Genomic DNA, 72089 nt, shown 5'->3' on the forward strand with positions numbered 1-72089 from the left:
TCCCCACAAACAAGGAGCGGAAGAGACCAGTGTGAAAGTTCGTTGGAGACCTCATCAATGACCACAGGATCATCTAAGTTACTCCCATAAATAGCACAGATGGTCATTTTTTGGCCTGTTTGGTAGTTACATTCGGTGATAGCCCAGCGGACAAATTTGTCAGTTTTGGATTTGCTAAAACCATATCCACTCGATTTAGCCAAGATGGCGACCCCCCGTGTCTTAGCCCCTTGTGAGGTAGCACACACCAATGTATACCCTGGTGTATTCAAAATATGGCTCTGTGTTCCTTCGATATGAGTCTCTTGCATGCATACAATATTTACTCCCCAGTTTTGTAGGCCAATTGCCACTGTTTGACTCTTTTTAAGATCGTTTACACCACATATATTTAAAGATATTATTTTTATCCTGGCCATACTGCCGATGTAAGAGTGCCAAAGCTGTTGACCCCTTCTTTCAAATTTCCTCTGAACCCTACCTGCATTTTCCTATTCTTTTTTTACATGGATTTTAATAGCCTGTCCGTCATTCTCATTCTCCCATTCTCCCCCCACCCCAAGACCCAAACCCCTGCCCCCCATCCCCCACCAACCTTGGAGGTTACCTGGCTGCGCCACCAGGGGAGTAGCGTCCGTCCGGAAGGCCCACCGTGCCTCCCCTGAACCCTCCCCGGATGAGTAGAAGATTTACAAAAAGAATAATTAAGGACAAAACATAAACCCCAGGCTGTGCCCGTTCTAGTAATCTATAATCCTATGAATCATATTCACAAATTCTAGTTTGATGGCTTGAACAGCCTAATACCATTTCTACTAAAGTTAAAAAAGAGAATAGAGTAAGTGAAGAGCAGCGCATGAGAGAAAAACATTTTTTTTTTGTTTTTTATTTGAGAACATATAGATTAACATTTCTCTTTCAGAATACCTTGAACCGAGGCAAAGACCCTGCACCTAAGAAGGATAGAGGAAGGAAAAAAGGAGAGGAGAATAAAAGATTCTAATTCATTTGCCTTAATCCCCTATTAGAACACAATTGTATTAACCATTTTCCTGAGCTGAAATTTCATCAAGATATGCCCTAGCTTGTATCTCAGAGACCAAGCTACGAGTGGTCCCATTAAAGATGACCGTCAGTCTGGCTGGATTCTGCAGGTACACAATAGCCCCCAACTTCTGTAGAGGATCGAAGAACTGCTTTAGTTTCCACCTTCTTTTGAATGTAGCGTGCACGAGATCTGGCCTGGTGAAGAAGGTGAAACCTTCAAATGGCTTTTTACTGTTAGGTCTTGCCAGATCAAATATCGCATCTCGGCGAAGAGAGTTGCCGAGAAACACCAGCATAGCCCGAGGGTATAGTTGTGGGGCCTGTACTCGTTTGTTGAGAGACAGAGGGAATCGGTGGGCCCTTTGTACTTCTCGGTCCCAGTCCCAGTCTTTCAGCTCGGGGAAAGTTTCCCTAAGAAGGCAAATCATGAATTTCCTAGGGTCATCCTTCTCGATTCCTTCGGGGACCCCTAGAAATCTAAGATTGTTCCTTCTTTGTCTGTTTTCCTGTTGTTCCATCTTCAACAGCAGATCATTAACAGTGCACTCCTGTTCCTCGCTGGATTTCTGGAAATTGCTGGCATCTTCCTCGAGTTGGTCCATCCTTGCTTCAACTGAAGCCACGCATCCTGCTATTGCAACGCAGATCTTTCCCACCTTCTGGACTTTCCCGTGTAGTTTGTTAACTGCTAGGCGCGATCCTCGTTTGTCAAGTTTGACCTCAGCTTGGAAACTCTTGATGGACTGTAAGATGACCGCTAAAGGAGGGCCCTGGGTGGGCTTCTGTTGTGGGATCTCGCTTCAAGCAGTAACCCCCATGTTAAGATGAGATGACCTGGCTATTTTTTGGTGCATTTACAGTTTCGGAGCTCTTGGGTTTGCGTGACCACCCTGGCATTTGCAGTGATGAGGTGTTTTTGCAGCAGTCCAGACTTAGGATATGGCTGAGGGCATCTAAAACAGACCAGTTAGTTAGGGGCATGTGAGTATACCTGAACAGGAGCGGGGTAGAGGGATGTTGTCCAGTGGCAGAGTAGGAACGCTTTAGTACCACAGGTTATCCTGCTTCGGTGCCATCTTTTGTCACCAGGATGGCTCCAAGTTCACTAGTGCCCACATGTTGGCAGTTTTAAAGAAGGCTCTCCTGCGGATAGGTCTCAATCCGGCTTTGTTTGGCACACATTCCTTTCGTATTGGGGCTGCTACAGAAGCAGCAAGGTTGGGTTGGTCATGGGATGACATTAGGCGCATTGGGAAGTGGAAGTCTTCTTATTGTGCTCATTACGTTAGGAAGTGATTGCTTTGTTTTCTTTTTTGCTAATTTAGTTTTTCCATTTAGGATGCGTACGAGGCCTGTTGGCAGCAAAAATGAACACATGGATAGTGGGCCATTCATTCAAAAAGTGGGCAGAACTTTTCGCAGAGAAGCAGATATATGGCAGATCACTTGGACTTCCGAGTGCAGGGCATGAAGTCTTATGGAAGGGTACAAGTGGCATGAGGTGGGAGAGTTTGTTTATTACTTTGTCTGGATTATTTGCTTCTAGGGGGGGTCCTCCGGATATGCTGATTCTGCATTTGGGAGAAAATGATTTGGTGTCACTATCCGGGTTGTCATTAATGAAACAAATTAAACGGGATTTTGCCGTTATAAAAAACAATTAGCAGGCACTTGTCTAGTTTGGACTGAATTTATTTACAGGCAACAGTGGAGGGGGGCAAGGAATCATGCGAAAATGTAAAAAGTCCGGCGCAAATTCAACCGTGCTATGAACGTTTTTTGTCAAGCAATGGGAATAAAAGTACTTTCTAACGACAACATTACAAAGGAGGAAGGACACTTATTCAGAAATCATGGGGTGCATCTCCCAGAACTGGGTCAAGCCTATTATTTGCTAGAAATGAGGGACTACTGGCTCAATTATGGAATGAGAATCTCTGGTGTAGTGAAAGTGGTTGATGTTTGCATTTTCAACACAGTTGGGGGGGCAGGAAAACACTGGAGGTTTTCCTGGGTGGCGGGTTTTTGGGGGGGTAAGTCAGGAGCGGTCTTACCCACTCCCAGGGGTGGGGGGAAAATGTCTGAACGCGAGGGTGGGGAAGAGAGAAGTTCGGGTATACAATGACATATGAAGTTTTGATTTCATTGTTGGAATAAAGTTTGGGGAATTTTGGGAAAAATGCAATTCATTTCATGTTGTCATGTTGTCATATTGTATATAGTTATGCGATTTGGTAAATTTCAACTGTCCTAAATAAAGTGGCTTTTTCTGCTATCATGTACATGAGTGGGGCTGTGTTTATTGCGCGATGGGAACCCAGGTGGAGCAGGGCGCGAGCCAGTCTCCACCTGGGCTGATTGGCGCAAATGAAGAGGCTGCGCGAAGGGCAGGGGCAGGTGTAGGCAATCAAGGCAGCATTCAGGAGCAGGCTGGCGGGAGGTCAATCTAGGCGGAGATGCCTGGGGTTGTTGTCGTTGTCTTTTCCCATTTGTCCCACCCTCCCTCCCCTAAATGTAAAATTATAATAATTTTAAAAAACTGAGTACGTCGCTTGCCACTCTAGGACGGCTTCAAAGTTCAATGGAGTCTCTGTGGTATCTCCCTCTCTCTGCCTCCCCTGGCGGCTCCGCATGTGATGGTGTCTTCCTTTGGTGAATACCACAGTCTCCCTGTACTCTGTCGAAGGCAACATGTTGTGGCAGGTTCAACTTTACTCAGATGCGTTAGGAGCCCATGGGTTTGGCCTTTTCTGGGAGGGGCGGTGGTGTGCAGAGAGCTGGCCTCCCCATTGGTTGCAGCAGGGTCGCAGCATTGCTTTTCTGGAACTTTTTCCTTTGATTGTGGCCCTGTTGGTTTGGGGTGAGTAGTTCATAAACAGGTCGGTCCTTTTTCACATAGATAACATGGCAGTGGTTGAGCTCATCAACAGGCAGAGAGCAAAAGGTCTGAGAGTCCTACGTCTTTTGTCGTATTTTATGTTAAAGAGCTTACAGTTCAACATTGTTTTCAAGGCTAGACATATACCTGGTATGGATAGCTCAATTGCAGACACTTTGTCTCATTTCAATTGGCAGAAGTTCCAAAGTTTGGCACCAGTGGCTGCACCCAGCAAGACTTCAATCCCACAGAGTGTTTGGGAGTCGGGGGACTGAAGATCGCTGAGTTAGTGGAGAATTCCGTGGCAACCTCTACTTGGAGAAGCTATCGTCAGGCATGGTTGGAGTTCATAAGTTATGGCAATTTTGATTCTCAGTCTGGGAGGGTGGCTTCTTCGGAACAGCTGATTCTGGGTTTTATTTTGCATTTGATTAACAGAGGTCTGTCTCACTCCACCGTAGCAGGGAAGCTGGCAGGAATTTCATTTTACGGTCAATTGTGGTGGGGGCAAGATCCAGTGGTAGGTTGTTTAGTAAAGAAAGTTCTAAAAAGCCTTAGCAGGGGGCAGAAGCCTACAGCAAATCTGCATCAGCCAGTGACGTTTGATCTCTTGCAACAACTTTTGCTTCAGCTGCCCGTTTGTTGCTATAATGATTGGGACATTTTCAGTTTTTGTCTATGTATGATCTGGCTATTTATTATTTTTTTAAAATGTTTTTATTCATGGTTTTACATTTATTCCCCCCCGATCCACCGTATGACGGACAGTAAGTATACGCACATTAACATCATGAGCATTACGTTGTTTTTTTCTTTTTGTTTAACCCATTGTTACATAAACCAAGCTTAAAAAACAAAATCCTATACACATTACAGCCATGTAGGTACACTAGATTAAATTATGTTTGTGAATCCCGCCATTGTGTAAGAGGGGTCCAGATTTTCATACCCCTTTTGCGTCGCTGATTACCTTTCCGTTGATAAATGGCTGTCTCAATATTATGTACCTCTAGTAGCCTAGCTAGCCACTGCTGCAAAGAGGGTGCTAACGGGTCGAGCCAAGCGGAGGCTAGGCATAACCGTAGGACAGCCATCGCTACAAATATGAACTCTTGGTCACTTTCAATGCTATCTGGTTCGTCTGCCCCAAGTACTATTGCCTCTTTTGACAAAGTCACGTCTCTATGAAGAACGGAAGATAAGAACCTCTCTATGTCTTGCTTTAAAGGGATTAATCCAGGGCAAGAACTAAAGACATGTATGGAATCGGCTATAGGTAAGTTGCATCTCGGGCAACAGGTCCCTTTGCCGGTTCCCCATTTTGCAATCCTGTCAGGTGTATAATAAAGAAAAAAGCAGGTTTTGTAGAATTGTGCCTGAAGTTTGGTGGAGATCCGAATAGTTTGAGCTAGCTTATAGGTGTGTAGAAAGCCTTTGTTTGAAATCTTAAGTTTGCCTTGCCACTTCAATTATGTTTTCTCTAAGTCGTCCGGGAATATGGTCAACAGCAGCGCATAAACTCCACCTATAGTATGATTTTTAGAGTGTATGATCATATCTACTAGAGTAGATTCTTCCCCCAATGTCCTGGCTCCAGGTTTGCGAGTTAAAAAATCCCTAATTTGGAGGTATTTAAAGAAATCCCGCCAGTCTAAGCTGTATTCTTTTTTCAAAGCTTCAAAAGATTTAATCCCATGTGTTGTAAACATGTCCCCTAATTGTGTAATTCCTATTCTATGCCATTTGCTTACACAATTGTCCTTGAAAACCATTGCTGGAAGAATTGGATTATTCCATATCGGTGTGTAGTGTGAGATTTGTCCTATTCCAAATGCTTCTCTTACGGCCTTCCATACTTTAAAACAGCTATAGAGAGTCTTAAATTTGACCTTTTTGTGATCGCTGTCATGAATATGCCTCCATATATAGCCTTTACTCGAATTTCCAACTAGCAGCTGGAAGATCGATACTGTATGATCTTCTGAGTTATCCCCCTCTTGTAGTAGTTCTTTACTATAAAGTAATACACATGACCAATAATATCTTCTCAGATTAGGAAGGGCTAGCCCGCCTCTATCTTTAGGATGAGTGAGATATTTATATGCTTGTTGGGGTTGTGCATGTGCCCATATAAATCTTGAGAATGTACGTTCAATTGAGGTAAGCCACTGGTTAGAGAATTCTAAGCAAATTGCCCTAAATAAATATAGTATATTTGGAAAAAACACCATTTTGATTGCGTTTGCTCTCCCAATTATGGAAAGATGAAGGTTATCTAGGCGTCGTAAATCCTTATGCATTGAGTTCAGCATTGGCTTGACATTAATATCCACAACTTCCTCCAGGTTTGAGGAGATGATAACCCCCAGGTAAGTTTCTCCCTTTACTACTCTAGGGTCGTTCATCACAGTTTTTTGATTTAAAACAATTTGTGTCTTCCCCTGAGTGAGTGCATAACCAGAGACAAGTCCAAATTTCACCGCCTAGGCCTCGATATTCAGCATTGCACCTATAGGATCTGGGGTGAGTATAGCAATATCCTCAGCATATGCTAACGTTTTTGTAGCGTGTCCCTGTGATATGATAGGTGCAATGCTGTCATTTTTTTCCAGGAAGCGAATAAAAGAGTCTATGTATATTGCAAAGAGCAATGGCGAGCAAAGGCAGCCCTGGCGAGTGCCTCTGGATATAAGGAATTCCTTAGTTAAGTTTCCATTAACGGATACTACAGCCTTAGGATTAACGTACATTTTTTGTGTGTAGCCTGGATAAACCCAGTTCGAAATCCCATCTTTTCCATTGCTTTCCAGAGAAACTGCCAGGAGACCCTATCAAAGGCCTTCTCTGCATCCAGAAGGATTAGGGCCATAGGGTCTCCTGCAGTTCCTGTTCCACCAAAAAGCGTGATAACCCTCTGGATATGATTTATTGTCGACCTCCCAGGAACAAAACCATGTTGGCTACTGGCAACTACTTTTTGTATAATTAGTGCTACCCGGTTTGCCAAGATTTTTGAGTATATTTTGGAGTCGGCGTTTATAAGAGTTATGGGGCGATATGACCCCAGGAGTTCAGGGGGCTTCCCTTTTTTGGCAAAGATAACAATTTTAGCCCTGGACCAGGAACTAGGTGGTTGACCCCCAGAGAAAATATGAATAATCAAGTCAAACGAAATATGCTTGATTTGATCTATATATGTACTATAGAACTCTGAGGGGATACTGTCAAGTCCTGTTGCCTTCCCTTTCGGGAGACACTTGACAGCCGTTAACATCTCCTCTATACTAGGAGTTTCCTCTAGAGCCTGCTGTGTGTTTTCCTCAAGGCTGCCGCTTTCACAGTTCTTTAGGTACCTTTCTATTTCGGCAATGTCCCCACTGCTATCTTCAGAGTATAATTCTGTATAAAACCGATAAAAGGCATCCCTGATTAATTCTGGGTCTTTTAGTTGTCCTGCCATTGGGTCTTTAATCTCCCTAATTAAGTTAACATTAGTTTGTTGCCGCATGCGAACCGCCAATTGAGGACCCACTTGTTCATTTACTTCATATACTAGTTCTTTTCGTGCAGTGGCTTTCCGAATTGCTTTGTCTGTAAAAATATTAGTGATTGCTGCTTTAGAAACTGCTACTTGGGCTAAGCTACGCAAGATATCCCCAGTTGGATCATCATCGCTGGTGGCTCTAACAAGATCTACTTCTGCTATCATGAGCTTATCCTGTAACCTCCGTATCTCCTCCTTCTCCTGTTTTTTTGATCTTACTGAGAATAGCATGGTCTCGCCCCTGATCCCGGCTTTGAGAGCGTCCCATACAATTTCTATTGAGGTGCTGTTAATATTCTCTGCTAGAAATTTGGGGATCCAATCTTTCATATGGAGACAATATTGGGAGTCATTCAATAGGGTTTTTTCAAATGTCCAAGGTGTTGGTTCTAGTTTAGCCAATCTAGTAGTTAAAGTACAAAAAAAGGGATTATGATCTGATAGTACGCGGGGCAATTTCACAATTTGACAGTCCTGACTAAGCGACTTTGATATAAACATATAGTCTAATCTGGCGTGTGTATGGTATGGATTAGAGTAATAAGTGTAGCCTAAATCACTACTATTAGTGTTGGAAGTCTGCCAACTGTCCACAAGCCCATGTGCTAAACATAGATTCTTGATAGCACGAAATACCTTTGGTTTTTGCCCTTTATAAACCCAATCGTCCTTCAGAGACCAGTTGGACGGGAGATTTATGTTGAGATCCCCACAAACAAGGAGCGGAAGAGACCAGTGTGAAAGTTCGTTGGAGACCTCATCAATGACCACAGGATCATCTAAGTTACTCCCATAAATAGCACAGATGGTCATTTTTTGGCCTGTTTGGTAGTTACATTCGGTGATAGCCCAGCGGACAAATTTGTCAGTTTTGGATTTGCTAAAACCATATCCACTCGATTTAGCCAAGATGGCGACCCCCCGTGTCTTAGCCCCTTGTGAGGTAGCACACACCAATGTATACCCTGGTGTATTCAAAATATGGCTCTGTGTTCCTTCGATATGAGTCTCTTGCATGCATACAATATTTACTCCCCAGTTTTGTAGGCCAATTGCCACTGTTTGACTCTTTTTAAGATCGTTTACACCACATATATTTAAAGATATTATTTTTATCCTGGCCATACTGCCGATGTAAGAGTGCCAAAGCTGTTGACCCCTTCTTTCAAATTTCCTCTGAACCCTACCTGCGTTTTCCTATTCTTTTTTTACATGGATTTTAATAGCCTGTCCGTCATTCTCATTCTCCCATTCTCCCCCCACCCCAAGACCCAAACCCCTGCCCCCCATCCCCCACCAACCTTGGAGGTTACCTGGCTGCGCCACCAGGGGAGTAGCGTCCGTCCGGAAGGCCCACCGTGCCTCCCCTGAACCCTCCCCGGATGAGTAGAAGATTTACAAAAAGAATAATTAAGGACAAAACATAAACCCCAGGCTGTGCCCGTTCTAGTAATCTATAATCCTATGAATCATATTCACAAATTCTAGTTTGATGGCTTGAACAGCCTAATACCATTTCTACTAAAGTTAAAAAAGAGAATAGAGTAAGTGAAGAGCAGCGCATGAGAGAAAAACATTTTTTTTTTGTTTTTTATTTGAGAACATATAGATTAACATTTCTCTTTCAGAATACCTTGAACCGAGGCAAAGACCCTGCACCTAAGAAGGATAGAGGAAGGAAAAAAGGAGAGGAGAATAAAAGATTCTAATTCATTTGCCTTAATCCCCTATTAGAACACAATTGTATTAACCATTTTCCTGAGCTGAAATTTCATCAAGATATGCCCTAGCTTGTATCTCAGAGACCAAGCTACGAGTGGTCCCATTAAAGATGACCGTCAGTCTGGCTGGATTCTGCAGGTACACAATAGCCCCCAACTTCTGTAGAGGATCGAAGAACTGCTTTAGTTTCCACCTTCTTTTGAATGTAGCGTGCACGAGATCTGGCCTGGTGAAGAAGGTGAAACCTTCAAATGGCTTTTTACTGTTAGGTCTTGCCAGATCAAATATCGCATCTCGGCGAAGAGAGTTGCCGAGAAACACCAGCATAGCCCGAGGGTATAGTTGTGGGGCCTGTACTCGTTTGTTGAGAGACAGAGGGAATCGGTGGGCCCTTTGTACTTCTCGGTCCCAGTCCCAGTCTTTCAGCTCGGGGAAAGTTTCCCTAAGAAGGGAAATCATGAATTTCCTAGGGTCATCCTTCTCGATTACTTCGGGGACCCCTAGAAATCTAAGATTGTTCCTTCTTTGTCTGTTTTCCTGTTGTTCCATCTTCAACAGCAGATCATTAACAGCGCACTCCTGTTCCTCGCTGGATTTCTGGAAATTGCTGGCATCTTCCTCGAGTTGGTCCATCCTTGCTTCAACTGAAGCCACGCATCCTGCTATTGCAACGCAGATCTTTCCCACCTTCTGGACTTTCCCGTGTAGTTTGTTAACTGCTAGGCGCGATCCTCGTTTGTCAAGTTTGACCTCAGCTTGGAAACTCTTGATGGACTGTAAGATGACCGCTAAAGGAGGGCCCTGGGTGGGCTTCTGTTGTGGGATCTCGCTTCAAGCAGTAACCCCCATGTTAAGATGAGATGACCTGGCTATTTTTTGGTGCATTTAGAGTTTCGGAGCTCTTGGGTTTGCGTGACCACCCTGGCATTTGCAGTGATGAGGTGTTTTTGCAGCAGTCCAGACTTAGGATATGGCTGAGGGCATCTAAAACAGACCAGTTAGTTAGGGGCATGTGAGTATACCTGAACAGGAGCGGGGTAGAGGGATGTTGTCCAGTGGCAGAGTAGGAACGCTTTAGTACCACAGGTGATCCTGCTTCGGTGCCATCTTTTGTCACCAGGATGGCTCCAAGTTCACTAGTGGCCACATGTTGGCAGTTTTAAAGAAGGCTCTCCTGCGGATAGGTTTCAATCCGGCTTTGTTTGGCACACATTCCTTTCGTATTGGGGCTGCTACAGAAGCAGCAAGGTTGGGTTGGTCATGGGATGACATTAGGCGCATTGGGAAGTGGAAGTCTTCTTATTGTGCTCATTACGTTAGGAAGTGATTGCTTTGTTTTCTTTTTTGCTAATTTAGTTTTTCCATTTAGGATGCGTACGAGGCCTGTTGGCAGCAAAAATGAACACATGGATAGTGGGCCATTCATTCAAAAAGTGTGCAGAACTTTGCGCAGAGAAGCAGATATATGGCAGATCACTTGGACTTCCGAGTGCAGGGCATGAAGTCTTATGGAAGGGTACAAGTGGCATCAGGTGGGAGAGTTTGTTTATTACTTTGTCTGGATTATTTGCTTCTAGGGGGGGTCCTCCGGATATGCTGATTCTGCATTTGGGAGAAAATGATTTGGTGTCACTATCCGGGTTGTCAATAATGAAACAAATTAAACGGGATTTTGCCGTTATAAAAAACAATTAGCAGGCACTTGTCTGGTTTGGACTGAATTTATTTACAGGCAACAGTGGAGGGGGGCAAGGAATCATGCGAAAATGTAAAAAGTCCGGCGCAAATTCAACCGTGCTATGAACGTTTTTTGACAAGCAATGGGAATAAAAGTACTTTCTAACGACAACATTACAAAGGAGGAAGGACACTTATTCAGAAATCATGGGGTGCATCTCCCAGAACTGGGTCAAGCCTATTATTTGCTAGAAATGAGGGACTACTGGCTCAATTATGGAATGAGAATCTCTGGTGTAGTGAAAGTGGTTGATGTTTGCATTTTCAACACAGTTGGGGGGGCAGGAAAACACTGGAGGTTTTCCTGGGTGGCGGGTTTTTGGGGGGGTAAGTCAGGAGCGGTCTTACCCACTCCCAGGGGTGGGGGGAAAATGTCTGAACGCGAGGGTGGGGAAGAGAGAAGTTCGGGTATACAATGACATATGAAGTTTTGATTTCATTGTTGGAATAAAGTTTGGGGAATTTTGGGAAAAATGCAATTCATTTCATGTTGTCATATTGTATATAGTTATGCGATTTGGTAAATTTCAACTGTCCTAAATAAAGTGGCTTTTTCTGCTATCATGTACATGAGTGGGGCTGTGTTTATTGCGCGATGGGAACCCAGGTGGAGCAGGGCGCGAGCCAGTCTCCACCTGGGCTGATTGGCGCAAATGAAGAGGCTGCTCGAAGGGCAGGGGCAGGTGTAGGCAATCAAGGCAGCATTCAGGAGCAGGCTGGTGGGAGGTCAATCTAGGCGGAGATGCCTGGGGTTGTTGTCGTTGTCTTTTCCCATTTGTCCCACCCTCCCTCCCCTAAATGTAAAATAATAATAATTTTAAAAAACTGAGTACGTCGCTTGCCACTCTAGGACGGCTTCAAAGTTTCCCAATATTCCTATTGTCATTTATGGCGGATTTTTGGGGGCGGTAAGTCAGGAGCGGCTTTACCCACTCCTAGGGGTGGGGGGGGGAAATGTCTGAACGCGGGGGTGGGGAAGAGAGAAGTTGGGGTTTACAATGACATGGGGTGTATTATATGAAGTTTTGATTTAATTGTTGGAATAAAGTTTGGGGGATTTGGGGGAAAATGCAATTCATTTCATGTTGTCATATTGTATATAGTTATGCGATTGGGTAAACTTCAACTGTCCTAAATAAAGTGGCCTTTTCTACTATGATGTACATGAGTGGGGCTGTGTTTATTGCGTGATGTACCTGACTGTGGATGTGGTGCTGACTGTGGTGAATTGCTGCGTGAGTCCGATGACTTATGAGTAGAGGATCAACAGACCCACGCACCTTGGGGTAGCAGAATGTCCACCTGCAGATGGCCTTTGGCCCCGCAACTTCAGGCGTGTAGACTTTGACTCCTGAAAGTAAGCCACGGTCACAGGAACCTCTGCTCTGCAGTGTGTGGTGTGTAGTATCCGCTGTAATGCCTCTTTCAGGGAGGAGGAGGTTGCAAGGTGACAATGCTTTAAACCCCATTTTCTTCTGGAATGGCAGCCATTTTCTAGTCACAGATGCACGTGCTGGGCAGCAATATAAATTCAGCATGGACTGCAGATTCCCGGACAGGGTGAGGGCAATCGAACCCTTCTGGCATGCAAGGCTGGCCTGGAAGCTGGTGAGACAGCAGCTGCCGGAGTGGACATTTATAGCAGCTATACTGCCTCACCGGAAATGGTTAGGTACCCGCCACCTCCCAGCCCAATATAAACTTTGACCATATATCAGCAGTTTGTTAGTTATAAATTGGATGTTTCCATCACTTTCATATCGAGTATTAACAGATCACTCAGTCGCCCCCTCCGTTGACAGTTTTGGGATATTGGCGCTTGAGCGAGCACCATCCACTTACCTTGAGTATCATGTTATGTACCATCACTGAATGGGTCATGTATAGCATAAGGAAAAGGCAATGGGATGCGTTCAGGGCCATTGTGAAGGGTCCTTATTCAAGCACTAATGTTGCATATTATGCAATAACACAATTTAAGCACTTATAACCCATTTATATGAACTTTTCAAAATGGCTGAAAAGTACTGAGTGCCTAAGCATTTCTGAAGTGCTGTATCGCTAGTCTTTACAAAGTATAACCTAAGGAAGGGTGAGAAACAAACACCCTAACATTAAGGTGACCACTTGTCTACTACTTACATGGACAGTCCGTGAATTAAACCTTACAACCGGGATTGGCTTCTTTAACAACAAGCATTTGCAATGCAATAGGTCTCGCATTTATGCGACTTTAAGCTATTGGCATTGTAAATGACTGCCTTTTATTTATAATTTAAAAACGAAAACAAAAATAAAACACATTATCATTTGCAATGTCAATAGCTCAAACTTGTGTAAATGTGAGACCTATTGCATTGCAAATGCTTGTTTTACTTCTGAGTAAAAATTGTTTTTCTACCAAGTACCGAGCTCGAAGACGTATGGCCTAGCTGTTAATATTCGGGTCCCTTCCAATACAAAATTAAAACACTTTCTATTTACGCAACCTCAAAGCTGCAGTTCTGCAGTAGTAGGCACTATGTTATTTCTGATCCTATGGTACAAGGGATGAAGGATATAATTAAACATATACACTGTGGAACCTGACTTTCAGTGGGGGAGGGGAGCCGTGACGTCACAAAGGACATTAAAGAACAAAGATTAAGGGCTCGATTCCGATCCGGTAAAAAAAATCCCCCGTACGAATCGTATTCGTAGCCGAATCTGTACGAATTGTAAAAAACCATCCGACCTGCGTAGTACGATCCTTTTGCGCCTATTCCCGTACGAATATAAGCCATCCGTACGAACAACAGTCGAAGCCCCGTACGACTCTGCGTCGGAAATCAAACCGTACGATTTGTAAACCTGCCGTACAACCACACAAGTACTGTTAGACGGACCGGGAGGGTCGGCCGAGATTACGGGGAGAGGTCTCCAGGGAGAGCCGTCTCCAACGACTGTACAGATAAGTAACTTCCCCCCCACAGACAGACACCACACAAGATTGAAGGTTAACGAGACTTTATATGCAATTCTTAGGTTACGTTGGTATGATACAAGGAGGTCTGGACTCAGGGGTCCCCTCGATTCGAGTCTGTGGTTGAGGAAAGGGGTAGCGGGACAGTCTTAGTTACCGGTGAGTTCAAAATAGCTCTCAATCCTCGAGCTCGGCGTTCTTGATGATCGGGCCGTGGAGGAGCCAAGCAGGTCCCGAGATGGATGAAGGAAGGACGACGGTCCGCGGCGGAGCCTGCAGGTCCCGGTGAAAGATGACGGTTACAACGGTCCGCGGCCACGCCAGCAGATCCGGACGACGATGAAGAATGAAGGTTACGACGGTTGTGGCAGCGCCAACAGGCAGGACGATGGTGCACAGGACAGAGCTACGGCAGCGCCAGTAGTCCGTCCAGGATGAGTTCCTCTTTGCGTCTCTCGACTCCAAGATACAACTGCCTTCCTGCTCTGGAGCTGCCCCAGTTATAGGGCTGGCGTGCTTTGATGTCCGGACCCTCGCACTTGGAGGTCGGGAGGTCCGGGATGAGGGAGTCCAGACACCCAGCAGGGGGGTGGAGCCAGCGCCCGGGGAGGCGATGGGCGAGCGGCACTTGGTGGGGGAGAGCCATCGACACCTCCTTCTCCCATTGACTTGCCAAGTAGCCCGCTCACCTCCTGGGTGGATGGTGGTGCCGGGATGTCTGAGGCCTGGCCAGGCCCAGGGTTGAGGTCGGCCGGGGGCCAGGCGGCCACGTGGTGAAGTGTCCAAGATGGCGGCCCGGGCTGGGCGCGTGGGCCGGCAGTGGATCGGGCCCACGAGGTCGACATGCTCGAGGGCAGGGGTCCCTGAGGGGACGGAGGACGTGCAATGGTGGTGTGGGGTGCTTGTGTGACCGGGCTCGGGCCTGGTCGAGCCGGGGGAGAGCGGCCCTTCGTGTGGCCTGTCCAACATGCGTCCCCCCCAGCTGAAGGCGGGGAGAGTCACCCATCCTCTTGGGGACTCTCTTCGTCGAGGCGGAAAAATCGGGACAGGCCATCCGCGTTGGTGTGGTCGGACCCAGGCCGGTGTTCGACTGTGAAGTCCATACCCTGCAAGGATATGGACCAGCGTAGCAACTTGGGGTTTTCCCCCCGCATGTGCATCAGCCACTGCAGGGGTCGGTGGTCGGTCTGCACCCGAAAGTGGGTGCCGAAAAGGTAGGGCCGGAGCTTCTTGAGGGCCCATACCACAGCGAAGGCTTCCCTCTCTATGGTGCTCCAGCGTTGTTCCCGTGGTAGGAGTCTCCGGCTGATGAAGGCCACCGGTTGATCAAGGCCCTCGGTGTTCACTTGGGACAGGACCGCCCCAATGCCCTGGTCGGAGGTGTCCGTCTGGACGACGAACTCCCGGCTGTAGTCTGGGGCCTGGAGCACAGGAGCGGAACACATGGCGGCCTTCAATTGTTCGAATGCCGCTTGACACTCGGGGGTCCAGTTCACCTTCTTGGGCTGATTTTTTGACGTGAGTTCGGTGAGGGGGCCCACTATGGTACCATAGTCTTTCACGAACCTTCGGTAATAGCCCGTGAGGCCCAGGAAGGCTCGTACCTCGGTTTGGGTGATAGGGGGCTGCCAGTCCTGGATGGCGGCAATTTTCAGTTGTAGAGGGGCCACTAGGCCGCTTCCCACCTGGTGTCCGAGGTAGGTCACAGACCCTTGTCCAATTTGACACTTGCTGGCCTTGATCGTGAGGCCAGCTCGCTGAAGGGCTTGCAGCACTGCTCGGAGGTGGTGGAGGTGCTCGGTCCAATGGTGGCTGTACACAGCGATGTCGTCTAGGTAGGCGGCGCTGAACCCTTCGAGCCCCGCCAGGACCTGATTGACGAGCCGTTGGAAAGTCGCTGGGGCATTCTTCATACCGAAGGGCATGACCGTAAAATGGTAATGGCCATCGGGGGTGGAGAAGGCAGAACGTTCTTGTGCTCGGGGTGTGAGGCCGATCTGCCAATAACCTGCTGTCAGGTCGAAGATGCTAAGGTAGCGGGCAGCTCCCATTCGGTCGACCAGTTCATCTGCCCGGGGGATGGGATGTGCGTCCGTTCTGGTGACTTCATTCAGGCCCCGGTAGTCGACGCAGAACCGGAGTTCTGGTGTGGTTCCGGGGGCGGCTGCTTTGGGGACCAGTACGACCGGGCTGGCCCATGGACTGTCTGAGGGCTCGATGACCCCGAGCGTGAGCATCTTAGCCACTTCCGCCTGGATGCAGGCCCGTACCCGATCAGGTACGCGGTAGGCCCGGTGGCGGATAGGAGGGCTGTCTCCGGTGTCTACATCGTGCACACACCAGGAAGTGACACCTGGGGTGAGGGAGAACAGACTGGCGAACCGTGACAGGAGGGCTTGGCACTCTTGGCGTTGTTCTCTGGTGAGGGTCTCCGAGAGTCGGACCCCATCTACGGAGCCGTCTTGCTCCTGGGTCCGCAGGAGGTCAGGGAGAGGCTCGGAGTCGTCTTCAACCCCATTGTCCGTGGCCATCAATAGGCTGAGTTCTGTTCGTGCAAAGTGGGGTTTCAGTCTGTTGGTGTGGAGGACTCGGAGGGGGTTCCGGGAGGACTCCATATCGATCAGATAGGTGGCAGGACCCTTGCGCTCGATCACCTTGAAGGGTCCCGTCCATTTGTCTTGGAGAGCGCATGGCTCCGTGGGGGACATGACCCATACCTGTTGTCCCGGTTCGAATTCAATGGATGAGGCGTTCTGGTCATACCATTTTTTCATGTCCTCTTGACTGGCCTCTAGGTTGGCTTTTGCTAGGTCTCTGAACCGCCGGGACTGGTTGCGGAGGGTGAGGAGGTACCGGAAGACATCTGGAGGGTTCTTGGTCGGAGGCATCTCCCAGCCTTCTTTGATCAGGCTGAGCGGCCCCCGCACTGGGTGCCCATAGAGCAGTTCGAATGGGCTGAAGCCTAGGGATTTCTGTGGGACCTCTCGGTAGGCGAAGAGGAGGCACGGCAGCAGCACATCCCACTGGCGACGGAGGGGCTCTTCCAATCCCCCGATCATTCCTTTCAGCGTGCGGTTGAACCGCTCAACAAGTCCGTTCCCTTGGGGGTGATAGGGGGTCGTGAAGCGGTAGGTGACCCCACACTGTTGCCAGAGAGATTTCATGTATTTAGAGATAAAGTTCGTGCCTCTGTCGCTGACGACTTCTCGGGGGAACCCCACACGGGAGAAGATCCCCATCAGGGCCCGGCCGACCACTGGGGCTGTCACGGTCCGGAGAGGAACAGCCTCAGGGTAGCGGGTGGCGTGGTCCACTAGCACCAGAATGAAGCGATGTCCTTGTTTTGTACGTGGGTCCAGGGGTCCCACAATGTCTATTCCGACCCTCTCAAATGGGGTCGTGACTACTGGAAAAGGTTGCAAGGGGGCTTTTAGTTTGCGGCCGCTCTTCCCACTGGCTTGGCACGTGGGGCAAGATCGGCAATGCTGGTGCACATCGTTCCTCATTTTGGGCCAGAAGAAGTGGGTCACTAGGCGACTGTAAGTTTTATCTTGTCCTAGGTGCCCTGCTAGGGGGACATCGTGGGCCAGGTTTAACAGGAAGTCTCTAAAGCAGAGGGGCACTACTAGTACTCGGTTGGCCCCCAGCTCGGCGATTCGTTGCTCGCTGTATAACAGATCATTGTCCCAGTAGACCCAATGAGTTCCGGAGGTGTCCCCTGCGCTTTGGGCGAGCGCTTGTTGGCGGAGTCCCTCAAGGGAGGGACAGGTCTTCTGTTCCTGGCGAAATTGTTCTTGTGTGGGTCCCCCCTCTTGGGCCCACTGGTCAAGGTTAGCGAGGTCGGAAGGTTGAGCCGGTTCGAGGGGGGTGTCATGGTCGGGGGTTTCGGCTGGGGCGACCGGAGGCGGTGGCGCCGGCCATTCTGGTTCTTCCGGGTGATGGTTGGCACGGGCGGCCATGGACCGGGTGGTGACGCATGCCCAGTCCGGGACGCCCAACATCCCCAAGTGTTCTTTTCGCTCCACAGCGGCCCACGGGGAGCTCTCCAGGTCATTCCCGAGGAGGCAGTCCACGGGGGCGTCGTCTCGGACCGTCACCTTCAACATGCCGGAGACCCCTCCCCACTCAAAAGGGACGCAGGCCATCCGACACAGACTTTCCGAGTTGTCGGCTGAGCGTACAGGGCAGAGAATGTTCGGTAGATATTGTTCTGGGGTCACCAGGTGACAGCGGACGGCTGTCACACTGGCCCCGGTGTCCCGAAGGGCTTCGGCCCGTTGTCCATTGATGCTCACCCATTGGCTGTACTTCTGGGTGTTAGCGGGTAGGGGGACCCGCGGGACCATGTCTCTTCCCCCTAAGCACGCGAGAGTCATGGCGGCTGGCTCCCACTCTGGATACTCTTGCTCGTCTGTTTCTTGTTCCTCGGAGATCTGTTCTTCCCCTAGTGCTGCGGCGGCCACATGGCGGGGTTTTGGACTCTGATACTGCGGGCAGCTTGGGTCGTTTGCATAGTGGCCGACTCGTTGGCATCGGTGACACGTGACGTTTGCTCTGTACCCCGGTCGCGCCGGGGTGTTGCCCCGGTTGGCCGGGGGGGTGGTGCTGGTAGCGGGGGCGGCCGGAGTGTTGTCTCTTCCTCGTCCTTGGCCCCCTCCTCCTCCTCTGGGTCGGTGGTGACCATTGTTGTTCCTGTTCTGCTCGTAGGACCCATTCCGGCCCACTCTGGTGATCTCCCACCGGTCAGCTTCGGCTGCGAGCTGCCGGGGATCGGTTAACTTGCTGTCGAGGAGGTGTTGGCGTAGTTCAATGAAGCAATTGTTGGACAGATGCTCCCATACCATCAGATTGAACAGTTGCTCGTAGGTCGTGACGTTGTTCCCTTTGATCCATCCTTCGAAAGCTCGGCTAAAGTACGTTACATAGTCCACCCAAGTTGTACCCGGGATGCGTGTGCAGTCTCGGAACCTCTGACGGTACATCTCGGGCGTGAGGCCATAGCGGGTGAGAAGGGCCGCTTTCATATGGTCGTAGGAGGTCATCTGGTGGTCTGGGAGCTGTAACAGGGTATCGCGGCCCTCATTGAGGAATCTGCCCCATAGGCCGGCTCCCCAATCGTTTCTATCGATCCGGTGCGCAGTCATAGCGATTTCATAGGCCTTAAACCATTGCTGGATGTCGTCCTCTCGAAAATATTCTCGGACAACATCCTTGGGGATGTGTACTTTTTTCTCCGTGGTCCCGGGGGTGTGTGGTCTCTCGGGCACCCCCAACTCTTTATTCTGCTTGCGCAGGTTGATCTCGGCTAGGTTCCGTTCGTGCTCGTACGCTAGTTTCTTTTCCTCGAGCTCCCTTTGTCTCTGTTTCTCCTCTCTTTCTTCTCGGAGACGTAGGTGCTCTAAGGTTATTTTTTGTTCGGCCAACTTGAGTTCTACGTCCATCTTGAGTCGGGCCATTTCTAGCTCGTGTAGTCGGGTTTTTTCTCTTTCTTGGATCTCGTCTGGCAAGAGACCGGTTCTTTGCCCTTCAGGGGCCGTGTTGCTTTTTTTCGCGGTGCTTTGCTCAGGCGTTTCGGTATCCCCGGTCTCTGCCCAAGATTCTAGGGCATGCTTAAAATCGTCCTTGGTGCTTAGTCCGGTGGTAGCGATACCTAGTTCAATGCAGAACTGCTTTAGTTCACGATGGCTGTACTCCTCTAGTTTTTCCATTTGGAACTTCTCAGTTGATCCGCTCTCTTTAGTTGTCATTGTGGTTCGTTGTGGGGTGAGCTACTCTCTGTACGTATGCGGTGATTCGGATCGCGCCGCTGGCCACCAATGTTAGACGGACCGGGAGGGTCGGCCGAGATTACGGGGAGAGGTCTCCAGGGAGAGCCGTCTCCAACGACTGTACAGATAAGTAACTTCCCCCCACAGACAGACACCACACAAGATTGAAGGTTAACGAGACTTTATATGCAATTCTTAGGTTACGTTGGTATGATACAAGGAGGTCTGGACTCAGGGGTCCCCTCGATTCGAGTCTGTGGTTGAGGAAAGGGGTAGCGGGACAGTCTTAGTTACCGGTGAGTTCAAAATAGCTCTCAATCCTCGAGCTCGGCGTTCTTGATGATCGGGCCGTGGAGGAGCCAAGCAGGTCCCGAGATGGATGAAGGAAGGACGACGGTCCACGGCGGAGCCTGCAGGTCCCGGTGAAAGATGACGGTTACAACGGTCCGCGGCCACGCCAGCAGATCCGGACGACGATGAAGAATGAAGGTTACGACGGTTGTGGCAGCGCCAACAGGCAGGACGATGGTGCACAGGACAGAGCTACGGCAGCGCCAGTAGTCCGTCCAGGATGAGTTCCTCTTTGCGTCTCTCGACTCCAAGATACAACTGCCTTCCTGCTCTGAAGCTGCCCCAGTTATAGGGCTGGCGTGCTTTGATGTCCGGACCCTCGCACTTGGAGGTCGGGAGGTCCGGGATGAGGGAGTCCAGACACCCAGCAGGGGGGTGGAGCCAGCGCCCGGGGAGGCGATGGGCGAGCGGCACTTGGTGGGGGAGAGCCATCGACACCTCCTTCTCCCATTGACTTGCCAAGTAGCCCGCTCACCTCCTGGGTGGATGGTGGTGCCGGGATGTCTGAGGCCTGGCCAGGCCCAGGGTTGAGGTCGGCCGGGGGCCAGGCGGCCACGTGGTGAAGTGTCCAAGATGGCGGCCCGGGCTGGGCGCGTGGGCCGGCAGTGGATCGGGCCCACGAGGTCGACATGCTCGAGGGCAGGGGTCCCTGAGGGGACGGAGGACGTGCAATGGTGGTGTGGGGTGCTTGTGTGACCGGGCTCGGGCCTGGTCGAGCCGGGGGAGAGCGGCCCTTCGTGTGGCCTGTCCAACAAGTACGATCCAGTTGGGGAACCCTGTACGCGATTCGTACGGGCCAAATTAGTCGCACATGAAGATGGATTCGTACGGGATCCCATGCCTCACAGCAAGCGCAATCAATACATACCACACGTGTACCCCTCGCGCAAGCCTACGTACCGCGACCCCCCCCGCAACGGCCCGTACTGGATCACACACACATGTACCGCACGCACACCCCCCCAACAAGCGTACGCGAGCCCCCCAACCCGCCAACGGCCCGTACTACTCGATCGCACGGCCAAGTACCGCACGCACACCCCCCCAACAAGCGTACGCGAGCCCTCCCCCCGCCAACGGCCCATACAACTTGATCGCACGCACATGTACCGCACGCACCACCCCAAGCAACTCGCTCGCACGCACAAGTACCGCACGCACACCCCCCCAACAAGCGTACCTGAGCCCCCCACCCGCCAACGGCCCGTACAACTCACTCGCACGCACAAGTACCGCATGCACACCCCCCCAACAAGCGTACCCGAGCCCCCCACCCGCCAACGGCCCGTACTACTCGATCGCATGCCCAAGTACCGCACGCACACCCCCCCAACAAGCGTAAGCGAGCCCCCCACCCGCCAACGGCCCGTACAACTCGATCGCACGCCCAAGTACCGCACGCACACACCCCCAACAAGCGTACGCGAGCCCCCCGACCCGCCAACGGCCCGTACAACTTGATCGCACGCCCAAGTACCGCACGCACACCCCCCCAACAAGCGTACGCGAGCCCCCCCGACCCGCCAACGGCCCGTACCACTCGATCGCACGGCCAAGTACTGCACGCACACCCCCCCCAACAAGCGTACGCGAGCCCCTGACCCGCCAACGGTCCGTACAACTTGATCGCACGCCCAAGTACCGCACGCACACCCCCCCCAACAAGCGTACGTGAGCCCCCGACCCGCCAACGGGCCGTACAACTCGATCGCACGGCCAAGTACCGCCCGCACACCCCCCCAACAAGCGTACCCGAGCCCCCGACCCGCCAACGGCCCGTACAAGTCGATTGCACGCCCAAGTACTGCACGCACAGCCCCCCAACAAGCGTACGCGAGCCCCCCGACCCGCCAACGGCCCGTACAACTTGATCGCACGTCCAAGTACCGCACGCACACCCCCCCCAAAAAGCGTACGCGAGCCCCCCCGACCCGCCAATGGCCCGTACAACTCGATCGCACGCCCAAGTACCGCACGCACACCCCCCAACAAGCGTACCCGAGCCCCCGACCCACCAACGGCCCGTACAACTCGATCGCATGCCCAAGTACCGCACGCACACAACGCCAAAACTCAAAACACCACAACAACACCAAACATGTCTCCTGTGTACACACCATTGAGTAAGAATGAACTGGTCACAGCTAAACAGAGGTCAACACTGACACCCACCCCATATATGACACACCCAACCAATTCAAAATAAGCCACACCCACATCTTCACCTATAAAAGGCTCCACACATACAACCCATCATCCTTTGCAACATACCCATTATAGCAAAAAAAAATGAGAGCACACCAACAATTGCAGCCACATACCTTCACACATACACCCTATCACATCTACACCCACACCACCCCCTTCACAATCACAACCACACACCCTCATCAATACACACCATCACCCCCTCAAACACATACACACAACACCATGGGCACACCCAAGAATCCAAAGTTCACCAACCCGGAGATGGAGATCCTTACCGATGAAATCATCAGAGTCGAGCCCCAGCTGTTTGGCACATTGGTCAGACAGACCAGCATGGCAGAAAAAACTCGCCTGTGGGAGAGGATCATAGACCGGGTAAATGCTGTTGCACCCATCAGGCGCACCAGGGTGGATTGCCAGAACAGGTGGTACGATCTGCGGAGGATGGTCAGGAGGAAGATGGACCAGGACTACGCCGCTGCACACCACACTGGAGGTGGTGGTCCCCGCAGACCTCCTGTATACCATCCCTGGGAGCAGAAAGTCATGGAGCTGCTGACACCGGCGGGAGTACACGGAATAGCAGGAGCCGTTGAGCCTGGTGAGTGTACAAGAAAAACATGTTACAGGGGTGGACTTACAACAGTGCCCAGCAGCATGGGGTGGGTTGCCATGAGTCCCAGCATGACTAAACAACATGGGGATTGATGCAAGGGGGAGGCACAAAGGGTGGAAGGTGGAGGGTAGGAGGCTACTCCCATCCCATATGTCCCAGGGACACACCCAAGCACCATGCCCAATGCACAGGGATAGGGAAATATCACACAAGATAGTATACTACAGTTGCCAAACAATTTCATGTGGTGGACACACCTCGCACAATAAACAGACCACGCAGTGTCAGTTTAAAAGGCCATTTCATTAGACCAGAACTGCGAATCTGTACATAACAGTAACATCAACATAATAATAACAACAAACCCCCACTCACACTGCCCCCTCATTCGTTTCACTCGTCCCGCTTCATCACCAAGCCCTAGAGGCTCCAACCACACTTTATTCTTGCCCCTCAATCACTCGTCATCCAGCCCCACTCCTTGCGTCGTGCCATTCACGCTTCTATCCGCCCTACGAACTCCCCCCCAAGGGATGGGTGTGCCCGCTCTTGACCCCCTTGTCTCTTAAAATCCTGCCAACCAGTGAACCCCCTGTAGGGCGGTTCACTGCTCCCCCCCCCCCCCCCCCCCCCAGGGCTGCCCATCCACCAAACACACACCAATCACTCCCTGCGACACCAGATAGCCTCATTCCACAACTTGCTAACCACATCTCTCATCTCCATCATGTAGTACGCATTGCCCAGCTGGGACAAGTGCACCCCGTCATCCCTGAAAACTAACGGCTCCTCCAGTCGTATCCCGCCATGTGCAATAACCTTAATGTCCTTGTCCGCACAGTAGAGTCTCATAGCCCTATTGAGCTTCCTCTGAGCCTTCTCTGTGGCTCCATGCTTCACAGCCCCTCTCCACACTTTTCTGGGGACCAAGTCCGTCCAAGCAATGCAGGTCCCCGCAAGCCTCTATTTCAAAACCTCCAGGTCCCGCTGCATGAGTTGTATCAATGCCAATGCACACAGTTGCACCAGGTCGTTCTCCCCCAGAAGAATGATCAACAAATCCGGACATCCCCTCTGTGGGACCACTTTTTGCGAGCCAGGGCAGTAGTGCCCCCCATCGCATTCCACTTCTGCCCCACCATTGTACCTCGTGCAAGTGTCCTTTCAGTCCCAGGTTACGGCCGTAAACCTGCTGCTCCGCATATTTGGATGCCCAATGCACAAAGGAGTGCCCAACAATCCAAGTCACTGTCCTACCGCCCGGTCCACCCACGCAACCTCCGAAGAAAAAGATGTTAGAACAAGAAAAACAGTCCAAAACAACCAACATCCTGCCTGGGACCATCCTACTTCCTCACATACCTCTCACAACAGCGCGACTTCCATCGCCCAATCCTCCTAATCCTATCCGAGGACCAACCCAACCTTGCCTCCGCAGTCGCAGCCCCAATCCGGAAAGAGTGGGTCCCAAAACTAGCCTCATCCATTGACGTAAATATTTAATTTACTCTCTTAATTTCTATGCAGGTAAGTACTCAATCAATAATAACTCAAATCGGAAAGAAGGAAACAGAGTCCGTGGTGTTAGAGTTTCTTAGGGGTTTTATTCCTTAAAAAGGAATGGTCGTGACCAGGATATCATGTTCTGACCACCCCAGGGGTGTCAGAAGGGATAGAGCAAACTTTATTGACATTACATAGCTTATATACTTAATTCACATCATAAGTAATGGTGCTAGAGGCGTAACAGCTGAGAGAAGACAAGATAACAGTATACACGTGGTACTAGTACGTAATCAAGAGGCGTGAACTAGAGGTGTGTACTAGAAACGTCACTGATAGGTGATGCAAGTGGGTGGCACCAAGGGGTGGTGCTAACAGAATTGTTTGCAATGTCAGCAGAAATCGGAAACTTGAATGCGCGCGCAGCTGTGTGACGTGTGATTGACGGGGTGCAGGGGACTTGACATTTACACTGACGGAAAGAGACAGAAGTCTGGCATGTCAGATCGACTTGTACTTCTATCATATCTGATATCTGATGTTTAGGAACCATACTATCTGAGCGGAAAGGTCTCTAGGGCAGAAGCTATTCTATGCTAACTGTGGATGCGTGTATAAGCGCCTAAGTGTCTGCATGAGAAGCGTGGGGGCACGGGGCCTTCCATGGGAGCATGGTAACAGAGGCTATGAATTACTTGCATTGAGACAGGTCGGCCCTTTGGCTCTGCAGCTGGAGAGGATGTTTACTGAAGCTAGTAGGCAGGAATGTATTTTCGAGGAGTGGAACAGATAACTCGAAGGTTATAGTCAGTCTTGGCAGAAAGCAGGCTGAGCTGAGCGCGAGGGGCCGCGCTGAAAGTAAGTCAGAGTTCACGGGTACAGAGGTAGCCTGGGCAGAGGCTGTCAGAGTCAGGAGCCAGGAAAGAGGCTCGATGGCAGAAATTCAGGGCCTACTTTGCCAGAGCAGGAAAAACACGTAAAGTGTACTACAAAAAGACGGTGGCATAGCATACTTAGGAACGGACTATATAATCCATTCAGGGTGGATCTGAAAGAGGACAAGTCAACGTTGGACGCAAATGTATTTGCGTCTTCATAGCTGGCACAGGAGGGAAGTTACATGCACTTTAAGCTGGTACATGGAGTCGGTGGGGTACGCGCTAGGGAACATAACTTGACCATAAAATTTATATTTCCACATTCCCTCCTTGTTCCCTACGGACCCTTCATGATATATCGATCCTCATGAATCGATCAGTTTGTTCTTGTAACATCATTTGTTCTTCTTTCTTTCGTTTACGTTTTGAGAGAAAACTGGAATGTTCAATACAAGAGGTGGCACACAGTCCACAAATCGCTGGCCCACACTGTAGGCACAGGCAGCAACTGAATACTAAGACTAGGCCAATGCCTAGGAAGGATAGGATCTTCCATCCCCAAGCTGTTAACGTTGTCCAGAACCAACCGGACCAAGTCCAGGTGCCTGGATTCTGATGTATCTGATTAGCAATTTTATGGAGACGGGTGATAGCTTGATATACAGATGGTGCGTTTTGTGGTATGAAAACACAGCAACTTGACCCGATGACCTTACAGGCTCCGCCTCTATCTGCCAAGATGACGTCAATAACAAGACGATTCTGAAGGACAACAACCCGCATGGCGGACTGCTCTTCTGTTAAGTTACCTAAGGCGGAGGCAGTTTCATTCACTACTGCTTCAAGTGTTCTAGTTAATCTACGTATTAATTTACTGTTTTGAACAGGTCCTAAGAAGAAAAAGAATCCTTTATTAAAATCGGTGTACTGTTCCCATGCCGTTTCTGTGTAGTCGACAAGTGGGATATCTCTTCGGGGTCTATTCTTTACTAGATTAGTATTTCTATGGTAATCAGGTGGGGCTAGGAAAACAGGTGGCAGAAGGAATGCAATGTAACAGGTACCATCCCAATCTGGAGGTAGACGTATGTATGCGGTATGACCACAAACAAAAAAGGAATGACTAATAGCTTTAAAGGACGATTTTCCATGATCACTGAATTCGACTACAGTGGTGCATTTACTATGACCTAAGTGTACTGAACCTTTCTTCTTGATACATAATTCACCAGTAACTGGCAATACTGACATAGTGGGTATAACAGGTGCGGCTTCGGATTCAACAGTAAGAATCATAAGGCTAATTGTATAGTTACCTAGTCCATACACTTCATTTTCTAGATCAGTTCCTATTCTAGTGGGGAGTCCCTCCTTATCAGGGTAACAAACGTCGAGCAGGACCAAGTTCAGATTTCCCCAAACCCAGCCCCCATCGAAAACAGCAATATCAGGATCTAAGGAATTAATTATTTTGAACCATGCTCCGCAGGAGCCATTATGAGTGAACGGGTACGGAAAGAGGGGCAGAGCTCCCTTGTAATTCTGGAAGGGAGGGAGTCGGCCACATATCCAGCAATCTGTAGCATTGTTAGTCTGATGGGAATGGTGTAGCATACTAATGAATGTATTGTTGCGCAGCGCAAGTCTGTAGGAGAGTTCGTGTGGAGGTAACTTGCTAAAAGTGTGTTCAGCAGAGACATTGTAGGCAGATTGTTCACGCTTGAAAATCGGGTAATAGATAGGTAAAACGATGCTGGCAACAATAATTAAGATACTTAGAATAAACATGATTAATAGTGTCACTATACAGTGACTACGAAGTGATTTACAGTATGTACGTTTCTTTGCTTCTCTCTCTCTCTCTCTATCTCGATCTAGGGGATACATGTCAGAAACTATTTAACCGATTCACCTAGGGGAGGACTTAAACAATTAAACTGTCTGACTTGCTAGATCGGAGTTTCATGCGATAACTTTCTTGAGGAGTTTTTTCTCGTTCAGATTCTGTAAAGTCCTTTGGCTTATCACAGTCTTTGGTGGGGGTGGACGAGTCTCGGTCAGGTTTCAGTCCAAAAAATTTCTTCACATGACTTGTGTGAACCCACCCCTTTCTCCCTTCGATCTTCACGGCCGTCCTTGTGGTGAGAAGAACGGTCTTCGGGGACTTCCAGCGGGGCTCCAGCGGACTCTTTCTGTCGAAGTTGCGGACTAGTACAACGTCGCCAGGACGGACGTCGTGCAGCTTTACATCAGTGTTGTCAGGGAAGGCTGCGGCAACCTGTGAACGACATGATTGGAGTGCAGACATCAAGGAGGCAAGGTAATCTGTCAACATATTACAATCAACATCAGTAATCTTTTTCGGGATGGGCGTCCCCCACATATTCGGTGGTCTGCCAAAGACCACCTCGTACGGGGATAGCCCTGATCTCGAATGGGCGACCATTCTCATGTAGAATAGTGCCACTGTCAGGGCGACTATCCAGTCGACCCCTTTCTCCTGACATATTTTGGCAAGGCGGATTTTTAGTGTCTGGTTATGCCTCTCTACAAGGCCTGCGGCTTCAGGATGTCGGACACAATGGAACTTCCACTGGTATCCTAGTAATAAGGAAACTTCTTTCATTAATGCAGATGAGAATGGCTGACCGTTATCTGAGTACACGACACGAGGCAAGCCGTATCGTGGGAAGAATTCACGAACCAGCTGCTTGGCAGTGGTCGGAGCAGTGTAATCTGGGACTGGGTATGCTTCGGTCCAGCGGGACAGAGCACAGACGACTACTAGAACATATTTAAATCCTCGACAACGGTCCATCTGGATATAATCCATCTGGAGGACTTCAAAAGGGTGATCGGGAGGATGAAATCCACCTTGCTCTACAGGGACGCTTTTACCTGGATTGAACTGACAACAGATCATGCAAGTACGCACTTTCTGTTTCGCTGCTGCTCGTAAGTGTTTATTTTCCCAAAGATTTTGTAAACTGTCTAACATCGCTTTCTCTCCTAGGTGTGCTGGGCTATGTGCTGTATTTATCATGACTTGAACCATAGAGTCAGGGAGAAGCCATGTAGATTTTCCCTTCGTCATCCAACCTTGATCTGTCTGGATCCCTCCTAGTTCAATCCATTTCTTTATTTCTTCTGGAGTAGCATGTGTCTGAATATCGATAACATCTAGTGCGGGATCCCTGACTGTCATGCAGTGTGTCGGTCCTATTGTCTTTGTCATGTCAGTTGCCTGAGTGTGAGTCGATGCTGTATGTTTTGCTGTCTGGTCTGCCAGGTCGTTACCCTGGGAAACAGAATCTGTGACTTTAGTATGTGCTTTACACTTCATGACGGATATGGCTGAAGGCAGATGTATTGCTTCTAACAGTGCTTGAATGAGGGGACCGTGTTGAATCTTGGCACCATGAGAGGTCAAGAAACCTCGTTCTTGCCACAGCATGCCGAAGTCGTGTACAACTCCGAACGCATAGCGGGAATCAGTGTATATGTTGACATTTCTGTTCTTGGCTAGAATACAGGCTCGGGTCAGAGCGATGAGCTCTGCCGCTTGAGCAGACAGTGTATCAATACGATGTGTTTCTTTAACTTCATTTTCAGTGGTCACTGCATACGCGGCCACTAATTCTCCTGTACTTGTTCTCATACATGAACCATCCACATAAAGTGTCAGGTCTGGATTTGTCAATGGAACATCTGTTAAGTCTCGTCGAGGCTTTGTTACTGCATTAATGATCTCTATGCAATCATGCGGAGCTGGCTCTGTCATAACTGTAGGTAACAGTGTTGCTGGGTTCAAGATACTGCAGCGTCTGATTTCTATGTGTGGCTGGAATAATGTCAATTCGTAACCTGTCAGTCGTGCTATAGTCAAGTGTTGAGTCTGGGTTCTGTTTAACAGAACCTCTACAGAGTGTGGAACTTGTACTGTTAACTGATGACCTAAAACAATTGAATCGCTTTGTCTGATTGCTAGCGCTGTTGCTGCTACTGACTTTAAGCATGCAGGGAGTGCCTGAGCTACTGTATCCAATGTACTTGAAAAATAAGCGCAAGGCTTATGTGAACCTGCTTGATCTTGAGTGAGGACAGACAATGCTGTACCATCACGTTCTGTAACAAAAAGTGTAAACGGTTTGCTGTAACATGGTGTCGCTAAAACTGGTGCTTGGCATAATGCTTTCTTTAATTCCTCAAAGGCTTGTGTGTGTTCCTGAGTCCAAGGGAGGACAGTCGAAATCGCTGCCTCCTGTGTCGTTAACTGGATGAGTGGTTTAGCTAGAAATGCATATTGAGGAATCCATTGTCTGCAGTACGAGGTGAGGCCTATGAAGGCCCGCACTTCCTTTTGTGTCTGGGGTCGTGGCATATTTACAATTAACTGAATGCGATCGGGAGTGAGCTGTCTCCCCACTTTGGACAGCAAGTGACCCAAGTACACAACTTGCTGAACACAGAATTGTAGCTTCGAAGGAGACACCTTGTGTCCCTTGTCGGCCAGGAAATGTAAAACTGTCAGTGATGCTTGTTCACATTCGGACTCACTTCGTGCGGTGATCAGTAGATCATCGACGTATTGCAGTAAAGCAGTGTTAACTGGCATTTGAATACAATCTAGTTGTCTTTTCAGTGCTTGACTATAGATGCTGGGGCTTTCTGTGAATCCTTGAGGTGCACGAGAAAATTTAAAACTTCGTCCATTTAAACTGAATCCGAAGAGATATTGGCTCTCCGGATCAATAGGTACACTGAAGAAGGCGTTCTTGAGGTCTATTACAGTAAAGAACGTTGCTTCTGAATCAATGACAGTCAATAGGGAGGAGATGTCGGGGACCACAGGGTACTGTGGTACAATGCATTTGTTCAGTTCTCGAAGATCAATCACCAGCCGATATACTGGCGGTGCATTGGTATCAGTACGTTTAAGAATCGGAATGATGGGTGAATTACAGATATTGGAGTCGGTCTCTACGACCACTCCTTGGGCAATAAGCTCTTCAATTATTTTCAGTAAAGCCACTACAGCATCGGGTGGTAACTTGTATTGTCTGGTTCTGGGTAGAACAACTCCTGTCTTGAGTGTAACACGGTATGGAGTGATATGCATACAACCTACGTCAGCTGGGCCTTTTGCCCATAGGTGATCTGGTACATTTTTCAATCTGACATCAAAATCTCGCAAAACATAATGACCCTTGAAATCCCGCAGAAAGAGTCTAACTCCCTCCGGGGAACAGCATATTATAGCTCCTAGAGCCTTCAGTGTTTTAATTCCTAACAGATTTTCTGGGCATGAGTTCGTAAGTAACAAATCTGTAACTCGTGATAATGGGCCCACAGCCAAAGGTACTGGTTCCGATACTTCATTTACAATAGGCTGTCCCGAAAAACCAAGGGAAACATTCTGTGAGCCTGAGAGGGGTGCCCCTGGGACTTCATTATGACTGATAGTGGTGCGGCTTGCCCCTGTGTCAATTAAAAACTTTCTGTCTTTTCCCAATACGTGACTGTGTACATAAGGACCTTCTTGATCTACAGGAATTTCAATAAGAGGCAAACCACCTTCCCTCTCTAGGCTGTTTCATGTATATCGGGGGTAATCTGGATATGCAGATTGGGCATACTGGTACATCTGTTGTGAGACTTGCTGAGTCGCGGCAATGGGCTGTGGCTGTGGTACTGCTACTGTCTGTGCTGTATGGGGTGGAGCATGCATAGGCTGTGTATTCTGCATTGGCTGTACATTTTGTGAAGTCTGTTGCTGGACCTGATCTTGTCTAGTCGGATGCGGTCTTTCTTTAGTTTTACCTGTTGAGATGTTATGTTTCAGAACGGGACATTCATGTACATAGTGACCTGGCTGTTTACAGTAATTACATGTCCCCTTAACGGGAGCTGTAGTGTGACTTGTCTGGGCCCCACCTTTTCTCTGTCCGTCGGCGGGGACCGTCTGGGCTACTAACATTTTCATCTTCGTGTCTTTCATACGTTTCTGTTCTTGATCCTGTTCTTCTCTAATTCTGTTCTGGTGATATTGTAACATTTGTAACATCTGGGATGGCGTATTTGCCTGCCAAGTACTTTCAACCTTGTACACTCTATTTTTAACTAATGGTAGGGAGTTCTCGACTAGTTTTGATACAAAAAGGTGTGGATATGACTCGCTACTTGGTTTCAGGCCACTATTGATAATGAAACATTTCTCGAATCTTGAATAGAAGTCACTAGTATCTTCATCGTGTTTCTGTTTACAGGACGAGATCGCGTCCCAATCTTCCTTTCTAGTTGTCAATAATCTTGGCAAAACCTGTACTATTAAACCTGGTAATGCTTTAGTCCTATCCCCAAGGCCTAACCCTGGGATTCGTTTGCTTTCTTCGTCTTCTATTTCTGCCCACGCTATCTTTGCCTCCCCCACCTCCCAATCTTTTTCCTTTAATTTCTCGTAAATGCCCGTGGGCAGCAGTACCTTTAACATTTTCATAATATCATCATACGTATAATCCCCCATTAACAACATGTCTTTAAGCTCTCTGTGAAAACCTGCAGGGTCTTTATCGTGACACGGGACTAATTTCTTCATTTCTAACAGTTCTAACTTAGTCAGTGGTGTGTGTACATACACACGTTTCAAGACTTGATCCGCCCCCATAACTGGGTGTACTTCTCGTAAGGGGTTCTGACTTTGAATGCCACTCAGGCATTGCATATGATACGTTTTCCTTTCTTGAGGAGGAGCGGGAACATATTCGGAACTTATGAAGGTGTTATATTTATGTCGTTGTTCTAGAATTATTTGTATTAACTTGGTGCTGAAACCTCTCCATCTATCCATGAGTAGGGCTTCTAATGTTTCGTGTAAGGGACCTGGGTCGGAATGATGGTTTCTGAACTTGATGAGGAGGTGCTGAATCATGTATACACCTGCTATTTTCTGCTCGTCTGGGGAAAGGTTCAAGAATGTCTGCGCTAATGTATCATCATGATATATGTCTGGATTTTCAGCCCATAACACGGCTGACCGGGCTAGTTCTTGTTCATCCATAGTATTGAGTACATGGTACCCCATTCGGTCTCGAAGCCTTTTATCAGTTTCTTGGAACTGATGTTCAGAAGAATTCGGATTCGTTAAAGCGGAGAGAAAAACTCTCTTGTTCTCCGGACGGATGCCTTTCTTAAGGTAAGTTCCCTTACCTACATACGCTATAGTATCTGGAGTCCTTTCTGGTACTTCAGGTTCTTCTTCCTCCTCGGAGGAAGCTTTTCTTTCTGGTGTGCTGTTATCACTGCTTTTCTTATTTTCTTATACATATTGGCTATGCAAGCCCCCTTGTCATGGTTTCCATCGGCTATATTTTGACCCCACTTGTTTAGTGCATCTAATTCACTTTGATCTGTTCCAGGCCTGTCTCGTTCTCTTATTAGGCAATTTATGAAAAATCGTAGTATTTGTGCTTGAATGTCAACTTTCTGTTTATCCATGGCATCCTTGATACTGTCAGGGTCTTTCCCTGTCTGAACAAACTCATATATTCTATCTAGCCGTTCCTTCATTCCTACATAGCATAGCAAGATATCAGTGGCAGATCTTAATCGTAGTGATGCCAATATCATTAGATCGTCTTTACCTGGTACTGGATCATATCTACAAACGGAAATGTTTTCTCTGAATGCGTCAAGGCGGGGAGACTTGAACGTGATAGGACTCTGCCTATCCCTGATATTGAATCTGCGTGTTACTGGCGGGGTCCGGGGACCCGCGGTCGCACCTCCTGAAGCGGATGCTTGGGCATTATCTCCCTGTGGAGTCTGGATCTGAACTTGAATTTGTCGTTTAGTAGGATCAGATCGGAGTGGTTTCGGCAGGTCAGTTTTCGGTATGGGAAGTGGCGGAGCTGGCGGAGCGTGATCTGGGGGCGTGATGCCGCCCCCGTCCCTGTCAGTAGTCAGGGCACGAACAGGCAAATTGGTGTAAGCTGGTGCTACATCCTCTAGATAAGAATTTAGGAATATGTCTTTAGTAGTCTTATGCATTACTTTAGTTGGAACTAATGGTGGCGGTAAGTTTTTCGGTATTTCTGATAGGGCCTCAGATGTGCCCTCTGTTGCAAGATACATACCGTTTACGAGATTGTTTCGGGCACGGTCTATTTGTTCTGTTTTTACTCGGATCCCTTCAGTAACTAATTCGTTTTCTTGGGCCTTTTCTGATTCTTTAAGTCTGTCTTCTCTACGGAGTGCTTTCTCAGCACGCTTATGTGATTCCTTACGCCAAAATTCTATGGCGTCTTTCTGGGATTGTCTAGCTTTCTTTTTCCATAATGCTTCTTCTACCTTCATGATGCACTCGGCATCCCATGTTCCGGTAACAGGCCATCTGTGTCTTTCGTCTAGGTGCTTGGTGTAATCGGCCCATAAATCTAGATATAATATGGCATCTATGCCATGTTTATGGTACATAAAGTTACCTGGAGTGTCCCTAGGGGGAATAGGAATTTCCTCCTCCAGTATCCCTTTCCTAGTTCCTATCTGTTTTAACTTGTTGAAAAACGGCATTTTGCTTACTTGTTACTGAATGCTCAATCCTTATTCCTTAATACTCTTGACAGTTAGTTTATACGAGAAACACAATAATACACATTTAAACAGTCACATTCATACCACGACATTAATCACATAAAAACATTTAAGACATAGATGACTACCCCCCTATACTGGATCTACTGCTCAACAGTACAGATACACTGCCTAAAAACAGTGCAGAAATTCGGAATACTAGATATACTGCTAAACAGTACAGATACACTGCCTAAAAACAGTGCAGACCGGACTTGCGTACCCAAACCCGTCTAGATACGACCCAGCAATGGTACTCACCGGGAAGCACGGAAACAGAAGGCCTCGGAAAACTCGACTGGACTCGACTCGGTACTTCGGAAAACTTCGGAGGACTTCGGAAAACCTCGGAAAACTTCGGAAAACCTCGGAAAACCTGGTGGGCCTCTTGACACCTCGGACCTTGCTTCTTTCGACTAGGCTCTGGTCGGGATCCTCCGCACTCCTCACCGCCTCGTCTGGGCACTGATCGCAGTCTTCGTCACCTCCTTGGGTCAGAGGGAGATGCAGGAAATCCTGCCGGTACGCGTAGGTTCCGTCTAACTGACGGCAGGGGACAGAGCTTGCAATGCGCCAACCGGCGCGTGAGGTGGGGGAGGGGTCCCTGTTCGGGCGCCAAAATGACGTAAATATTTAATTTACTCTCTTAATTTCTATGCAGGTAAGTACTCAATCAATAATAACTCAAATCGGAAAGAAGGAAACAGAGTCCGTGGTGTTAGAGTTTCTTAGGGGTTTTATTCCTTAAAAAGGAATGGTCGTGACCAGGATATCATGTTCTGACCACCCCAGGGGTGTCAGAAGGGATAGAGCAAACTTTATTGACATTACATAGCTTATATACTTAATTCACATCATAAGTAATGGTGCTAGAGGCGTAACAGCTGAGAGAAGACAAGATAACAGTATACACGTGGTACTAGTACGTAATCAAGAGGCGTGAACTAGAGGTGTGTACTAGAAACGTCACTGATAGGTGATGCAAGTGGGTGGCACCAAGGGGTGGTGCTAACAGAATTGTTTGCAATGTCAGCAGAAATCGGAAACTTGAATGCGCGCGCAGCTGTGTGACGTGTGATTGACGGGGTGCAGGGGACTTGACATTTACACTGACGGAAAGAGACAGAAGTCTGGCATGTCAGATCGACTTGTACTTCTATCATATCTGATATCTGATGTTTAGGAACCATACTATCTGAGCGGAAAGGTCTCTAGGGCAGAAGCTATTCTATGCTAACTGTGGATGCGTGTATAAGCGCCTAAGTGTCTGCATGAGAAGCGTGGGGGCACGGGGCCTTCCATGGGAGCATGGTAACAGAGGCTATGAATTACTTGCATTGAGACAGGTCGGCCCTTTGGCTCTGCAGCTGGAGAGGATGTTTACTGAAGCTAGTAGGCAGGAATGTATTTTCGAGGAGTGGAACAGATAACTCGAAGGTTATAGTCAGTCTTGGCAGAAAGCAGGCTGAGCTGAGCGCGAGGGGCCGCGCTGAAAGTAAGTCAGAGTTCACGGGTACAGAGGTAGCCTGGGCAGAGGCTGTCAGAGTCAGGAGCCAGGAAAGAGGCTCGATGGCAGAAATTCAGGGCCTACTTTGCCAGAGCAGGAAAAACACGTAAAGTGTACTACAAAAAGACGGTGGCATAGCATACTTAGGAACGGACTATATAATCCATTCAGGGTGGATCTGAAAGAGGACAAGTCAACGTTGGACGCAAATGTATTTGCGTCTTCATAGCTGGCACAGGAGGGAAGTTACATGCACTTTAAGCTGGTACATGGAGTCGGTGGGGTACGCGCTAGGGAACATAACTTGACCATAAAATTTATATTTCCACATTCCCTCCTTGTTCCCTACGGACCCTTCATGATATATCGATCCTCATGAATCGATCAGTTTGTTCTTGTAACATCATTTGTTCTTCTTTCTTTCGTTTACGTTTTGAGAGAAAACTGGAATGTTCAATACAAGAGGTGGCACACAGTCCACAAATCGCTGGCCCACACTGTAGGCACAGGCAGCAACTGAATACTAAGACTAGGCCAATGCCTAGGAAGGATAGGATCTTCCATCCCCAAGCTGTTAACGTTGTCCAGAACCAACCGGACCAAGTCCAGGTGCCTGGATTCTGATGTATCTGATTAGCAATTTTATGGAGACGGGTGATAGCTTGATATACAGATGGTGCGTTTTGTGGTATGAAAACACAGCAACTTGACCCGATGACCTTACAGGCTCCGCCTCTATCTGCCAAGATGACGTCAATAACAAGACGATTCTGAAGGACAACAACCCGCATGGCGGACTGCTCTTCTGTTAAGTTACCTAAGGCGGAGGCAGTTTCATTCACTACTGCTTCAAGTGTTCTAGTTAATCTACGTATTAATTTACTGTTTTGAACAGGTCCTAAGAAGAAAAAGAATCCTTTATTAAAATCGGTGTACTGTTCCCATGCCGTTTCTGTGTAGTCGACAAGTGGGATATCTCTTCGGGGTCTATTCTTTACTAGATTAGTATTTCTATGGTAATCAGGTGGGGCTAGGAAAACAGGTGGCAGAAGGAATGCAATGTAACAGGTACCATCCCAATCTGGAGGTAGACGTATGTATGCGGTATGACCACAAACAAAAAAGGAATGACTAATAGCTTTAAAGGACGATTTTCCATGATCACTGAATTCGACTACAGTGGTGCATTTACTATGACCTAAGTGTACTGAACCTTTCTTCTTGATACATAATTCACCAGTAACTGGCAATACTGACATAGTGGGTATAACAGGTGCGGCTTCGGATTCAACAGTAAGAATCATAAGGCTAATTGTATAGTTACCTAGTCCATACACTTCATTTTCTAGATCAGTTCCTATTCTAGTGGGGAGTCCCTCCTTATCAGGGTAACAAACGTCGAGCAGGACCAAGTTCAGATTTCCCCAAACCCAGCCCCCATCGAAAACAGCAATATCAGGATCTAAGGAATTAATTATTTTGAACCATGCTCCGCAGGAGCCATTATGAGTGAACGGGTACGGAAAGAGGGGCAGAGCTCCCTTGTAATTCTGGAAGGGAGGGAGTCGGCCACATATCCAGCAATCTGTAGCATTGTTAGTCTGATGGGAATGGTGTAGCATACTAATGAATGTATTGTTGCGCAGCGCAAGTCTGTAGGAGAGTTCGTGTGGAGGTAACTTGCTAAAAGTGTGTTCAGCAGAGACATTGTAGGCAGATTGTTCACGCTTGAAAATCGGGTAATAGATAGGTAAAACGATGCTGGCAACAATAATTAAGATACTTAGAATAAACATGATTAATAGTGTCACTATACAGTGACTACGAAGTGATTTACAGTATGTACGTTTCTTTGCTTCTCTCTCTCTCTCTCTATCTCGATCTAGGGGATACATGTCAGAAACTATTTAACCGATTCACATAGGGGAGGACTTAAACAATTAAACTGTCTGACTTGCTAGATCGGAGTTTCATGCGATAACTTTCTTGAGGAGTTTTTTCTCGTTCAGATTCTGTAAAGTCCTTTGGCTTATCACAGTCTTTGGTGGGGGTGGACGAGTCTCGGTCAGGTTTCAGTCCAAAAAATTTCTTCACATGACTCGTGTGAACCCACCCCTTTCTCCCTTCGATCTTCACGGCCGTCCTTGTGGTGAGAAGAACGGTCTTCGGGGACTTCCAGCGGGGCTCCAGCGGACTCTTTCTGTCGAAGTTGCGGACTAGTACAACGTCGCCAGGACGGACGTCGTGCGGCTTTACATCAGTGTTGTCAGGGAAGGCTGCGGCAACCTGTGAACGACATGATTGGAGTGCAGACATCAAGGAGGCAAGGTAATCTGTCAACATATTACAATCAACATCAGTAATCTTTTTCGGGATGGGCGTCCCCCACATATTCGGTGGTCTGCCAAAGACCACCTCGTACGGGGATAGCCCTGATCTCGAATGGGCGACCATTCTCATGTAGAATAGTGCCACTGGCAGGGCGACTATCCAGTCGACCCCTTTCTCCTGACATATTTTGGCAAGGCGGATTTTTAGTGTCTGGTTATGCCTCTCTACAAGGCCTGCGGCTTCAGGATGTCGGACACAATGGAACTTCCACTGGTATCCTAGTAATAAGGAAACTTCTTTCATTAATGCAGATGAGAATGGCTGACCGTTATCTGAGTACACGACACGAGGCAAGCCGTATCGTGGGAAGAATTCACGAACCAGCTGCTTGGCAGTGGTCGGAGCAGTGTAATCTGGGACTGGGTATGCTTCGGTCCAGCGGGACAGAGCACAGACGACTACTAGAACATATTTAAATCCTCGACAACGGTCCATCTGGATATAATCCATCTGGAGGACTTCAAAAGGGTGATCGGGAGGATGAAATCCACCTTGCTCTACAGGGACGCTTTTACCTGGATTGAACTGACAACAGATCATGCAAGTACGCACTTTCTGTTTCGCTGCTGCTCGTAAGTGTTTATTTTCCCAAAGATTTTGTAAACTGTCTAACATCGCTTTCTCTCCTAGGTGTGCTGGGCTATGTGCTGTATTTATCATGACTTGAACCATAGAGTCAGGGAGAAGCCATGTAGATTTTCCCTTCGTCATCCAACCTTGATCTGTCTGGATCCCTCCTAGTTCAATCCATTTCTTTATTTCTTCTGGAGTAGCATGTGTCTGAATATCGATAACATCTAGTGCGGGATCCCTGACTGTCATGCAGTGTGTCGGTCCTATTGTCTTTGTCATGTCAGTTGCCTGAGTGTGAGTCGATGCTGTATGTTTTGCTGTCTGGTCTGCCAGGTCGTTACCCTGGGAAACAGAATCTGTGACTTTAGTATGTGCTTTACACTTCATGACGGATATGGCTGAAGGCAGATGTATTGCTTCTAACAGTGCTTGAATGAGGGGACCGTGTTGAATCTTGGCACCATGAGAGGTCAAGAAACCTCGTTCTTGCCACAGCATGCCGAAGTCGTGTACAACTCCGAACGCATAGCGGGAATCAGTGTATATGTTGACATTTCTGTTCTTGGCTAGAATACAGGCTCGGGTCAGAGCGATGAGCTCTGCCGCTTGAGCAGACAGTGTATCAATACGATGTGTTTCTTTAACTTCATTTTCAGTGGTCACTGCATACGCGGCCACTAATTCTCCTGTACTTGTTCTCATACATGAACCATCCACATAAAGTGTCAGGTCTGGATTTGTCAATGGAACATCTGTTAAGTCTCGTCAAGGCTTTGTTACTGCATTAATGATCTCTATGCAATCATGCGGAGCTGGCTCTGTCATAACTGTAGGTAACAGTGTTGCTGGGTTCAAGATACTGCAGCGTCTGATTTCTATGTGTGGCTGGAATAATGTCAATTCGTAACCTGTCAGTCGTGCTATAGTCAAGTGTTGAGTCTGGGTTCTGTTTAACAGAACCTCTACAGAGTGTGGAACTTGTACTGTTAACTGATGACCTAAAACAATTGAATCGCTTTGTCTGATTGCTAGCGCTGTTGCTGCTACTGACTTTAAGCATGCAGGGAGTGCCTGAGCTACTGTATCCAATGTACTTGAAAAATAAGCGCAAGGCTTATGTGAACCTGCTTGATCTTGAGTGAGGACAGACAATGCTGTACCATCACGTTCTGTAACAAAAAGTGTAAACGGTTTGCTGTAACATGGTGTCGCTAAAACTGGTGCTTGGCATAATGCTTTCTTTAATTCCTCAAAGGCTTGTGTGTGTTCCTGAGTCCAAGGGAGGACAGTCGAAATCGCTGCCTCCTGTGTCGTTAACTGGATGAGTGGTTTAGCTAGAAATGCATATTGAGGAATCCATTGTCTGCAGTACGAGGTGAGGCCTATGAAGGCCCGCACTTCCTTTTGTGTCTGGGGTCGTGGCATATTTACAATTAACTGAATGCGATCGGGAGTGAGCTGTCTCCCCACTTTGGACAGCAAGTGACCCAAGTACACAACTTGCTGAACACAGAATTGTAGCTTCGAAGGAGACACCTTGTGTCCCTTGTCGGCCAGGAAATGTAAAACTGTCAGTGATGCTTGTTCACATTCGGACTCACTTCGTGCGGTGATCAGTAGATCATCGACGTATTGCAGTAAAGCAGTGTTAACTGGCATTTGAATACAATCTAGTTGTCTTTTCAGTGCTTGACTATAGATGCTGGGGCTTTCTGTGAATCCTTGAGGTGCACGAGAAAATTTAAAACTTCGTCCATTTAAACTGAATCCGAAGAGATATTGGCTCTCCGGATCAATAGGTACACTGAAGAAGGCGTTCTTGAGGTCTATTACAGTAAAGAACGTTGCTTCTGAATCAATGACAGTCAATAGGGAGGAGATGTCGGGGACCACAGGGTACTGTGGTACAATGCATTTGTTCAGTTCTCGAAGATCAATCACCAGCCGATATACTGGCGGTGCATTGGTATCAGTACGTTTAAGAATCGGAATGATGGGTGAATTACAGATATTGGAGTCGGTCTCTACGACCACTCCTTGGGCAATAAGCTCTTCAATTATTTTCAGTAAAGCCACTACAGCATCGGGTGGTAACTTGTATTGTCTGATTCTGGGTAGAACAACTCCTGTCTTGAGTGTAACACGGTATGGAGTGATATGCATACAACCTACGTCAGCTGGGCCTTTTGCCCATAGGTGATCTGGTACATTTTTCAATCTGACATCAAAATCTCGCAAAACATAATGACCCTTGAAATCCCGCAGAAAGAGTCTAACTCCCTCCGGGGAACAGCATATTATAGCTCCTAGAGCCTTCAGTGTTTTAATTCCTAACAGATTTTCTGGGCATGAGTTCGTAAGTAACAAATCTGTAACTCGTGATAATGGGCCCACAGCCAAAGGTACTGGTTCCGATACTTCATTTACAATAGGCTGTCCCGAAAAACCAAGGGAAACATTCTGTGAGCCTGAGAGGGGTGCCCCTGGGACTTCATTATGACTGATAGTGGTGCGGCTTGCCCCTGTGTCAATTAAAAACTTTCTGTCTTTTCCCAATACGTGACTGTGTACATAAGGACCTTCTTGATCTACAGGAATTTCAATAAGAGGCAAACCACCTTCCCTCTCTAGGCTGTTTCATGTATATCGGGGGTAATCTGGATATGCAGATTGGGCATACTGGTACATCTGTTGTGAGACTTGCTGAGTCGCGGCAATGGGCTGTGGCTGTGGTACTGCTACTGTCTGTGCTGTATGGGGTGGAGCATGCATAGGCTGTGTATTCTGCATTGGCTGTACATTTTGTGAAGTCTGTTGCTGGACCTGATCTTGTCTAGTCGGATGCGGTCTTTCTTTAGTTTTACCTGTTGAGATGTTATGTTTCAGAACGGGACATTCATGTACATAGTGACCTGGCTGTTTACAGTAATTACATGTCCCCTTAACGGGAGCTGTAGTGTGACTTGTCTGGGCCCCACCTTTTCTCTGTCCGTCGGCGGGGACCGTCTGGGCTACTAACATTTTCATCTTCGTGTCTTTCATACGTTTCTGTTCTTGATCCTGTTCTTCTCTAATTCTGTTCTGGTGATATTGTAACATTTGTAACATCTGGGATGGCGTATTTGCCTGCCAAGTACTTTCAACCTTGTACACTCTATTTTTAACTAATGGTAGGGAGTTCTCGACTAGTTTTGATACAAAAAGGTGTGGATATGACTCGCTACTTGGTTTCAGGCCACTATTGATAATGAAACATTTCTCGAATCTTGAATAGAAGTCACTAGTATCTTCATCGTGTTTCTGTTTACAGGACGAGATCGCGTCCCAATCTTCCTTTCTAGTTGTCAATAATCTTGGCAAAACCTGTACTATTAAACCTGGTAATGCTTTAGTCCTATCCCCAAGGCCTAACCCTGGGATTCGTTTGCTTTCTTCGTCTTCTATTTCTGCCCACGCTATCTTTGCCTCCCCCACCTCCCAATCTTTTTCCTTTAATTTCTCGTAAATGCCCGTGGGCAGCAGTACCTTTAACATTTTCATAATATCATCATACGTATAATCCCCCATTAACAACATGTCTTTAAGCTCTCTGTGAAAACCTGCAGGGTCTTTATCGTGACACGGGACTAATTTCTTCATTTCTAACAGTTCTAACTTAGTCAGTGGTGTGTGTACATACACACGTTTCAAGACTTGATCCGCCCCCATAACTGGGTGTACTTCTCGTAAGGGGTTCTGACTTTCAATGCCACTCAGGCATTGCATATGATACGTTTTCCTTTCTGGAGGAGGAGCGGGAACATATTCGGAACTTATGAATGTGTTATATTTATGTCGTTGTTCTAGAATTATTTGTATTAACTTGGTGCTGAAACCTCTCCATCTATCCATGAGTAGGGCTTCTAATGTTTCGTGTAAGGGACCTGGGTCGGAATGATGGTTTCTGAACTTGATGAGGAGGTGCTGAATCATGTATACACCTGCTATTTTCTGCTCGTCTGGGGAAAGGTTCAAGAATGTCTGCGCTAATGTATCATCATGATATATGTCTGGATTTTCAGCCCATAACACGGCTGACCGGGCTAGTTCTTGTTCATCCATAGTATTGAGTACATGGTACCCCATTCGGTCTCGAAGCCTTTTATCAGATTCTTGGAACTGATGTTCAGAAGAATTCGGATTCGTTAAAGCGGAGAGAAAAACTCTCTTGTTCTCCGGACGGATGCCTTTCTTAAGGTAAGTTCCCTTACCTACATACGCTATAGTATCTGGAGTCCTTTCTGGTACTTCAGGTTCTTCTTCCTCCTCGGAGGAAGCTTTTTCTTTCTGGTGTGCTGTTATCACTGCTTTTCTTATTTTCTTATACATATTGGCTATGCAAGCCCCCTTGTCATGGTTTCCATCGGCTATATTTTGACCCCACTTGTTTAGTGCATCTAATTCACTTTGATCTGTTCCAGGCCTGTCTCGTTCTCTTATTAGGCAATTTATGAAAAATCGTAGTATTTGTGCTTGAATGTCAACTTTCTGTTTATCCATGGCATCCTTGATACTGTCAGGGTCTTTCCCTGTCTGAACAAACTCATATATTCTATCTAGCCGTTCCTTCATTCCTACATAGCATAGCAAGATATCAGTGGCAGATCTTAATCGTAGTGATGCCAATATCATTAGATCGTCTTTACCTGGTACTGGATCATATCTACAAACGGAAATGTTTTCTCTGAATGCGTCAAGGCGGGGAGACTGGAACGTGATAGGACTCTGCCTATCCCTGATATTGAATCTGCGTGTTACTGGCGGGGTCCGGGGACCCGCGGTCGCACCTCCTGAAGCGGATGCTTGGGCATTATCTCCCTGTGGAGTCTGGATCTGAACTTGAATTTGTCGTTTAGTAGGATCAGATCGGAGTGGTTTCGGCAGGTCAGTTTTCGGTATGGGAAGTGGCGGAGCTGGCGGAGCGTGATCTGGGGGCGTGATGCCGCCCCCGTCCCTGTCAGTAGTCAGGGCACGAACAGGCAAATTGGTGTAAGCTGGTGCTACATCCTCTAGATAAGAATTTAGGAATATGTCTTTAGTAGTCTTATGCATTACTTTAGTTGGAACTAATGGTGGCGGTAAGTTTTTCGGTATTTCTGATAGGGCCTCAGATGTGCCCTCTGTTGCAAGATACATACCGTTTACAAGATTGTTTCGGGCACGGTCTATTTGTTCTGTTTTTACTCGGATCCCTTCAGTAACTAATTCGTTTTCTTGGGCCTTTTCTGATTCTTTAAGTCTGTCTTCTCTACGGAGTGCTTTCTCAGCACGCTTATGTGATTCCTTACGCCAAAATTCTATGGCGTCTTTCTGGGATTGTCTAGCTTTCTTTTTCCATAATGCTTCTTCTACCTTCATGATGCACTCGGCATCCCATGTTCCGGTAACAGGCCATCTGTGTCTTTCGTCTAGGTGCTTGGTGTAATCGGCCCATAAATCTAGATATAATATGGCATCTATGCCATGTTTATGGTACATAAAGTTACCTGGAGTGTCCCTAGGGGGAATAGGAATTTCCTCCTCCAGTATCCCTTTCCTAGTTCCTATCTGTTTTAACTTGTTGAAAAACGGCATTTTGCTTACTTGTTACTGAATGCTCAATCCTTATTCCTTAATACTCTTGACAGTTAGTTTATACGAGAAACACAATAATACACATTTAAACAGTCACATTCATACCACGACATTAATCACATAAAAACATTTAAGACATAGATGACTACCCCCCTATACTGGATCTACTGCTCAACAGTACAGATACACTGCCTAAAAACAGTGCAGAAATTCGGAATACTAGATATACTGCTAAACAGTACAGATACACTGCCTAAAAACAGTGCAGACCGGACTTGCGTACCCAAACCCGTCTAGATACGACCCAGCAATGGTACTCACCGGGAAGCACGGAAACAGAAGGCCTCGGAAAACTCGACTGGACTCGACTCGGTACTTCGGAAAACTTCGGAGGACTTCGGAAAACCTCGGAAAACTTCGGAAAACCTCGGAAAACCTGGTGGGCCTCTTGACACCTCGGACCTTGCTTCTTTCGACTAGGCTCTGGTCGGGATCCTCCGCACTCCTCACCGCCTCGTCTGGGCACTGATCGCAGTCTTCGTCACCTCCTTGGGTCAGAGGGAGATGCAGGAAATCCTGCCGGTACGCGTAGGTTCCGTCTAACTGACGGCAGGGGACAGAGCTTGCAATGCGCCAACCGGCGCGTGAGGTGGGGGAGGGGTCCCTGTTCAGGCGCCAAAATGACGTAAATATTTAATTTACTCTCTTAATTTCTATGCAGGTAAGTACTCAATCAATAATAACTCAAATCGGAAAGAAGGAAACAGAGTCCGTGGTGTTAGAGTTTCTTAGGGGTTGTATTCCTTAAAAAGGAATGGTCGTGACCAGGATATCATGTTCTGACCACCCCAGGGGTGTCAGAAGGGATAGAGCAAACTTTATTGACATTACATAGCTTATATACTTAATTCACATCATAAGTAATGGTGCAAGAGGCGTAACAGCTGAGAGAAGACAAGATAACAGTATACACGTGGTACTAGTACGTAATCAAGAGGCGTGAACTAGAGGTGTGTACTAGAAACGTCACTGATAGGTGATGCAAGTGGGTGGCACCAAGGGGTGGTGCTAACAGAATTGTTTGCAATGTCAGCAGAAATCGGAAACTTGAATGCGCGCGCAGCTGTGTGACGTGTGATTGACGGGGTGCAGGGGACTTGACATTTACACTGACGGAAAGAGACAGAAGTCTGGCATGTCAGATCGACTTGTACTTCTATCATATCTGATATCTGATGTTTAGGAACCATACTATCTGAGCGGAAAGGTCTCTAGGGCAGAAGCTATTCTATGCTAACTGTGGATGCGTGTATAAGCGCCTAAGTGTCTGCATGAGAAGCGTGGGGGCACGGGGCCTTCCATGGGAGCATGGTAACAGAGGCTATGAATTACTTGCATTGAGACAGGTCGGCCCTTTGGCTCTGCAGCTGGAGAGGATGTTTACTGAAGCTAGTAGGCAGGAATGTATTTTCGAGGAGTGGAACAGATAACTCGAAGGTTATAGTCAGTCTTGGCAGAAAGCAGGCTGAGCTGAGCGCAAGGGGCCGCGCTGAAAGTAAGTCAGAGTTCACGGGTACAGAGGTAGCCTGGGCAGAGGCTGTCAGAGTCAGGAGCCAGGAAAGAGGCTCGATGGCAGAAATTCAGGGCCTACTTTGCCAGAGCAGGAAAAACACGTAAAGTGTACTACAAAAAGACGGTGGCATAGCATACTTAGGAACGGACTATATAATCCATTCAGGGTGGATCTGAAAGAGGACAAGTCAACGTTGGACGCAAATGTATTTGCGTCTTCATAGCTGGCACAGGAGGGAAGTTACATGCACTTTAAGCTGGTACATGGAGTCGGTGGGGTACGCGCTAGGGAACATAACTTGACCATAAAATTTATATTTCCACACCATGCCCAAACGCCTCAAGGCCTTACGCAACACGGCCAACAACTGGCCCGCCGTCACTCTCGCACCAGATGCGTGACAAAAAATCTCCCCACAACGCACCCCCCCTGTCCCCAGGAAAGTTCGCCATTCCAACACTGGGCAAACCGCCACGCCAGACTCGTTCAACCACACCCACTTGCCTCTGCCCAATTGATCCGTCTTGGAGCATCGCAGCCAAATACCCAAGCGCCCCTCATCCACACGAACCTCCTCAAACAACCTCCCAGCCCCACTTCTCGTACCCAAAAGCTCAGACACCCGGAACGCCCCGAAAAACATCCACACCATGCACAAGCGGAAAAGACCCACCTCACCCAGGTCATAACAGCATTCCGGCAACACCCCCACCAGCCTGACCGACAACTCAAACGTCACCGCCTCTGTCAGCCTACCCTTCCCAACCCCACGTTCTCTGCCCCAACCTTGCAACATTCTGGCCAGAATCACATCCTTAGTTGGGTCAAAGCCCAGGAACAAAACACAGTAGAACGATATCCCTGCCAACTTTCCAGATATCGTAGCCGCAGCCAAACCCCGATCCATGCAAGCCAACACGTAACTCCTCAGCCCCTGTACCACAGTTGACTCCCCACTCACTACCCCATCTACCGTCCAGCCCATGAAAGCGCTAAATTCAGACCATGCCAAACGATAAGTCCTCCTTGTGGTCGCAGCCAGTGATCCTTCCACCAGCCCAATAATCCTCACTCCCCCAAGGCCCAGATGCCGGCCGGCAGCTCGGTCTTGCACGTATCCGCTCCCGGTGCCAGGTGTCGAAACCGCTGCCATTGCGAACGAGACAAAGCATCCGCAATGTCATTATTCGCCCCAGGGACATGCTTAGCCCGAAACACCACATTCAACTGCAGACACGCCAACATGAACCTCCACAACAGTCGCAGCACCCTCAGGTCCCTTGCCCTCTGATGATTCACCAGCTCCACCACCGTCATATTGTCGACGTGGAAGAGCACTGACCTATTTCGAAATTCCTCCCCCCACACCACCAGTGCCACCAGCAAAGGGAAGAATTCCAAGAAGGCAATGCTCCTGCCCTGTTTGATCCAGGAGGCCGGCCAGCTCTCTGCACACCACCTGCCATCCCACAAGACACCAAACGCCGCTGACCCAGCCGCATCAGAGTAAATTTGGCATTGCCAGACCGCCCTTTCCTCGTCAAAGTCCTAAGACACACCGTTGAAGTCCTGCAAGAAGGTAACCCATGTCCTCAAGTCCGTCCTCACACCCATGGAGATCCTGACCCTGTGATGTGGAAGCAGCGCCCCCGACATGGCCATGCCGAGCCGCCTGCAGAACGTCCGCCCTGCCCGCACCACCCTACACGCAAAGTTCAGGAAGCCCAGAAGCTTCTGCACTGCCCTCAAAGGAATCCGCCGTTCCCCCACAGCCCACTCCAAACATGCCAGAATCTCCCTCACTTTGGCCGCAGGAAGATGCGCAAACCAACGCACCGAATGCAGTTCTATACCCAGGAAGGTGAGGCAACAGCTGGGACCAGCCGTCTTCTCGGGCGCCAGAGGCACCCCAAAATGCGAAGACATCTCCTGGAACCACGACAGGGCCCTGCCGCAATCCCCGGTCTCCGCCCGTCCCAGAAAGAGGAAATCATCCAAGTAGTGAGTGAATTCACGACACCCACTGGACCTGCACTGCCTTCCTGGCCCTGACCCTCCTAGACTCCTCCTCCCTCTCCGCTTCCCTTTCCTCCTCAGAGGTCGGGGAGGGAGGGCCCTCAACCTCATGGCCCCACACGGCCCCCACTCTGGCCCGTGTCTCCTCGGCCCACCTGACCTCCTGAATCTGCTCCAAGATCCTTTCTCCCTGGGCCCTGTCCTCCCAGGAAGCGGCACCCCAGATCTGAGGGGGAGGGTGCGGGCAGTAGCCAAAAAATTCAGCCCCCTGGTGGCAGAAACCCACCTGCGGAAAACCAGGAACCCAACCAGGCCCGCCAATGGGAACCAGAGTGGGGGTCCCACTCCGGCCCCCCAGGTCCCCCACCGCAACCTGCCTCGCCATGGCCGGCGTGCCAGCCCTAGAGCCGGTGGACAGGTCAATGTGGGCCTCCTCTTCCAGCCCTTCAGACTCTCGCAAGGCGTCCCCAAGCACATACTCCCCAGGATCATTGAGAGCCGGCCGCCCGGAAAACCCAGCCCCCCCCCCCCCCACCCGGTGTTCCCGCCTGCTCCAGGGCAGGCCCAGAAAGGCTGTCCGCCTGCCCCTCACCCTGCGTAGCGCCGGCCGGCACCAGCAGAGGCCCTTGGGGCGGAAGCGCGGGGGGCGCGGCCCTCACGGCCGCCCCCGAGGCCCCAGGCAAAAACTCGAGCAGAGGAAAGGCCCGCGGGGGCAGGCTCCTGAGTTTCCCGCCTTGCGCCGGGTCCTTGGGCACTCCGCCCCCCTCCATTCGTCAATCCGGGCCCGCAGCGTCCTGCTCATCATCCTGGCAGGCTACCACCGCGGCTTTAACCCCGGCCGAGGCAGCGCGCGTGCCCCTGGTGGCCCCCACCCAGGCCTGGACCAAAACCCCCAGCTGGATAAGGTCTTCCCGACCGGCCCTCGCGAGCAACAGCAAGGCCTCCCGGACCTGTACCGCGGATACCCCCGACATCTCGCCAAAAACCATGCTACAGGCTTGTACAAAAAAAAACAGCTGCCGTGAAACAGCTCCGGACGAACTCCTACCCAAACCTGACACTACGGTAACTCCAAGAATAACTAGCCCTAAACTAACCTCCTTTTGATCTCCCTTCCGATGGTGCCAGGCGCAGAAAGAGGAAGTTCCCTTCCTCCCCCGTGCCTAAATACCCACCCCCTGACTCCTCCCCTTCCCCTACCTGGCCTATCCCCTGCGCAAAAGACCCCGGAGGAAGACTAGTCTGCGACTCTGCTTCCCCCGGGGCCCGGCATTCCAGAGAAGCAATTATATGGATTGCCGAAGCACTCTAATTTGAGTATATCGATTGTTCAGTGACAATTTACAACAAATCAAAACACCAATTTGACAGAAGTGACAAAGGTTCCAATAGATGAGTGAATCTTGGAGTCTTTAATGAAGATTACAGCCAGCCGACACGTGTTTCATCGCCTTCGCAATTCCTCAGGGCTAGATGGCCGTGTCAACGTCAGAAGGTCGCTCAGCTGGTGATAATTTCGACCCAGCCGGGCCCTTGACCAGTTGCACTAGTTCGAGTGCGTCCAGCAGCGGTAAATATCTTTATTTATGAATATAGAGATCAAGAAGTATAAGTGGGGCTCGGAGATCACCCGATATAATTCACAACGTTTGAGACTTCCGTTTTCGAATCAGATACTATTCAATTCTTGTACGTGGATACCGGTTGCGGTTCCAATTCAAGCGTGTACCCAGCCGTGTTTGGCTCTTCCGAATGCGTCTGGCGGGTGCACCTCTGGGAACAGGGCTCGGAGGAGGTGCACCCGCCGGACGCATTCGGAAGAGCCAAACACGGCTGGGTACACGCTTGAATTGGAACCGCAACCGGTATCCACGTACAAGAATTGAATAGTATCTGTTTCGAAAACGGAAGTCTCAAACGTTGTGAGCAGGACGCTGCGGGCCCGGACACAGTACATTGTCCACTGCAAATGGTGGGTGTGTTACAGGCAATTAGTAGATGACTGCTGTCCCTGGACATTCATCTCTATGGTGTTTTGAAGGCCTGTGCAGTGCTTGGGTGCAACTGTCTGCGTGCCCAAAGGGCTGAGGTGAGGTGACTGAGGCAGGTAGACAGAGGGATAGAGGGAGACAGAGGGAGGGAGGGAGTGCAACAGGGGGAGGGGGCGACAGGGGGAGGGTGCGACAGAGGGAGAGGGCAACAGAGGGAGTGGGCGACAGTGGGAGTGGGAGAGAGAGGGAGACAGGGATGGAGCCAGGTTGCTTCTGGGAACAGGGCTCGGAGGAGGTGCACCCGCCGGACGCATTCGGAAGAGCCAAACACGGCTGGGTACACGCTTGAATTGGAACCGCAACCGGTATCCACGTACAAGAATTGAATAGTATCTGTTTCGAAAACGGAAGTCTCAAACGTTGTGAATTATATCGGGTGATCTCCGAGCCCCACTTATACTTCTTGATCTCTATATTCATAAATAAAGATATTTACCGCTGCTGGACGCACTCGAACTAGTGCAACTGGTCAAGGGCCCTGCTAGGTCGGAATTATCACCAGCTGAGCGACCTTCTGACGTTGACACGGCCATCTAGCCCTGAGGAATCGCGAAGGCGATGAAACACGTGTCGGCTGGCTGTAATCTTCATTAAAGACTCCAAGATTCACTCATCTATTGGAACCTTTGTCACTTCTGTCAAATTGGTGTTTTGATTTGTTGTAAATTGTCACTGAACAATCGATATACTCAAATTAGAGTGCTTCGGCAATCCATATACTAGATAGTAGTAGTTTTCTACTCAAAGGAGTGGTTTAGGTTTGTCCACTCGCCGATCAGCACCTAGGAGACTTATATTATTTATAACTGTATGCGTATGAACTGGCAGTGCACCCATTTATAACTGATCTAAAAACCTTCTTTTCCCCATTCCAGAGAAGCAACATTTTGTGGCACAGTAAGGCAGTGTAGCGAGCAAGCACGCACAAACAACCTGGCTCCATCCCTGTCTCCCTCTCTCTCCCACTCCCACTGTCGCCCACTCCCTCTGTTGCCCTCTCCCTCTGTCGCACCCTCCCCCTGTCGCCCCCTCCCCCTGTTGCACTCCCTCCCTCCCTCTGTCTCCCTCTATCCCTCTGTCTACCTGCCTCAGTCACCTCACCTCAGCCCCCTGGGCACGCAGACAGTTGCACCCAAGCACTGCACAGGCCTTCAAAACACCATAGAGATGAATGTCCAGGGACAGCAGTCATCTACTAATTGCCTGCAACACACCCACCATTTGCAGTGGACAATGTACTGTGTCAGGACACACATTTGGGAATGGTCTGTAGTACACAATGGGCACAGGTGTAGGCACCACAAGTCTCTCATGTGATCACTGCAAACACAAACACCAGGACAAGGTCACACATCCTGTGCATGAACCCAAAATCACAAATATGCCAGCATGCCACATCAGGGGGCAGCCAAATTATTAACGATGGAGGCTTGCTAATCACACGCAAACTACTGACATGGCCTGTCATACACACCCCTTACAGAAACTCATCCCCTGGGGACAAGCATAGGAGTGCAACAATGTCACAATTGTCATGTATCACAACTAAACACTCACTCATATGAATATGCATACAAGTAAGACATGCACATTGCAGAAGCTCCAGTCCATTGTGCCTTCCAAACAATGCACGTGCCCCATCTCATGACTGATGTGGATGCACGTAAGTAACAACATGGACATGGGTATTGACAAGGTGATGCGTCTTAGAGAAGTGACACGTTCAAAAGCCATGATTGATAAGTGTGTGTACAGGTCCAGGGGTGTTGGCATTGTGTGGCCATCACGGAACAGCAAAATACATCCAAAGTAGTTGATGTCATGCAAATTTATGATGCCCTGTCTCTTACATCAACATGCTGCATCTAAACTCTGTGCATGCTTGACGCAGGCATAAGGATTTTCACCATATCCTGGATGTTGCGTCAACCTGAGCAATGCTTAACATGTGTTTTGCCGGCAATACAAGACACAGCAATGGCTGTGTCAGTCATTGTCAAGAGAATGGAAGAATGAAAATACCCCTGAGTACATGTCAATTTACTACCACTACATGCACAACTGAACAATGACAACAATGTAAAGCATGTGGAACAGTGATGCAGATAATGGATAAATAAACAATATGTCACTTGATAGTGCCTTAACAGTGTCTCTCTCTCTCTCCCACACACAGGGCAACGTGTGGAGCCCAACCCCCCCCAGGGGGGAGAAGGATCCCAGTCCCAGGCTCAGCCGGAAACAGACCCCACCGACAGCCATGCCACTCAACGCACTGTGGATGACCCCAACCAACCTGGCACCTCTGGATCCCAAACACCTGCAGCAACTGTACCAGAAACATCTCTGCCAACCACCGGAACCATTCCCAACACATCACAGCAGACAGGTCAGAGCCTTGCACATGATCCATCAGAGGGCCTGTCTGAAGATGAGGGACACCCTTTGTCGGGCGCCCCTGAGGTGGCTGACAACCTCCACTCTGCCAGCACTCGGGGGGCCCGTCGACCGGATGTGCCCAGAAGTGCAGGCGGTGCACATGTGGGTCAGGGTGGTGGCAGAGGTGCAAGGCGGAGGCGGGAATCTGGACAACCAGCTGCAGGGCCCGTTATGCCTGAACTCACTAACATCCTGGAGGCATACCGGCGGGACACCAGGGAGGTAGGCCAGCTTGCGGAGGTCCTCAACCAGGTGAAAGAACAGCAGGCAGAGCAAATAGCCAGGCAACAACAGGACGGGTGGTGGAAAGTCTGGCTCAGCTCTTGACGGTGCATCGGGAAATGAGCCAATCGCTACGTCAGATAGCTGCCAACATGCAGCACCCTCCCTGTGTCACAAGGCCATCAACATCACGGCAAAGTGTGACACCAGCCGCAGGGAGGGGGGAGGCGGAGGAGGAGGAACTCTCTGACGTAGCTTGCCATGCATCGTCCAGGCCTGCACCTGAGGGCCCCCCAAGGAAGGTGGGTCGTCCACGGCTAAGACGTTGAGGGGCAGTGGCCCATGCACGACTCCCAGGACACAGGACCTGGCATATTGCCCCTGGGTGCAACAGTATCCCCTATGCGACTCTCCCACATGGACTTGCTGGTCACAGTCTACCCGATGATGCCAAGCACTGTGGCCCGGACTCTGTTGAGAGTAACTGTAAGGCATCTCATCTCCACCACTGAACTTTGGATTCAACCCCTTTATGTACAGCACCTATTCACGTTTCTAGCACAAGATCACCAAATAAATACACTGAACCACATACGCATTTGTCGATTTATCTTTGAACCACAGCATAAAATGATATGTGTATGCAAATGTATACAATGCAAGGGTATGCAACAAACAGCAGCAATCCACACACTTGTATCAGATTCCGTGTGAGGACACACATCGGTCAGAAATCACTAACAACTACATACATGGATGGCAAGACACAACTGTGTGGGATAGTAAATGCTGGAGGGGGGTTTGGATGCCAAACTGCTATCACAGCCAGGCCCAGGAGAGTCACATTGAGGTGTACAGATCATTGTGACAAAACTAGTTGTCCACGTAGGGAGTACCTACAATTGTGTCCTAGGATTATGTGAACTATCATCAACATGATGCAGTACTGTGGATATCATGAATGGCGCAAAGGACAAGGGTGGCAGGACAGACTGTGGGCAATGGGCTGTTGCTCTCTACACAAGCACACCTGACTAGGTGACCTACCCCTATGTAGCTACAAGTACTAGACTCCTGTTATGGGAGCAACGCATACAGAACAACTACCCACGTCTGACACATACCTACACCAGACTGGGTAAATCACACCACACCCAAGAGACGTGGTCATGGTGTGTGTCCCCTGTGGCAACTTGACTGACTGTGACAGCTATGTCGAAGTGGTGTGACCAGGTTGTGTACTGCCACGTGACTGTTAGCAAGATGATTTTTCCTGCTGTGGTGTTGACAAGGTAACAATGTACAATATTGTGCCTATGGAAGGTGTGTGTGTGCTGTACACGGCACATGACCTGGTGGTACGTAGACCCAATGTCATGTGAATCTGCATAGTTGTGCCAGTATGTGCTGCACACACAGACACATAAGCTGCAGTGGCTGAGTCAGAAGCATTGTGATACCAGGAGGGTGATTGTCTGGTGTTGTCTGTGTGTAGGGTGGCAGGAGCATGCTCTACAAAAGGATGGAAGGAGGGTCATCCTGTGGGTGTCTGTGTACCTGGATTGTGTGTGCTGCATCGTGCCTGTGCATGCAGCAGCAATGAGTGAAGACATGACGGCAGGAGGGGTGTGACAACTTGCCAAATGGGCACATACCGCAAGGGCATTTGCAAGCCACAGAGTTACATGTGAATGTGAAGGCAGGAGTGTCTGACTCACTCGGGGTCAATGCAAATAAAATGGCACAGTAATGACCAAAGATCACAGTCACTGTATCAGGGCCCTTACAGACAAGTGGGGCACAGGACACACAGCGTCAGCAGGTGTAGACTACAGCTAGGGTGTGGAAAGCTGAACAGCTGCTACAAAGCCATCAACCTTACACAAAATATAGTATTACAGCCTTCCCATACACCATGCATGTGCCCGCTGGACACGTCAACACATAACAAGCATAAGCATACTACATGCCAAATACTAAACATGCACATTAGAAGGACATGTCCGTTGACATGAAGGCGGCAGAATCTTAAAAATAAACACACGTCATGCACAACATGAGTTAATTACATTGTGAGCCCATGGAGCACTGTCAAACATACATGTGCATTGGCAAGGACTCAAAATGACACTATTATTGATGTAACCTGTAATGCAGCAGTAATATTGGGTAGAAGCCTGCCAAGGACTGGCCGTACCTTTCTTCATCAGAGTGGTGTGATGCTCAAAGGGTTCCACCTCCAAATAGCCCCTTGGTCTGAGTACAAATGACAGACACAAAAGGGTGATCAGGCGACGGAAGGAGAGGATGGGAACTGCTGGGAGACCTGAAACAGAGGCAAATAACCATTAGGAGTACATTCTCATGTCACTGCTAATACAAAAACCTCATGTGATACACTGTACCAGTCACACCTGTGAAGTAAAATGACTGGAGACAACATTACTTTAGTCATCATGCTATCACATCAGATCCGATGCAATGACACGGACACATAAAACCTAGGACAGTCTGTGATTCATTAGAGTATTGTGAAACGCTCACAAGTGAGCAACCATGCAATGAGACCTATGTTGGTAAAAATACATTCACTGGCTCAGATGCGGTGGACCTCACAAACAAATGAAAACAGTTGGCAATGCTACTTACGCAGACTGTGATATCTGTTTTTGATCATGTGTACCCATAAGGGCCATGTAGGCAAAATTTACTTCACCCACAACAGCTGTAAGAATCACATATGATGAGGAAGCTAATGACCTACATGCAATGAAGGCACTGTGTAGCCAGTCTTTTGATCTATCAACATAGCATTACTAAGGTAAACATGAGATGCTGTTAGAAGAAATATCAACTGGAAGTGAAGTTGAACCAAACCACAAAATGATACCCTACCATTGCACATAAATGCTGCACAGGACTCGAGAATCATGTGAATGACCGCACTCCACTGGTGCAACACAATAATTAATATATGCATCATCCCAACATTGTCATGTCTCAAGCAAAACATACATGGCATCATGTGATTCAAAACAGAAGTGCTACTCACTGTGAAGGCTGGTGGAGCAGTATTTTCAACCTGCACGGAGGTAACGACAAGACAGTGACATGAAATAGTGCAACAAGGGGCAATGCATCCATGTCCACAGATTCACAGGACAATTCTCAGGACATGTGGAACATACAGTGGGCAACGCCTACACGACATGGTAGAATGGCAACCAAACTGGACTGTCCCACAAGGTGGAGGTGAGGATCCAGTCACATTCAAATGCACACAGTGATGCTGCAATCCCCCACAGAGTCCGTGTTTGAGACCTCTGACACAATGTCAAACCATGGTATATGCAATGTTGCAGTGGCAATGTCTATACACATTGATGCATCCACCAGAGTATACAACTACAACAGATGACTGTCAGATGGGGTGACTATCCTGTCATGGGAATGGGCATATATGTAATAAGTAACATATTGTTGTTGCATGTATTCATGGTCGCACTACATGCACATGAACATGTACCACACGTTTCAGCACATACCAACGGCAAACAGCCTCGTATGAGTCCTTACCCAAAATGACTTCTCCACATGTCCATGCATGCTCCGTTGATTAGGCTGACGTTGCAATCATCTTCTGCAATAGCAGGGTGACCACGATGACCCAAACGGACAACAGGCAGGGTGAGCTGTGGATGAGAGTGGCACACAAGGGGTCAAATTCTGTACAATGTCATTCAGGCAATGTCCTGTACAATATCCAGTTGTTGTAGTACACCTGTACATTCCAAGTACACACATAGCACGTATGTGTGTTGCATTACATCTGCACCTGTGTGACACAGCACTACAGACATCCAAGTGACATTGCATATAGTCTGCTGCATACACATCATGCTACCCATGCAACTCTGTAATACATGTATTACATATATCCAGCTATGACTCACCATTATGAGAAGAAGTTGCGGATGAGGTGACTCCGGATATCATCTTCTACCTCCTCATCACTGGTATCCTGGGCAAGGCCTTCATCCTCTACGGGCGGATGTTCCAGCTCATCAGGGTCAAGGTAGAGCGGCACGGCCTTCTCCACTGCCATGTTGTGAAGCATGCAGCACACAGTGAAGATGTCACACACCTTGCGTGCGCTGTATTGGAGGGCTCCGCCTGTCCTGTCCAGGCACCTGAACCGGGTCTTCAGGACTCCAAATGTCCGCTCAATCACCCGCCTGGTCTTCCCATGAGCATTGTTGTACCGCTGGTCTGCAGCTGTCCTGGGGTTGCGTAGTGGAGTCATTAACCACGGCATGTTTGGATATCCAGCGTCTCCTGCAAATCCACATCATGGAAATGAGTGTGTAATATGATTCAAATGAAGAAGGTGTGACATACTGACATACATAGCTGACAGAGTATACTCACCAACAAGACATGCCCGGTGGTTGTGCAGCTGCAGCATTATCTGTGGTACCCTGCTACGCCTCATGAGGAAAGCATTGTGGCACGATCCTGGAAAACGTGCAGAGACATGTGAGATAATCATGTTGGCAAGACACACCACCAGGGCATTTATTGAGTGGTAGTGTTTCCTGTTGCGATACGCTTGCTCCTGAGCCTGTGGTGGCACCAGACTAACATGTGTACCATCAATTGCACCAATTACATGTGGCATGCGTCCCAGGGCATAGAATTCCCCCTTGACATCTGTCAACTGTTCTGGAGTAGGGAATGTGATGAATTCATCAAGGTGGAGCAACATCGCAGCCAAAACATCTGTCAATACACGGCTGAACATGGTCTGAGACATCCCTCCCACATCAGCTATGGTCAATTGGAACGTACCTGTGGCAAAGAAATGGAGGGCTGCCATCACCTTTACCTTGGGTGTCAGCGCCGTTGGATACTTGTGTCGTGGTTGCAGGTGAGCCTCCAGTCTGTCCGTCAGGTCCTTGATCATCTGTCTGGTGAAGCGATAACGACAGATGCAATTGCGTTCCCTCATGCCTTCCAAGTCAGGTAACGGCCGTTCCAGAGGGGGTGCCCTGCAATACACCAATATTAGGAAATGTGTTCAACTGTCTGACTAAGACAATAACAATGTACATGGCACAAGCAACACTGCTTCAACAAATCTAGACAAGTGTGAGTGTGGCGTGGGAGACACACTGTTGTAACATCTTCCTACTCCCAGCCACTCCTCCGTGAACAGTACAAGACCTGTGGTCTGTGGAATGGATATGACATGCATACAAAATATCTGATGGAAAGGTCTTATTGAGCATGACAATGTATCATCTCAGTGACACACGGCATGTGAATGTCAGTAGGAGGCTGTCTGCACATCCAGACAGCTTACAGCAATACACACACCACATGTGGCATCATTTGCACAGTTCTGACATAGTCATGTTGCAGTGTGATATTTCCCTAACTATTACATGAACATCATCATACTGCATTAATGTTTGATTAGTCACAAATGGTCTGTGATCCCATCACACATATGAGCGCTTCATTAACACAAGTGGCATGGTGTGCGTACATTAGAAACCCTGTAATCACGGCAAGGACACAATATGGATGCTCCTACAGAAGATGTACTGAAATGTATGAACTGGTTACTTACCTTTCGTAACAAAATATCATAATGGAACAGTAGTAAGTAGCATGTTCCTGACTTTGAATACATACCAATCTTCAGACAACTTTGCCTCCCTGGATGCCATCTATGTGAGTCGGGGATATTGAGTCATCACTGGATGAAATACGGTGTCGCTGACTGGCATCCTACAAGTGCTTGGCCAAGTATTGCCCGTACCTACAACGCACACTCTGCCAGCAGTTACACAACCATGTCCCACAGACAGTGTGGGAAGCGGACAAAGAGGCATGTGATGTTGTAAGACCTCAGTCCCAGACTCAGGGAGGATGATGACATCTGTCCGTACTGCTCAGACCTCTTGGATACCCTCTACAGCGGAGCTACGGGGAATGTGGTCTGTGATTTGGCGGGCAGGATGCCCATGCTCACTGGGGTGGGGTGGGAGGACAGGGCACATGGCCGGTCCGGGGAGGGGTGTGGTCGTCTGACAACGTGCCTATCTACAGCCAAACATGCAGCGTGCCTGTACATGCAGAACAATATAGATACAGTACATTTCTCAGGATAGGCCTGCAGACGCTCAGCGGAGCGTGACTGCACTTGAAGGACCTCAGTGAGGAGGTTGGTCCTCACCGCGGCAACGGGGAAATGATTGGGCAAGGCTATGGCCGCCCACATAAACTTTACACTGTACGTTGGCCGCTCATCCATTAACACGTTTGGAGTAGAGACATCACCAGTGTCTGGCTAGGTGTCCAGACCACTTGCATGCCCCAGTCCACCTGTCCTGTCACCTTGGGACCGACACTCATGTGTCAGTGGGTCTTCAAGACCCTCCCAATACTCATTGACACCCATTTCCTGATAATCAGGCCTGGCATGAGCTGTGGCCGGCTCGTAGGAGTTGAACCCCCCCTGCAGCATTAATGGCGGTATACTGCCGCACAGTTCCCACGCCAGTGCCATACAGGGTGTGGTATCGGGGACACCACCACCCGAGAACGGCGCAAAGGCTGGCACCTGGGGGACAGTTGCCAGTGAGGTTGTGAGGTGAACCAGCGAGGATCAACATTCAGATCCTTTCTGTCACAGCGGGTCTGGCACAAATGCGCCGCCTGCGTCAGGGACGAAGTGAGTGATGGCGTCACGGGCAAATCACCAGACGCGCAAGTGCCCCCAGACGGGTCCGCTGGGCCCGAATCCGCCGCGTAGGCCTTTGGTGGTGTGAGGGACATCATGGACATGAGTACCACAGGTCGTGGTGCAGGCTACAACGGCTGCACATCTGACAGAGCCGCGTGGGCAGTGTCACCCGAATCCCATGCAGCATTGCACGTGCATTGTGTAGATTTGGAAGTGTGATGACATCTCTTTCACATATATGGGTTACCTGACGACTTGGCCCTGGAGGACTGATGTCAAATCCAGGGGCTATGATGTCTCAACACCCACGCCCAGGCACTCCTCCTACGTCCAGACCATGAGCCATTGTGCTGCAGGGACAACTGCTGGAATCTGAGCGGCATGTGTGACCAATCACACCTGCATTCATATGTCTGGTCCCAGCAGTCGGAGCAGCTCTACTTGTCTTGCTTGACGTGAACACTATGGAGACATCGACGGTGAGGGTCAGTCACCAACATGAGAGGGTTGCAATCCTCACAGGCTTTGAAAGGGACATCCCTATTGGCACCGTCCTGAGTCAGACAATCCAAGTGAAATGGTCAGAAGTGATCGTACTATGATCTTGTTTCAAAAATGAGTTAGGTTACACTTCTACGGGACCAGCGCAGGTGTTGTTAATACAGAGGACCTGACGTGAGCACGCTGAGGTCACGTATGAGTACCCAGACAATGTCATCACGGCACACACAACGCCAACAACACACGGTGGGCCGCAGGACATGCCTACCGACACACAAGTGTACTACTGAGCAGAAATTGGCATGTCCAGGATGACACATGGGGATATCCTAAGGTGAGTAATATGATACTGTCCTGAACATTTCATATGCAAACAGCAGGCACAATATCACATATGGCACACACATGACGTGGTGACTCAGGGTCATGCTATGCGTCTATTACACCTCTGTCGCAGTGGGCATGTTGCTGTCATCATGTGCCAGTTCCCTGTACTGAATGGTGTGGCAGTACAGTGTTGATGTGCATCGCAATATGTTGTAGACGTTACGCCGGTGCAAAGTGTTGTATGCATGTGATGCACATGTGCTGAAGGAGTAATGACAAGTCTTGCCAGCTCTTCACACATCAACTGAGGCACTAGGTCACAGTCCCTGTGCTTCTTCAATGTCTGCCACACTTGGGGCATGCTGATGTGAGGATGCCATGCTGATGTATGCATCCACATTGTCAACATGAGGGTAGACTACATCCCTGCTATGTGATTTCCTGGAGTCACTTTCCCAATGGTGACATGAAGGAGGTCAGGAACGCAGTCTACACAAACGTTCACTTCAGCATGTCTGACGCACTGTACATACGCCTCGTTTCCCTATTGCATTTCAGCCCTACGCGAGCAAAGCGTACCCCAATGGTACGTGCGTGTGTACGCCTCGTTTCCCTATTGCATTTCAGCCCTATGCAAGCAAAGCGTACCCCAATGGTACGTGCGTGTGTATGCCTCGTTTCCCTATTGCTTTTCAGCCCTACGCGAGCAAAGCGTACCCCAATGGTACGTGCGTGTGTACGCCTCGTTTCCCTATTGCATTTCAGCCCTACGCGAGCAAAGCGTACCCCAATGGTACGTGCGTGTGTACGCCTCGTTTCCCTATTGCATTTCAGCCCTACGCGAGCAAAGCGTACCCCAATGGTACGTGCGTGTGTACGCCTCGTTACACCATTGAATGGGTTGCATTGGCAACGGCAATGTCACCTTACTTGTGTGGGTATCTGATTAAATACATAGGGAACATCTAGGGGAACAGTGGACAGATCAAAATGCAACCAGGTTGTCATGGATACTGAATTTTTTGAGCCTCCTACAGGTGTTAGAGAAAATTCAGTTGGGCAAAAGTATACAATGTTGCAAAAGTTGTTGTTCAGCTCAGGCTCAGTTTTCAAACCATGCATATGTGTGTCATGTCCTTATGTGTGAAGTGATTGGATGGAACGTAGGATCCTAACTATGGTGGCCTATCAAACACTGCTCCTTGGACTCACAGCCCATCTGCAGCACAGATATAAGGCAGCATGTGGCTGTGGTAGGGCACTTGCCTGCACAACATTGGTGTGGTAACCACAGCTGCTGTTTCTGAATCCTCTGGACCCTGATTGGATTAGCATGGAGAGGGCACCTGCATTCACTGATGGTGAGAACAAGGCCCTGCTGGATGCCCTCCTGCCTAACTACAGCAAGCTGTATGGGAGACCAGAGGATCAGGTGAGTGATGTGTGCAATACCTTGGAGTGTGCACCTGTTGTGTGTGTGACATTATAGCCACTGTTTATGTATAGTGTCTAGATGCAATGTTGTTGGGAGTGAGTGCCAGGGTGTACAGTGTTGTTACTAGAGGGTTATTTGTTGCAGTGGGGTGTGTGACAGCGTGTCACGTGCTGCAGTGCACCCAGACGTAGCATACATTGCTCAGTGAGTGCCATGCTCGGAGAGTGTTTAGCACCCATCATGTCATCTGTAGCCTTTCAATGGCATGTCATGCAGTGGTGTTTGCTCACACGCCACATACTCGTGGCCAAAAATGATAATGTGTTTAGCTTACAATGCCCTGTTATCATCAAGTTTTTTGTGCACATATGTGTTTGTTTGGAACATGGACCAGGTGTACTGATGCTGTTTTACTTTACATTTGTGACAGGTATCTGTCTATGAGAAGGGTGAAATCTGGCTGGACATCGCCAGGGCTGTCAGGAGTGAGGGGGGGCCTCGCAGGAGGCTCCGGAACATCAAGAAGAGGTGGCAGGACATCCGGTGCTGGAGCCGCCGCATCACCAGAGTACAGCTAAAGCTGGAAGCTCCACGCCGGCATGGCGGCACCCGCCACCTCACCCCCAACATGCTCCGGGTCCTGGAAGTGGTGTTCCCAGACCTCCATAGCCAGTTGCAGGAGGGACAGCAGCAAGTAGTGGGTAGGTTCATGTCTTTTTTTTGTGATGTGTGTCACATGCTCCCTGCAGTGCTCCAAGGCATGGTTACACTCCCATAGTTTGAGTGTTGTGGTCAGACAGGCACTCCATGCATTGGCATCAGAATGTCCCAGTTTCTACAGCTGCTTCTTTACATGTCTTGCCCTAATCCACTTTTGACCTGCGCTTTGGATGATGTTTGTTTTTCACATGTACTCCTATGGTGCAATGTCTATGTATGCATCTTCCTTTGCACATCATCATGTTGGAGGGGGGGTCTGTGACACCTGTTGGAACCTTACATGTGGCACCACATGTGCACTGTGTCTGCCGTTCTCCATATTTAGGCACTGATCTTGAGTCTAAACATGTGTCTTCTGCACGAGTCAGCCTCAGTGGCCTTTGTCCATGGTACTCTTTCAAATAGTCATGTGTTGGCTACAGGTGCACAATGTACATGTGCAATATTTTGGGCTTATGCATACTCACACTGGGCAGTGCGTGTGTGCATAGTTGCCACATGAGTCAAATGTTCTTTGTAATTACTATTGATGGTCAGTCACACAATGAGGCTTGGGGTGTCAACAGCTGTGATGCCAGTGTGAGGTGATGTTACACTTGGTTCAGGTCCCAGGATGGCATCACATGTCACTTCAGGAAGGACTTTTCCCATGTGGCACAAGGTGTAAGTAAATTCAACATGTGCAGGTCTGGGTTTGGGTGGCAGGGTGTGTAAATGAGCTGTGATGCTTCATCAGCTATCCTGTTGTCAGGCAGTCAATCATCATTGTGTCGCTCATGATAGATTTTTCCCTTCACTGTTGCTTGTATCCTACTATACATTATGCTTAGTTTCTCTCCCAATTGGCCACAACTAGACTTATCATTGTGCAGTGTTCAGTCTCCTGTGACTCATGATGCATGCCATGTTCAGACATGAAGCCTAATGAATTGTAGCTGACATGTCTGATGTGTACAGGTGACTGATATGTTTTTATTCTTCTCCTTGGCCACAGCATCATCATCTGAATCTGGAGGGGACACAAGCGCGGACCAGGAAGAGGGACACACCGACAGTGCCACCTGCTTTGAGGAGTCAGAGGGAGGCAGTGGCACGGAGGGTGATGAGAGTCTGCTGGCCGGAGACATGTGACTGACACATCTTACCATGCCGACAACTCCGAGTCAGACTTTCAGGAGGAGGGGGAATATGTGGAGAAGTGTGGCTCAAATGGTTAGAGTGGCAGACCCTGATGCAGAGGTCTGGCCTGGGACCAGGTTCAATACCCGCCTCGGCGGGTCTTGCGCTCAATTTCCCCAGACCTGATGATTCTCGCCTCGGTGCCTATTCTAATCATGGGTCCCACTCTGCGACTCTGGGCAATAGCTTGCTTAATCTCCACAACGGCCCCAAAAGCGCTGGGATGCCTAGTTTCACCCTGGGGGTGCCCAGGAGTGGACACTCACGGGAAAACCAGGAAGGGTTCCTAAGTGGTAAACGTACAGCGCTGGGACACTACCTCAGGGAAGTAGCTGTGCGCTCTATAAATGCCGGTACATTTACATTTACATTTACATATGCAGCAATGGTCTCTCCATCATCTTTGGCTGGCGTCCCATCCTCCAGTACCATCTCCACCCTCCCAGTCGTTAGTGTCCCTAGGGTCCGTGCAATCACCCGTGTCTCCGTGTCTCCTTTGTTCCCGGCACCGCAGCCCCTGCCCCTGTGTCCCCTGCTGCCCTCAGTGCTGAGACTGTGGACCTACTCCGGCAGATTGCAGTAGGTCAGACATCCATACTGACTGTCCTCCATGGACATACACAACTGATTACACAGTTGGTGTCGTTCATGGAGGGCATGTCGTCGGCCATGTCTGATCTACGTCGGAGTGTGGCTGCCATAGAGTCAACACTGACGGCAGCAATGTACTCCCAGCAGCATCTGTCTCCCCCCATCCTTAAGACCCATCCACCTCTGCCTCTCCCATATCTACACAACATACACGCAGACGCCACAGGTCACACACACCCAGCACACCCACACATCAGAAAAAGCTCAAAGCTCCACGCACGCAATCTCAAGGGGATGTAGGCACACCCACAGGGAGAGGGGACACAACGCACACACGCATCCACACACCCAGGAGTACAGACTCACAGCCCTCTACCTCCACCCCCAATGTGTCCCCGGGTTCAGGTGGTAGTTTTTCCACACTGGCTGAGGTGTGCAGCCAGGTTTTCGAAGCTACTTTTGGCAATACACCAGCCAGTGTGGCTGAATGCACTACACCTGCACCCACTCCGCCTGTCCTTCCCTCTCCTGTCCATGCGGTGCCGGAGGATTCCACAGATGGTGGCCACATCGTTTCCACTGCGGATTAAACGCCATGTGCAGGCAAGTTTGGGTGTGCCCACACCCATGGAGGTACAAACTGTTGCTCAGACTTTTTTGGACTGGACATTGGCCTTTAATGAGCAGGGACTCTTATTTGCGTTTCTTTTTTGGAGCAGCTGAATAAAGCAATTCTTGTTATTTTCTGTAGTTGACTTTGTGTGATAATGTCTGTGACTGCTGTGTGCCTGGGAGCTGGTGTCATGTTGTAATTTAGGTATGTTCATATGTGTCAATCTCCAGATGGTAATGCGGTTCACAATGGTATGTGTTTTTGTGTAACAGCTGGGCAGGGGGGGATAATAGCCACACACACTCTGATGCTGGGCACTGGGGGGCACTGGTGGGGGGGTGTTAGGCACACACTTTGATGCTGGGCACTGGGGGGCACTGGGGGGTGTTAGGCACACACTTTGATGCTGGGCACAGGTGGGCACTGGGAGGCACTGGGGGGGTGTTAGGCACACACTCTGATGCTGGGAACTGGTGGGCACTGGGGAGCACTGGAGGGGGGTGTTAGGCACACACTCTGATGCTGGGCACTGGGGGGCACTGGAGGGGGGTTTTAGGCACACACTCTGATGCTGGGCACTGGGGGGCACTGGGGGGGTGTTAGGCACACACTCTGATGCTGGGCACGGGGGGGCACTGGTGGGCACTGGGGGGTGTTAGGCACACACTTTGATGCTGGGCACTGGTGGGCACTGGGAGGCACTGGGGGGGGTGTTAGGCACACACTCTGATGCTGTGCACTGGTGGGCACTGGGGGCACTGGAGGGGGGGTGTTAGGCACACACTCTGATGCTGGGCACTGGTGGGCACTGGGGGGCACTGGTGGGGGGGTGTTAGGCACACACTCTGATGCTGGGCACGGGGGGGCACTGGTGGGCACTGGGGGGGGTGTTAGGCACACACTCTGATGCTGTGCACTGGTGGGCACTGGGGGCACTGGAGGGGGGGTGTTAGGCACACACTCTGATGCTGGGCACTGGTGGGCACTGGGGGGCACTGGTGGGGGGGTGTTAGGCACACACTCTGATGCTGGGCACGGGGGGGCACTGGTGGGCACTGGGGGGGGTGTTAGGCACACACTCTGATGCTGGGCACTGGTGGGCACTGGGGGGCACTGGAGGGGGGTGTTAGGCACACACTCTGATGCTGGGCACTGGTGGGCACGGAGGGGGTGTTAGGCACACACTCTGATGCTGGGCACGGGGGGGCACTGGTGGGCACTGGGGGGGTGTTAGGCACACACTTTGATGCTGGGCACTGGTGGGCACTGGGGGGCACTGGGGGGGTGTTAGGCACGCACTCTGATGCTGGGCACTGGTGGGCACGGGGGGGGTGTTAGGCACACACTCTGATGCTGGGCACGGGGGGGCACTGGTGGGCACTGGGGGGGTGTTAGGCACACACTTTGATGCTGGGCACTGGTGGGCACTGGGAGGCACTGGGGGGGGTGTTAGACACACACTCTGATGCTGGGCCCTGGTGGGCACTGGGGGGCACTGGAGAGGGGGTGTTAGGCACACACCCTGATGCTGGGCACTGGGGGGCACTGGAGGGGGGTGTTAGGCACACACTCTGATGCTGGGCACTGGTGGCACTGGGGGGCACTGGCGGGGGGGGGGGTGTTAGGCACACACTCTGATGCTGGGCACGGGGGGCACTGGTGGGCACTGGGGGGCACTGGAGGGGGGTGTTAGGCACACACTCTGATGCTGGGCACTGGTGGGCACTGGGGGGGTGTTAGGCACACACTCTGATGCTGGGCACGGGGGGCACTGGTGGGCACTGGGGGGGTGTTAGGCACACACTCTGATTCTGGGCACGGGGGGGCACTGGTGGGCACTCGGGGCACTGGTGGGGGGGGTGTTAGGCACACACTCTGATGCTGGGCACTGGTGGGTGTTCTGCTCACCACTTACACTTACAATCACATTGCAGGCGTATGTGCCACACGTCAATTGCACTGGTGTAGTGCGGTGACGTACCGTACCCCCTGGTCGATGACGTAGGTACGGCCAGTCTCCGTATTCGCACTGGTGTAGTGCGGTGACCTGCCGTACCCCGTGGTCGATGACGTAGGTGCAGCGTATTGCGCTGGTGTAGTGAGGTGACGTACCGTACCCCCTGGTCGATGACGTAGGTACGGCCGGTCTCCGTATTGCACTGGTGTAGTGCGGTGACCTGCCGTACCCCGTGGTCGATGATGTAGGTGCGGCGTATTGCGCTGGTGTAGTGCGGTGACGTACCGTACCCCCTGGTCGATGACGTAGGTACGGCAGGTCTCCGTATTGCACTGGTGTAGTGCGGTGACCTGCCGTACCCCGTGGTCGATGACGTAGGTGCGGCGTATTGCGCTGGTGTAGTGCGGTGACGTACCGTACCCCCTGGTCGATGACGTAGGTACGGCCGGTCTCCGTATTCGCACTGGTGTAGTGCGGTGACCTGCCGTACCCCGTGGTCGATGACGTAGGTGCGGCGTATTGCGCTGGTGTAGTGCGGTGATGTACCGTACCCCCTGGTCGATGACGTAGGTACGGCCGGTCTCCGTATTCGCACTGGTGTAGTGCGGTGACCTGCCGTACCCCGTGGTCGATGACGTTGGTGCGGCGTATTGCACTGGTGTAGTGCGGTGACGTACCGTACCCCCTGGTCGATGACGTAGGTACGGCCGGTCTCCGTATTGCACTGGTGTAGTGCAGTGACCTGCCGTACCCCGTGGTCGATGACGTAGGTGCGGCGTATTGCACTGGTGTAGTGCGGGAGTGTGTGGCGCAACATGGGCAGACATTACAATCGTGAAATGGAGATGTGCGCGTGTAGCAAGACGTACAGGTATGTAGAACTTCGTTGTACTCACCTTCTGCGCCATCGTCGGTTTCTCAGTACGAGGTAGTGGGCGTACAGGATAGGGATTACACGGACGATGGCGTCCATGTCCTGCTTGTCGCGTACCGGGGTGCGGGTCGTGCCGGAGTCTGGTTTTACAGGAGTTTTGAGCTCTCATAGGAAAAGAGCCATACGGAGTGTGTGGAACATGGATCGTACTTTGTGGTTCGGGAGACGCGGTCTATTTACGTCCGGACGTAGCGTCAGCCGACTGCTATTCGTACGGACTTTCGATTCGTACGGCGTTTTTTACGGGACGTACGGAGTGACGCATTAGGTTCTGATCGTACTTGCACAATCGTACGGGGACGCCTTCTGGTACGATTCGTACGGGGAAAAACGCTCCGTACAGCAATTCGGAGCGCATTTTACCGGATCGGAATCGACGCCTAAGTGTGACAACCTGACCTCCAGTAGAGGGAGCTATGCCATCATAAAGGTCTATATTAAACAGATACACTGTGGCTTCTGCCTTCCAGCAGGGGGAGCGATAACATCAAAAATGACATTAAAGAATGTTAAAGAACAAAGATAAAGTCTGATCTCCAGCAGGGAGGTGGAGCTGCGACATCAGATAGATCCTTAAGTTAAAGGAAAAGAGAGATGTGACATATTAAAGGACTGAACGTTAATGTGTGGACTTCTGGCGGGAGGGGAGTTTGGAGAGCACAAATGTCATTAAGGAAAAGTGTGTCACCACCTCCCCTCCAGCAGCTGTGACAGCACAAAGGACTATAATTACACAAATACACTGTGGCATCCTCTGCCTTCGGCGGGAGGGGTGGGGAGGGGGGCTGTGACATCACAAAGGACATTAAAAGAACATTAAAGAACAAAGATGTGGTGTGACAGTCTGATTTCCAGTGGGGAGGGCAACATCAGAAAGTCCCTTGTGTTAAAGGAAAAGGGAGATGTGACCTATTAAATGACTGAAAGTTAAAATATGGACTTCTGGAGTGGGGGGATAAGGAGGGATCTTTGAGAACACTGATGGAGCGAGATTTAAACTCGCAAAGGTAAACTTCCATAACATAATAATAGTACTAATGGCATGGGTTGATTAACTAATCAACTTAGTATTAAAGTTGCACACATTACACGTGGGATTAATATGCTTTTATGTTGCACTTGCAAGTACGTGGAAAATTATAAACTATCCTTGTTTTTTGTTTTGTCAGTATTAAATGCAGCTGTTTAATTAATGGCATGTGCTTTATTATTTTTGTGCAAAGTGTTTTGTTGTGTCTTTTCTGTGGAAAAAGCTCGTGGAGATTCCTGATGGCTTCAAATAAGAAGGTTTATATAATGCTGCTTTTTGTGCTTCAGCTAGATAACATAATTAACTTGGTTAATATTTAGAAGAGGAGTGGGTAACAGAATGGGTCTCAATTCTCTAGTTAATTACTGTCTTTTGTTTGTTTAAATACTATTTCCCAGAGAGGCCTTTTGGGCTTTCGCAAAAGATGGCGTTTATGAAACCTGTCCAGAGAGGGGCCTTGCACGCATTAAAAGTGAAAAGTTTTACCACATTGAAAGAAATAACTATGAAGTGAGGACGTGCATATTGAGCTCATGGTGTTCTATTCAAGGTCAGGAAATGGCAGGATTGCCAATGTGAGGAAGCTATGAGACAGAAACTCGGATGAACATTGATATTGCAACAATCCCGAGGAAGTAAACGTTTTATGAACAATAGGGCTAAAGAAGAGCCCGTATGGCCGGGATGCCCGTCACCCCCTCCCAACACAATCCCCAAGGATGGGAAGTCGGACGCAGTTCTGAACTTTTGGAAGGCGGAAGGGAGTCACCCTCCCGGCCGTATTTATTAAAATATGAAATAAAATTTAAAACATTAAATAAAAGTTTCATAATAATGTACAATTTTACATTTATTACATTTCGATGAAGACAAGTTCATTGGCTAACCTTAACAAATCTCTAATACAAAGGTCTCCTAGCCGAGTCTAACATCCTGCAAATGCATACATTCTAAATTAAAATTGTACATCCTAGCATTAAGTGCCAACGGCAAGGTCTTAACCGGTGTCAGATCCCTAACTACCAAAACTCTCGCCCTCACGGTGTGAGTTGCGGCATGCGCAGAGGACTGTACCCTCATTGCCAACTGTAATTTCCCTTGTCTTGTTGGGGCCCCTCTTTCCGCTCGACGCCATCTTAAAGGTCGTCCGAGCTCCCGTGTGAGGTATCTGTAGGAAGGACAGCGTGGACTCCCCCCCCATCCCCACACTCTCTATCCGCCGTCGCGGATATCCGGGCCCCGGGAAATTCGTAGGAGGGGCATATAGCCGCCTCCTCCCCTGGAAGGGGCCTATGGCCGTCTCCCCTTAGGCGACCCATCCTTAGTGGGTGCCGCCTCCCAGTGGGAGGGGCCAATGGCCGCCTCCCCCCGGGTGCTCCCATCCATAGTGGGTGGCGCCCCCTCTAGGGACCTTGAAATTACTGCTCACCGATCATGACCTTACCGCCCGACCAAAAAATAAATACGACAGTTGTTCACCTACTAAGGAAGCAAATATCAGCATGTCTAATTGCATCAAGCCTGTTTTACTCCTAAAAAGAAAAAACAGAATCCTACAAACAGAAGGCACATCCTCAACCTAAACATTCATTTACTTTTATACAGAGGAAAAAAGGGCCTATCCCAGCAAACTTTATTGCAAAACAAACATTGCCATAAGGGGCTTGTGGGTGGGTCAAAATTGCTCCTTGTTCCGTCGACTGCTCACGAGCAATGAGTGGGTGCAGCCTTCAGAGCACAGGAACAAGAGGACGCTTCTTCGGATTCCCGCTCTATTTATTCTTCTTCGGGAGGGCGGGTACCCTCCTCCGGTACGCCTACTGGGCGTGGCCATCGGTGTAGGTGTCTAGGACAACCCCTCTTGGGCGGGAAAAGGCGCGTCCCGGCTACGCCGCTTCGGGCATACCAGCCGAGACACGCCCCCGCCCAAAATAGTTTCCCGGGAGGATCGGGGCACCCAACCATACGTTCGGGGGGACCGAGTGGTCGCCCCTTTCCATTCTTAGTTTGAAAGCAATGATGACATGAATGGTCCGACATTTGTCAGCCAATGGGAACGCAGTTGTCAATGAAAAGTGACATTTTCTTATTAGATTAGTCAGTTAGAAAGGTATAAAATCTGACCCTTCTGGCAGGAGGAGGCTCTTGCTTCCCGATTCCAGAGTGACGTGCTGTTGGACTACTAGTGCACATAAGGACAGGAGACTTATTGATTATTACTTTAGGTGAAGTGAGTTAGTTAGGGTAATAAAACTTAGGCAATGGAAACTTTATTTGCTTTAATTCATGCTGAATGATTTTCCTTTTTAAAATGTCAGACTAATGTGCCCTTCCTTAAATGATGCTTTCATATTGCTAATAAAATAATGATTTCTGAATAAAATACTTTTTTCTTGAATTAAATAAAGTTAATAAAAATTAGATTTTGGAAATGACAAGCTGGTCTTGTTTAGTCATGGTCTAGTTATCATTATTAGATCCCTTTGCCTTAGTGACTTAATTAAATGACGTATGAATAAAAACCATGGTGATATTTAATAAACTGCAGATGTATATATCTATGTAAATAGTTTATGATTAGTGTGTTTAATTAGGTCACATGATTCAGTCTCTCAAAAATTGTCTCCAGTTTATGGGCCTTAGTAGAGATTTATGATTAATGGTGAGTATTGTGAAGATGAGCAGTGATATTGAGACAGTTTTTCATTATGGGCGCTGGATCAATTTCTTGGTAGCAGAGTTACGGTTACTATGGTAACTGATATGCTACATGATACATAGGATACATTTCTAAAACATGTTAAAGTTTGTTCAGATGTTACATGTAGTCGAAAGGTTTTTTCCAGTAGTGTGAAAATTCCTGGTTTGCCGGCAAAGAGTTAAGTGTGACAAGTGAGGTTACACTGTGCATTTGTTCTGTTTCAAAAGTGGTATTATAACATATATCACAAGTGTTGTGGACGTACAGCACAAGTTTAGGGATCTTAGGCATGATAGGTTGAATTTATAGTGAGGATTGTCTATAAAATTCTAGCTTTCCAGTATAGGGACAACTGTCCTGCTTTAAAACTCACTGCGAAAAGAGTAGTAGAATTTATCTAAGCTCGAGTGAAGGGTAAGGTAGCGTTGTCTATTCTTATTGGCAAGTGAGGATTTTTCTTGGCGGGTTAAAGTCCTACCAAAAATTTCATGTATGAATGGTTAGGGATTCTTTCCGTTTGATTGTGTGTGCAAGAAGGGTAGAATAAGGCTATTTGTTTTTATCAACAAATTTAAATATTCTGTGAAAATAGCGTTGTCTATTTCACGTGAAAGGATACTTGTTTGTTTGAAAAGCTATTTCTTTATTTTAGCAAAACAGGCAAATGGTTTGTTTTATGTGACGTTACTAACTGTATTTCATTGAAAGATTTGTAAAAAATATGGCGCTGTGAAAATATTTTGTGAAGGAGGGGATAGTTCAAGGAGTGTAACGGAGACAGTGAAGCTGCAGCGGTAGCATACGTTACAGGGTTCGCGCTGTGATTGGCTATTATACGTCAGAGTATTCGCGCACTGATTGGCTCATTTGACTTGGCAGGCTCGTACCTGATTTGTTCATTCTGAAATTCAGTAATTCTATTGGCCGAACAGAGTAGTGACGTGGCTTAACCTGATTGGCTTGTTGGTGAGTTTCACGCACGGATTGGCTGAACTAGCAGAACAACAAGAAAATATTTACGATCTTCTTGAATTAAGCGGATTTGTTTAAAATGAGTTATTATTATTATATGTATGATGAAAAGAAGCCTTCATGGTTTCAGAAATTAAAAAATATTTTC

The sequence above is a fragment of the Lissotriton vulgaris genome, unplaced genomic scaffold, assembly GCF_964263255.1.
Source record: "Lissotriton vulgaris unplaced genomic scaffold, aLisVul1.2 SCAFFOLD_965, whole genome shotgun sequence".
In the NCBI taxonomy this organism is placed as follows: Eukaryota; Metazoa; Chordata; class Amphibia; order Caudata; family Salamandridae; genus Lissotriton; species Lissotriton vulgaris.